The sequence below is a fragment of the Somniosus microcephalus genome, chromosome 6 (genome assembly GCF_052327205.1).
Source record: "Somniosus microcephalus isolate GS21.2 chromosome 6, FLI_Smic_1.0, whole genome shotgun sequence".
In the NCBI taxonomy this organism is placed as follows: domain Eukaryota; kingdom Metazoa; phylum Chordata; class Chondrichthyes; order Squaliformes; family Somniosidae; genus Somniosus; species Somniosus microcephalus.
In genome coordinates, this window is record NC_140992.1 from 66,369,294 (window position 1) to 66,441,382 (window position 72,089).

At 44.9% G+C, this 72,089-nt stretch overlaps 1 protein-coding gene across 1 annotated transcript; it reads left to right on the forward strand.

The window, feature by feature from the left end:
* The first annotated feature begins 13,913 nt into the window (after positions 1-13,913).
* On the forward strand, positions 13,914-49,235 carry vmn2r1 (vomeronasal 2, receptor 1). The gene is made up of 6 exons (XM_085990332.1): positions 13,914-15,192; positions 24,378-24,669; positions 33,424-34,320; positions 37,243-37,470; positions 44,857-44,980; positions 46,571-49,235. Exons 1-6 carry the CDS (start codon positions 14,978-14,980, stop codon positions 47,566-47,568), a joined length of 2,754 nt encoding a protein of 917 aa, XP_085846458.1. The 5' UTR covers positions 13,914-14,977; the 3' UTR covers positions 47,569-49,235.
* The last annotated feature ends 22,854 nt before the right edge of the window (positions 49,236-72,089 follow it).

Genomic DNA, 72,089 nt, shown 5'->3' on the forward strand with positions numbered 1-72,089 from the left:
GAGAGTTAGGGTTGATCCTGTGTCCAATTCCGTCTTTACTGGGGACCCTGCTATCATGAGGGTGACCCAAATGGTTCGGTGATCTTCCTTTGCGATCACGTTGTGTAACTTTAGGCAACTTAGTCTCCTGCTCCCGGAGTCCTTATCACTCTCCTGATCTTCCGAACTACTGTCTGTCAGTTTCTTTACTTTCCTGTACTGTTCCTTAGTAGTTCTTGTCATGTGGGTTTTCTTTCCTGACCTGCAGACTCTTGCTATATGTCCCATTTTTCCGCATTGCCTGCATACTTTGTCCTTAAACCAGCAGTCCTTCTGCTCATGGGTTGTTCTGCCGCAGCGATAGCACTTTTCTGCTCCATACGCCATTTTGTTAGTGCTGTATTCTTGTGGTTTCTGTTGTATTTCTGCAGCTCCCCATGCTGCTGCTTCGTAGGATACTGCCACGCTGAAAGCCTGTTCTAGCGTCAGGTCCTTTTTTGAAAGTAGTCGTTTCTGGGTTCCTTCACTCTGGAGCCCGCAAACAAACTTATCCCGTAAGGTGTCTGCCAGTCCTGCTCCGAACTGGCAGTGCTTCGATAACTTGCGTAGTTCCGTAAGATAGTCAGCATTGCTCTCATCTTTGTGCTGGTTTCTTTTATGGAACTTGAATCTTTCTGCTATCAGCAGCGGTGTAGGGTTTTGGTGTTCCTGTAAGATATTAGCAATCTCCTCAAAACTTTTCTCCATTGGTTTAGCTGGGGTAATTAAATTCCGCAATAGGCCGTACGTACTCGCGCCCATCAAATTCAATAATACCGACGCCCTCTTTCCATCGGCCACCTCATTTGCCTTGCAGTACACTTCAATTCTTTCCACATACGTGGTCCAGTCTTCTACCTCATTGTCGAAAGCAGTGATACTGCCACTTTTCGGCATCTTGGGTGATTTAAAATGGCGCCTCCCGCGCTTTTTCTTCTTCCCCAATGGAATAAAATGGCCCCTCCCGCGCTTTTCCTTCTTCCCCAACGGGATAAAATGGCGCCTCCCGCGCTTTTCCTTCTTCCCCTTGCTGTCGCGTTGCTCCTAGCATTCTATGGGGTAATAGCGGCGACCCGTGGCTTCGGCGCGTCTCGCTTTCCTTCCCCCCCGTTTATTTTCTCTCCGCTGCCCGGTTCTTGAGCACCGACCGCGCCCTGTGCGCTCCACCCTCTCTCTCTCTTGTTTTCTTTTCCTGGCAACGCTGCGCGGCCCGTTTTGTAGAGCCGCTCGATCGAGCTTGAGCCCGCCGCAGTACGGAAGGGTCAGCGCACTACCTGCTACCAGCACGATTTGCTGGAACACCTTAACTGGGGAGCCAAGCACAGCTCTCCACAGTCTCTCCCGCAATTCTCCGAACACCGATGAATTCTTTGGGCGGTTGCCCGCGGTCGACACCCGTTGCTCAGACTACGACCTCCAAGAAACCTCCTCTCAGGGCGAGATCCCCGTGAGATGATGCCACACTGCAGGTGAGTTCGAACTTACTCATCGCCACTGTAAAGTCCGCGCCTCAATAATACACGGATTTCGGGAGAACAGTTTAACAGGTACTTTACTGAACAGGAGGGCAACGTCAGTCTGAAATACAGAAGCCTGCTAGGGCCTTTTATACAGGGGTGGTCACTGCCGGTACTGCAGTCTAAAACCAGTTCTTCCCTTAAAGGTACATACACCAATAACCTTCTCACCGATACTCAGTTTGGGTTCTACCAGGACCACTCGGCTCCAGACCTCATTACAGCCTTGGTCCAAACATGGACTAAAGAGCTGAATTCCAGAGGTAAGGTGAGAGTGATTGCCCTTGACATCAAGGCAGCATTTGACCGAGTGTGGCATCAAGGAGCCCTAGTAAAGTTGAAGTCAATGGGAATCAGGGGGAAAATGCTCCACTGGCTGGAGTCATACTTAGCACAAAGGAAGGTGGTTGTGGTTGTTCGAGGTCAATCATCTCAGCCCCAGGACATTGCTGCAGGTGTTCCTCAGGGCAGTGTCCTAGGCCCAACCATCTTCAGCTACTTCATCAATGACCTTCCCTCCATCATAAGGTCAGAAGTGGGGATATGCGTTGATGACTGCACAGTGTTCAGCGCCATTCACAACTCCTCAGATAATGAAGCAGTCCATGCCCCAATGCAGCAAGACCTGGATGACATTCAGGCTTAGGCTGATAAATGACAAGTAACATTCGCACCACACATGTGCCAGGCAATGACTTTCTCCAACAAGCAAGAGTCTAACCACCACCCCTTGACATTCAACAGCATTACCATCGCCGAATCCCCCACCTTAAACATTCTGGGGGTCACCATTGACCAGAAACTTAACTGAACCAGCCACATAAATACTGTGGCAACAAGAGCAGGTCAGAGACTGGGTATTCTGTGATGAGTGTCTCACCTCCTGATTCCCCAAAGCCTTTCCACCATCTACAAGGCACAAGTCAGGAGTGTGATGGAATACTCTCTGTGATAAAAATGATAACTTCCGGGAAGTTATGTCATCACTTCCTGTGAACTAAGAACTATGAACTGTGTACATACCTCACTTCCTGTCATATGTCACTTCCTGTTGGACTGGTATAAATACTGGTCTGTTCAGTATTGTAAGAGTCTTCTACCAGAGGCATGGTAAAGACCTCTCTTGTATATAGTGTGTTTATAAGTTACTTAAAGCTTACTTTAAAGTTACTTGATGGTAAGTCTCCTTTTTCTTACATCAATTTAAGTAACTTAGTATTTACACTGACAAATACTAGACCTTCAGACAAACTCGGAAGTTAAGGATCCAGGGAACCACCCATCATGGAGAAAATCCTTAGACCTATTCGTCTGGACTTGGACCCGAATACACCAGCAGCTGGCAGGGTATGGAAGCATTGGTATCGTACTTTTGAGAATTTTCTGGATGAATGTAAAGCGGATGCTCCTGCTAAATTGAAGATACTTGTCAATTATGTGACCCCAAAAGTGTTCGAATATGTTGATGAATGGGATAATTACGAAGAGGTGATTCGGGCACTTAAGAAACTGTATGCGAAGACCCCAAATGAGGTCTATGCTAGACATCTACTGGCCACAGCCCGACAAGGGCCAGGGGAATCAATTGACGAATTCCTGCAAGAACTTCGCAGGCTCAGCGTAGATTGTAACTTTCAGGCAGCCTCAGCTGAGCTGTACCGCCAAGAAATGATTCGTGATGCTTTCATCTGCGGGATTGCCTCTCCATTTATACGCCAGCGTCTACTAGAAAGTAAAACACTTGAGCTACAAAAAGCTTTTGACCTAGCTTGTTCACTGGATTTGGCAAAGAGAAATGCAGACCTCTATCAGCTGCCCAGATCTCGATCTGCTGCTGTAGCTGCAACCAGACAATTCAAGCGGTCTCAGGTGAACCCTATCATGGGGGAATCTAATTCTGATAATTCTGATGAAGAAGAGGAGGACGACCCCACTTTAGCAGCCTCTTGGCAATCTAGGAAGGAATGCTTCTTTTGTGGAGATGCTTTTCACCCTAGGAAAACCTGCCCTGCTCGCAATGCAATCTGCAGTTATTGCGGGAAAAAAGGACACTTTGCTAAAGTTTGCCTATCAAGGGCCTCTACGAGGGCCAATCCAGCTAAGGCCTACCGAACTGCCCCAATTAGGGCCTATCAAGATGCTCCAGCTAGGACCTATCAAGCTTCCTCTCGAGCTCTCTCCCGAAGAAGCACACCGAGAGTTTTAGCCACTCTCTGTGCAACGACACCAATTACAGCTGCTTGCCCACAGAACCTGTCTCATGCAGCCACAAAAATTTCAATTAAAGGGCATACCTTAGATGCCTTAATTGACTCAGGAAGTACTGATAGTTTCATTAAGGAACAGATTGTTGCGAAATTGAAACTACATGTCTTCCCATCGGACCAGGCAATTGCGATGGCCCAGTCATCACTTAATACCAGAATCTCCGGCTTTTGTGTTGTTGATATGACACTTCATGGTCGTATGTATCCCTCCACCCGACTTTCGGTGCTCAAGGACTTATGTAGTGATCTCCTCTTAGGGCTGGACTTCCAAAAACAGCATAAGAAACTCACCATTGAGTTTGGTGGATCCAAACCCGGACTTACTATTTCTAATATACCGTCTAAATTACCATTTTGTGCATTATCAGCAGCTTCACTTGATGAACCCTCATTATTTGCCAGTATTCCGCCTCAATGCGAACCGATAATAACGAAATCGCGGCGCTTTAATCAGGAAGACCAATCTTTTATTGTGGCTGAAATCTCTCGACTTCTAGCAGAGGATATCATTGAACCATGTTCGTCGCCCTGGCGGGCTCAAGTCGTCATTGTCAAGAACCCTCTAAAACCTCACAAACAGCGACTATGCATCGATTATTCGCAAACCATCAATCAATATACCGACTTGGACGCCTACCCATTGCCACGCATTGATGATATGGTTAATAAACTGGCCGAATACAAAGTGTTCTCAACTTACGATTTAAAAAGTGCCTATCATCAGTTACCCTTGAAGGTCTCAGATAAGCAGTACACAGCCTTTGAGGCTAATGGACGGCTGTACCAATTTTGTCGCCTCCCATTCGGGGTTACTAATGGAGTGGCTGTCTTTCAACGGGCAATGGATGGCCTGGTTAAGCAGGAAAACCTAAGGGACACTTTTCCCTATCTTGATAACATTACCATTGCAGGTCACGATCAACAGGAACACGACTCCAACCTCCAAAAATTTCGGGATGCCCTCCATCGCCGTAATTTGACCCTGAATGAATCCAAATCTGTTGAGTCGCAACCGACCATCAACATCCTTGGCTACTGCGTAGGCAATGGTATCATTAAGCCAGACCCAGAAAGACTTCGCCCGCTCCAAGAGCTCCCGTCACCTAAGAATCCGGCTTCTTTACGTCGGGCTCTCGGTCTGTTTGCATACTACGCTAAATGGATTCCTCATTTTTCGGACAAAATCCAACCCTTGCTGCATGCTAGATCATTTCCACTGGGAACAGCGGCTGTTGCAGCCTTTAACCTTCTCAAAAAACAGTTGGAGAAAGCGGCTCTTCACTCCATTGATGAGAATCTCCCTTTCGTGGTTGAATGTGTATCCTCGGAGGTGGCGATCTCGGCTACTCTGAATCAGGAAGGTCGTCCTGTAGCATTTATGTCCAGGACCTTACAAGGTGCCGAGCTACATTATCCTCCGGTTGAGAAAGAAGCCACAGCCATCATAGAGGCAGTACGGAAGTGGAACCATTTTCTAGCTCGCCAGCACTTTACATTGATCACGGACCAACGATCAGTCGCCTTCATGCTCGATAATCGAAAACGAACCAAAATTAAGAATAATAAAATACAACTTTGGAGGATGGAACTGGCCTCTTTTGGTTATACCATTCTCTATCGGCCTGGCAAGGAGAATGTGGCCCCGGACACCCTCACACGGGCATTCTGCTCCACTATGTCATCCTCCACTCTCATGGATGTCCACAATGGTTTGTGTCATCCTGGCGCTACGCGCATGCTACATTTCGTACGATCACGGAATCTCCCTTTTTCCACTGGAGATGTAAAGAAAATATGCTCAGAATGCCGGCTTTGTGCGGAATTAAAACCTCAGTTCTTCCGCCCCTCAGATGGTATACTCATACATGCAACCCAACCGATGCAACGACTTAGCATCGATTTTAAGGGCCCAGTGCCCTCTTCAACTCGGAACACATATTTGCTCACCATGATCGACGAATATTCACGTTTTCCGTTTGCCTTCCCCTGCTCCAATATGCTGGCGTCCACAGTAATCTGCTGCCTTGAGCAGGTATTTTCTCTCTGTGGCATGCCGGCTTATATTCACTCAGATCGGGGTCCATCCTTTATGTCAAGGGAACTCAAGGACTACCTCTCAGAACGGGGAATTGCTACAAGCAAAACAACACCATACCATCCCATCGGAAATGGGCAGGTAGAGAGGTATAACGGTATCATCTGGAATTCCGTACGTCTCGCTTTAAGATCTCGGGGCCTACCAGACCAGCAATGGGAAACAGTGCTTCCGGATGCATTGCACTCTATACGGTCCCTGCTTTCTACAGCCACAAATACTACACCTCATGAGCGGTTCTTTGGATTCCAGCGTCGCTCATCTCATGGGACATCACTCCCGTCATGGCTAACTACTCCTGGACCTGTATTACTCCGAAGATACGTTCGGACGTCTAAAAATGACCCTCTTGTAGACGAGGTCGAACTAACCGATGCCAACCCCACCTATGCAAACATACGATATTCCGACGGCCGAGAATCTACCGTATCATTACGGGATCTGGCTCCCTGCCCACCAGGACCTAGTGGGACATCGGGTGATGGCATTTCACCAGGAAACTCTTGGGACCTATCGGGTACCCCTCTCCAGGATCCTGATCGGACACCAACTAGCTTGGTGCCGGTAGAACCCCGTGCTCAAGGTTGCGACCCTCCCAGTACCGCGCATGAAAGTACTGATCCACCACAGACCAGCTCTGCACCTCCCTCTGAACAGAGGCAGTCCGACTTTGAACCTATTGGGGCTCGTACTCGAAGCCATGATCTCCCCGACCCTTCACAGGGCAATCCAGGCCACACAGACTCTGACCAATGGCCAACCGCATGTAAGCGGACCAGCGACCCTCTACGACGGGAATCCAAATGGGTGCGACTCTTCCTTGTTCGGCGGCTGCGGACCAAAAGGTAGACCACAGCCTCCTAATCCTGCAGGAGGGAAGAATGTGATAAAAATGATAACTTCCGGGAAGTTATGTCATCACTTCCTGTGAACTATGAACTATGAACTGTGTACATACCTCACTTCCTGTCACATGTCACTTCCTGTTGGACTGGTATAAATACTGGTCTGTTCAGTATTGTAAGAGGCTTCTACCAGAGGCATGGTAAAGACCTCTCTTGTATATAGTGTGTTTATAAGTTACTTAAAGCTTACTTTAAAGTTACTTGATGGTAAGTCTCCTTTTTCTTACATCACTCTCCACTTGCCTGGATGAGTGCAGCTCCAACAACACTTAAGAGGCTTGACACCATCCAGGAGAAAGCAGCCTACTTGATTGGCACCTCATCCACCACCTTAAACATTCACTCCCTTCACCACCGGCGTACCGTGGCTGCAGTGTGTACCAGCTACAAGATGCACTGCAGCAACTCGTCAAGGTTTCTTTGGCAGCACCTTCCAAACCCGCAACTTCTACCACCTAGAAGGACAAGGGCAGCAGGCGCATGGGAACACCATCACCTCCATGTTCCCCTCCAAGTTACACACCATTCTGACATGGAAGCATATCGCCGTTCCTTCTTCATCGCTGGGTCAAAATCCTGGAACTCCCTCCCGAACAGCACTGTGGGAGTACCTACACCACACGGACTGCAGTGGTTCAAGAAGGCGGCTCATCACCACCTCCTCAAGGGCAATTAATGCTTGTCTTGCTAGCGATGCCCACATCCCGTGAATTAATAAAAACAAAAAATTTTTTGGTGGGCTCCTGGCAGGGTTGTCACTTTTGCCTGGAGCCCAATTCAGAGGGATGGTAGGAGAAGGAAAATGACTGTTACAGGCCTCAGGTGCCTGTAGAATTGCAACAGGGCCAGAACCCTGTAGGGCAACTGAACAGGTGGGCCAATTTTTGTAAAAAAACCTTTTAATTGATTGCTCTGTTGTAATAGGAACCTTTAAAATTTAAACCCTCTCCTGCCTGCCACAGTAATACAAGATGCTAGGAATATCCCAGCATTCCTTGTGTTCAGCATTGCAATGCTGGTAATGATGAAAAGTATGACACCTGCTGTCACATTATCATTACCATGCGCTTACCCATATCGGGCAGATGTATTTAGTAACCACTATCGCTTCTGGCAGAAAATCTCAGAGTGACAGTCATTGGCGGGGAGATGACATAATAGTCCCCAAGTCGATGTCCCACCTCCACCAACCCCAGATCCATCTGAAATCTAGTGGAACCCCCACAGAAAATCAGGGCTCATATATTCACTATTTCTAGCAAAATTGGAAATGCATTTTAAACAAAGGTATTTATGGTTTCACTAGCAATAGTAATCAAAGCAAATCTTCAGGCTATGTATAGACAGAAAGGAAAAAAGACTTTCATTTATATAGCACTTTGCATGACCTCAGGACATCTCAAAGCGCTTTACAGCCAATGAAGTGCTTTTGAAGTGTAATCACTGTTGTAATGTAGCAAACATGGCAGCTCCCCAAACAGCAATGTGATAATGACCAGATAATCTGTTTTAGTGATGCAGGTTGAGGGATAAATATTGGTTAAAAAAAAACACCTCTGACAGTGCAACAACTCCTCAGTACTGCACAGGAGTGCCAGCCTAGCTTATATGCTCAAGTCTCTGAAGTGGGACTTGAACCACAAATCCTTCAGACTCAGAGGCAAGAGTGCTACCACTGAGCCACAGCAGACAGTTAATATTTCACTTAATATTTGTGCAGATATATTTGAGCTAATCAGCAGCTGTAGTGATAATGTAAATCAATGGAGATCCAAAGGCTGGGAATAGTGAAGTTGTAAGGGGAAGTGTTTTTTCAGGGTTGGACACAGAAAGGAATGAGGTTTGAAGTGGGTATGGATTGTGGGTGGTTAAAGATACAAGGAAGTGGTCGGAGATGGCCTTGTGAATGATTGAGACCACAGGAGTGGAAAGGCCACGGGACATTATATGGAGGGAGAGGTTTAGGGAGGATAGGTAGGTGGTGAATTCAGAGGAGAGAGGGCAAGGGGAGCTGAGAAAGAGATTGAAATCACTGACGATTCTCTTTGTCTCCTTATTAGTTCTATCTCACTCCCTTCTTGTTTGTTCTCTCTCCTTTCAGGGATTGTTTACTTCCTGTCTCTCCTTTTCTGGCATGCTTGGGCTGTCCTCTCTTCTGTTTCTCTTGTCTATCTTTCCCCCTTCTCTTTGCCCTTCCACATTTCTTACCTGTCTCTCCTGTTTTTCTCTTTGTGTCAGCCGCGGCTCAGTTGGTAGCACCCTGGCCTTTGAGTCAGAAGGTTGTTGGTTTAAGTCCCACTGCAGAGACTTGAGCACAAAAATCTAGGCTGACACTCCAGTGCAGTACTGAGGGAGTGCTGCACTGTCAGAGGTGCTGTTGCTTGGTTGAGACGTTAAACCGAAGCCCTGTATGCACTTTCAGGTGGACATAAAAGATCCCATGGATCAATTTTGAAGAAGAGCAGGAGAGTTGTCCTGTCCAATGTTTATCCCTCAAGCAACACCTAAAACTAAACAGATTATCTGGTCATTATCACATTGCTGTTTGTGAGAGCTAGCTGTGTGCAAATTGGCTGCCACGTTTCTTACATTACAATCGTGACTACACTTCAAAAAGTACTTCATTGGCTGTAAAGCGCTTTGGGATGTCCGGTGGTCATGAAAGGTGCTTTATAAATGCAAGTCTTTCTTTGTTGTAGGAATGGTGGGAGAGAGGAATTTGAATCATAGAAATTTACGGCACAGAAGGAAGCCATTCGACCCATCGTGCCTGTGCCGGCCAACAAAGAGCTATCCAGCCTAATCCCACTTTCCAGCTCTTGGTCCGTAGCCCTGTAGGTTACGGCACTTCAAGTGCATATCCAAGTACTTTTTAAATGTGCTGAGCGTTTCTGCCTCTACCACCCTTTCAGGCAGTGAGTTCCAGACTCCCACCACCCGCTGGGTGAAAAAAGTTCTCCTCAACACCCCTATAACCCTTCTACCAATTACTTTAAATCTATGCCCCCTGGTTATTGACCTCTCTGCTAGGAGAAATAGATTCTTCCTATCCACTCTATCTAGGCCCCTCATAATTTTATACACCTCAATCAAGTCTCCCCTCTGCCTTTTCTGCTCCAAAGAAAACAACCCCAGTCTATCCAACCTTTCCTCATAGCTAAAATTCTCCAGTCCTCGCAATATCCTCGTAAATCTCCTCTGTACCCTCTCCGGTGCAATCACATCTTTCCTGTAATGTGATGACCAGAGCTGTACACAGTTGTGGCTTAACTAGTGTTTTATACAGTTCTAGCATAACCTCCCTGCTCTTATATTCTATGCCTCGGCTAATAAAGGAAAGTATCCCGTATGCCTTCTTAACCACCTTATCTACCTGTCCTGCTACCTTCAGGGATCTGTAGACATACACTCTAAGGTCCCTCTGTTCCTATACACTTCTCAGTGTCCTACCATCTATAGTGTATTCACTTGCCTTGTAGCCCTCCCCAAATGCATTACCTCACATTTCTCCAGATTGAATTCCATTTGGCACTTTTCTGCCCACCTGATCAGTCCATTGATATCTTCCTGCAGTCTACAGCTTTCTTCCTCACTATCAACCACACGGCCAATTTTTGTACCCTCTGCAAACTTTTTAATCATGCCCCCTACACTGAAGTCTAAATCATTGATGTTTACTACAAAAAGCAAGGGACCTAGTACTGAGCCCTGCGGAACCCCATTGGAAACAGCTTTCCAGTCACAAAAACATCCGTTGGCAAGAAAGAGATCTGCTAGTCCCACACCCATGGCTGTGGAGCGAATGAGCTAAGTCCGGACTGTTATAACTGGAATGAATAGGCTGGGTCCAGGCCATTATGAACTGCAGGAGGAAGTAGACTGAGCCGGGCTATTATGAAAGTCAGGATGCCCCTGTGGAATTTCTAGGGCCTATTGTTTCCCCCCATGATTCAGCCTCTGTTCCTCCATCTGTTTCAATCCTGTTTAATAATAATAGCCTAGAAATTTCACAGGGGCTTCCCGGTCTCCTTCTATAACTTCGGTGGAACACTGGCAAAACTCAGAGTAACGATGTAAATGGACATTTTCCGCCATTTCTCTGGGGATTTCACTGATCTCCCACTGAAGTTATGGAAGGAGATTGGGAGAACCGTACGGAATTTCAGAACCTAATAGTGGTGATTAAAAGCTTAGTCAAAAAGATGGATTTTGAGTAGGCTTTTAAAGATGGAAGACAAGGAGTTTCACAGATCTGAGGTTCTGGGAAAGCATGAGAGACACAGGAGACTATGTAATGAATCTTAATTGCAACACACTGAGGATATAGGGAAGAGGACTTCTGTGTAGGATAGTGTATTTGGAGCTTAGATTGAACAAGAGGGGAAAGTTTATAGGAGCATTGACTGCAGTATCAATAAAATAAAGAAAAAGAGTGATTGGAGGCGTAGAGGAGGGAGAGGAGTGCCTTATCAGCAACAAGCATTTTCTTCTGTCCTGTTCAGAGTGTAAGAGAGGTGCTAAATGAACCTTCCAGATGTGGGAGCAGTATTAAAGTCTTTTATGGAATTGCTTAAAAGTCATCAAAGGAAAACATATTTGGCATGGAAACGCAAACTGAGTTTCCTGGAGGCAGCTTTAGCAATGGAGGAGATGTAAGATGTCATTTGAGCTCAAAGGACTTAGTGATGGCAAGAATGCCATTAAATGATGAAAGACCAAGGTTCCCTCTATGGTCAAAAAGCTTGCCAACACTCACTGTACAGGCTCACACCTGACCAATGACCACTTTGGTGAGGTAACATCAGAAAGCACTTGAAGCAAACCTCAGCAAGTCACTGTCTTCTCGAAAAAATATAATCTGTAAGATGGATCCAAAATAGTGCTAAAATCCTTCAGTGCAGGTGTGCAGACATACACTGCACACACGTTGTCACTGAATATTACACTGCAGAATTTAAATTTCATCACGGAATGGAGAGGCAATTGATGTACCACAAATAATCTGCAATTCTGCCACAAAAGGGATGACTTTCTGAAAAAGGCAGGTTTCCTACAAACCTGGTTCAATTAATAATTATTTTGTTTAATTAGACATGGAAATAAGTGAAAACACACAACGCGCAATGATGCACTCGTCATACCACAGGAGTTGTTTAATCAGCCTGTTAGTTCCTTTGCTGTGCCTGATGAAACGCTGTCATGTTAGTTTTGGAAAATTATATCTGCACTATTGATTCTGTTTCCATCTTTCGTGGTAAAAGTCCTAAAGAAGCCAGTTGTCCGATGATATAATTCTATCAATTTATACGCACCATTTTGCCAATTTATATAATCTGCCGTAAGAGTCACAATTGGATTTGTGTCAAGAGCTGTGTGCGTTTGCGTTGGACGCAAGAGTTGGCAGTGACCGTGATCGCTAGTTGCGTTTTCATGTACATTTGTATAGGAAAGAATATTTAGTTCGGGTGGTGGGTGAACAGTGGTTTCCCATTGGGAAACACTTTCAGTGATGCAGACGTGCACTTTAAGCATCTAATGGTGCGTCTTTGTCAACTGAAGTAGGAAACAAGCTTAATTAACAACAAAGTTATACAGTATGTGCAGTAGTGTTATTTCTCTATAATCCACTGTGATCTTACAGTCATTATGTTACAGATGTACTAGTTCAGTAATGAGTTCACCACCTTTCAGTTCCCGGGATGCTCTATTGATGTATTCGTGATTCCTACTGCAAAAAGATCAAATCTTGGGACAGCAGCTTATGAGACCAGGTCAGATTTAATTTCTGTTAAAAATAACAGTTGTATGCCTATGAAAATAATGACAAGACAGAAATGATTACAGAGAAAGTAAACTATTTTTGCACTTCAAGTGTCACTGGTTTTGATATTGCATTGGTTGCATGCAATCTTACCTGGGACCTCAAAGAACCTTAAGCTTTCAGTTAGCAAACTGCTTGACCCTCATTCTCATGTTTCATGGTTATATGACAGGAACAGGAGTAGGCCATTCAGGCTCTCGAGCCTGTTCCTCCATTCACTGAGATCATGGCTGGTCTGTATCCTATCTTCATCCACCTGCCTTGGCTCCATAACCCTTAATACACTTGGCTAGCAAAACATCTATCCATCTCAGGTTTAAAATTATTAATTGAGTTAGCATCTACTGCTTTTTGTGGGCGAGAGTTCCACAGTTCCACCACCTTTTGTGTGAAGAAGTGTTTCCTAACTTCTCTCCTGAATGGCCTGGCTCTGATTTTAAGGTTCTGTCCCCTTGTCCTAGACTGTCCCACCAGTGGGACAAGTTTCTCTCTTTACCTGCGTTGAAATCCATCTGCCACAGTTGTGCCCACTCACGATCCTTGCTTCGAATACAGCCACTTAATACCCAAACACCCATTCAGTATTTTCTATGTAACACTCAAGAGATATAAGATTGAAGATGTCCATTGCAAAATTAAAACAATCATTATAAACTTTAATAATTTTGTAAAATCTTCCCTCCTCTAGTCACATGGCATTAGAAATGTAGAAACGAATGAGGTGTGTGGTGTTTCTATGATGTTCCTGAAGGTACTTTCCACAAAATAAAGCAAAATACAAAGAACGCTTGGAGATATTGTTGAGAACTGTCGCTGGGAATAATCCAGAAAAGCATGAGTCATGTGAACCAAATGTTGAGATTATTATTACTTTATGGCCATGGCAACTGTTAATTCTCGGAACAGTTGCTTGGAAGTAAACAGTTCAGTACAGTTAATTGTTTAATCCATGCTCAAAGGTATTTAATTATAATTTTCTAGCAGAGGGAATAGGACAATAATCATCATTCATTTGGAACAGATTTGTTATTGTTTCATATAAATTGAATTTGTTTACGGATTGAGAATTGGAACCGTTTTCGAACCCAGTGTGTTGCCTTTGAAAACAAAATAGTCGTCCTCACTTTTCCTGAACCTATTGCATTGGATGAGGTGGATGTCTGTCATTGGATTGGCAATTCTGGCATTTTCTTCCTCATTGGTGAAGGGAAAATTCATGGTGAAGGGAAAATTCAAATAAGCGGGGAAACGTAACATTAGTTCTACGTTTGCTTTGTCCAATGAATTATGCCATAAATTGAGAAGCTCTAATGTGGAAGACTCGGGCGCGTGCAGTTGAACTAGTGACTGTCCTTTCAAGGATGGCGTGACGAACAGATCCAAGGATGGCCAGCACCCCAAAGGATTGAGTCTAACGATTATGGAAGATTGCTTATTGTGTCACAACCCCATGGGGTGGTGTGCCAAACAGATCAGGACTTATCCTGAGACCCACAGAGGCTTAAGAACAGAAGGCTACATCAGCTGGTACTGAGGTCCATGGTGGCTTCAAACATGTTTGTCAGAAACATAGACCAACCATAGCGGCTGATTGCGATCCATCCCAATGGTTTAGATGAAAATTAATCAGCTGCTCGTCAATTATGTTGTTACTGTAATTAACTAGCAGGGGACTATTCGCAAAGCCAATGCTTGCGAAAAGAGATTTCCAACAGTCATTGGGCCGGATACATTTAAATACCAATGCAACCTATCTTCCATGCTTTTGCCGTTAAGAAATTAATGGTACTAATTTTCTGTTAAGATTTTGGACCTCCTATTTAAATGACGCACGTCTCCTTTGTAATTTTATTTGATAGTCGTTTCTGAGCGTGTAGCCACCGTGTGAGCGTGTGTCAGTATTCATCAGTGCAACCTTGCTTCATAAACATTTTCACAAACAGAATTAAACAGCTAAGAAATCCAAGCTCAGTAGAACATTATTGCGGATTGAATTACATATTATGATCTTTTCTAATGTCAATTTGCAACTTTTTGGAAACAAGGCCTATTTGGAAATGATCATTTTAACGAACCTTTTTATTTGTAACATTAGCCAAGAACAATTGTCCGCGACAAAAACGACAGCAAGCCCAATGAAACACCTGAATTCTATATGGTAATTTTTTTGTTGGGTGAAGTGCTAAGCTCTGCTTGGTAACTACATCCGTGGTCCCTCTGGGGCGGTATCAGCGCCTTTCTTTTGCTCATTTCACTGTTTTAACCAATGGGGTTAAAGTTGGTGTCCCAGAAACCCATAAAAGCTGGGGACTGACTGACATTCGAGTTTTTTCTTATGTCCTGCAAATCCTGAAATGGATCCGCGAATTTATTTACGTTTTTTGGTGTGTTTAACCATTTCCGTGGCCGTCTCTGGGAAATCAACATGCAAACTGAAAGGAAAATTTAATTTAAATAGTTTTAAAATGCCAGGAGATGTGATAATTGGAGGGATGTTTCCTATTCATTACAGGGTCGTGTCCTCAAATGCATCGTCCAGCACATCGCCGCAATCTTCGGGCTGTGAGGGGTAAGAATTATATTCTCAATTCTAAGGACAGAATTGTCGGGTTATTGTTGAAACTCTGGTTAACTCCACAGTGAGCGCTTGTAAAATAATCATATTTTATAAGAAAATAAAAAATGGGGGCAGCTAAGAAAACAAAGAAGTTCGTTTCCTCTTAAGCTAGAATTTACTAGTCGTTTACAACTCTTACTTCAGACAATGGCAACAAAAAACTGTCCAATTAGGTTGTTTGCTTCATGAGATCTGGTGCATCTTTGCTGAATTGTTTGTTTCTGGGGCGCGATGTATGATTTCTGCTACAGGTATATAAAGCACAAGTCCAGTAGAATATGGAAAGCACCTGAATCCTTGCGACCTGAGACGGTTCCTGGTCCAGTTGTGATCTCAGGTGGACGGTATGGTACTGAGGGTTTTAATGGTGCCGCTGTTTTCAGTGTCATTATGTGAACGTTTACATTTGAGATAAATGTACTATTTATCACCAGCTGAAATAAGTAACCGATGTGGCAATGCTATGACACGCCATTCAAATCAAAAATCAAGTAAATGCATTTTAACACTAACTCATTTAAAGTTTCAACGAAAGCATACTTAAAATCAGAACAACACTTATACGGAACTTATGGATTTTATAATTGGCTGCAGTGGTACATGTCACTGTTGCAGAGCTCTGTCTAATCGAGGATTTAACAATGCTCTATTAAATATTTCCAGTCATGACCAGAAGGTAAAAACGTTCTTCATTTCTGCACACTCTCGCATCTTCCCCTCGTTTTCACTTGAGAGTTACAACTCAGCCAATCAGTGGCTGGAGCGATTGTGTCTCGAATCAGAAGCGTCCAAGTTCATCATGCGTCATCTGTGTAATAGCCAATCAGCGAGCTCTGCGTGTTACTGGTCTTCAGCTAATAGCTGGGAGGTGAAATTGGATTCCTCCCAAATGTTGAAGAGAAATTGCAGGTGTTCCAAGGTTGAGGAGAAAACACACAGAAAGCTCTGGCCCAGAAATTGGGCTACTTACTGCCACGAGTTACCGCCGCGACCCTGGCGAAAAATGGCGTCCACCGCTCTAACGCCCTTCTCTGGCGCTGGACTCGGCGACTGCCATTTTGGTGAGGGCCTTAGCGGTGGCGATAGCAGCACTGTCCCTAGAGATGCAAATATGGAGAGCGTGATGTCATGCCGACTTAACGTCATGCTCTGCGAACTTGGGCCTTAGCACTGAATTCAGTGCTGGGTCCTAAGCTCGCTCTGGAAAGCAAGCATGCAGCAGACTGACAGATGCTGTCAGCACTTCTTAAAGGAACACACATCTTTCAGGCAAGTTTGCATTTAAGATTTTGGACTGGATTTTTTATATTTTGTTGAAGCAGTGGCTTGGTATAATAAATACTAAATAAAAGTTTTTTAAGTGTGCAGGCAGTGCTGCTGGATGCTTGCAAGGCCACAGTTGGTAAAGGAAAGCCTCTGAGAAGACAGAAAATGCTGGAAATACTCAGCAGGTCAGGCAGCATCCGTGGAGAGAGAAACAGAGTTCATGTCTCCGGTCGAGCTGCTACCTGACCTGCTGAGTATTTCCAGCATAATCTGCTTTTATTTCAGATTTACAGCATTCACTTGCAGAAGGAAGAAGAAGATGCAGAAGAGGAGGAAGCAGAAGGAAGGATGCAACCCAGACAGCCCCTTTCTGGCCGGGATATCTGGGATGGAATCATCTGTCTGCGGTACCAGTGACCACAACCCCAATTTCCCGTTCAACATTAGTCCCACACCTTACCTTCCCTCTGTTACTGACCATCACAGCGTCCTCTTGGCCCCAATGCTGAAATAAACCACAAAGCAAACTATTCAATTCAACACTATACATCTATCCATCCAATATGACATCAAGAAATCAACTAATCATCCTTGTGCATTCACTTAGTGAATGTCTTGTGTGTGCCTTTGCCTATCCTACTGCTACCCCAGTGGCTGCAGCATGGCTGGTGGAAGGCTGCTGACTTTCAGTGGGGGACAATGCAGATGATTTTGCAGGATGCCTGAGGTGCTGGTAGCTGGGAGTGTCAAATTGAGTGAGGGTGTTCCTGCTTCTTCAATATCCTCTTCCTCTTCTTGGTCAGCCACTGGCTGGGCAGGCTGCATTTCTTGGGTGTGTGAAATGAGGAAGGCACAAGGGTGGAGTTGTGGTGAGGGGAGGGCGGGAAAGGAAGAGGTGCATGCGAGAAGGAGGATAACATTTGAGGATACCAGCACCTTGTATCTTTTCAGCCCTGCCACTGACCAAGGGCTCAGCCATGCCCCTGCCAAGAATGGCTAGCATCGTCTCCTCCAAGGGGTGAGGTTAGGTGAGGCTAGGAATGGTAGCTGTGACTTGTGTTTGGTACAGATTGTTGGTAGGTGAGTGATTGGTGGGGGTGGGGGTGGAGTTGTGCATTGAGAATTGTGTGAGGCTAGTGGTGTAGTTGTTAGGAGATGGGGTTTGAAGATACATTCACTGACCTTGATCACTGGTCTGAAGTCATGAAGCTTCTTTGGGCACTGGAGCCAGATTGTGGGGACGGCCTTGGTGATGTGGTCCCACATCGTTCTTTCTGGAGGGCCTCCTGGCCCCTGTGGGTAGAGGACCTCTCTTGGAGTGTTGACCCCCTGCACAAAGCTAGAGTGCTGCATACGAGACCCTGGGTGCCCCTTCCCTGGTTTGTTGAGCCATTTGTGTTAGTGCTGAAGCACTTTTCCTATTTTTTTTAAGGTGCAGAAGGCAATTCAGCTTTAAGAGCTGAAGACTGCCATTTGGGAATTCTTTATAATTTTTTTTCAGAAGGCAGTTGAGCTGTAAAGGCTAAAAACTGCTTATTTTTAAATGATTTTAAATTTTTCCTTTTAGAAGGCAGTTCCCCTTTAAGGGACCAGACTGCTTGCTAAAATGACAACCTTGCTTTAAGAGAATGCTGTTCTTGCTGCACTGACACAACAGTCATGCTACATTGGGCCTCCTGCCGGGACTAACAACACTAAAATGGCCTTACACAGTAGGTTTAGCACTGGATTAATGTTAATTAGCAACCAGCACCAATTTACCAGTCCTGCCAGCACCATCAATTTCAGCAGCCGTTAACTCCAACCGGCAGTCAGGCTTTTAGCGATTTCGAATTTCTAGGCCTCTGTCCTTTACAGTATACCATGCCTGTGCCTTTTTCATGTCGTTTCAGAAAATCGTGTTTTCTGCACTGTAGGGAGACTCAGGAAACTGACGTGGTTCTTCATTAGAGAAAAGAGGAGGCATAATCGATCCATAAAATAATGTGAGGAATATAAGCCCATCATTTAATTTCGATTGTAAAGAGTATTAACTCATAGTAGCTTTATACCCTATGGGGGAAAAATTCGGTTGCTTTGCGCCTCCCGTTAGCACCTTAAGAGGGCGCTAACGGGGCACAAATCAACTAGCGCCTGGGCGCGGCACCGCCAACGCCTCCCGTGAAATTCAGCGGGAGGTTAGCAGTGGCGGTAACCGTTAGCGCCACGCGGCATTGCGCCGCTGGCGATGACGTCATCGCCATGCGCAGCGCCCCACTTGCGTCCCAGCCGCGATCTTTGGGAGCGCCCCCTGACTTACCGGCGGATGCTATGTCCAACGGGGTTGGGGGGCCTACCTGCGGCCGGGGCGGTGCCGGGCGGTCACTTTTGTTGCTGGCCGCCTGCCAGCACTTGCCTCCGCTGCCGGCCCCAGCCTCCTGACCAGCGCCCCCGCGGAGTGCCAGCTGCGCTCCATGAGCCTGGCACTTCTCTTGAGTGCCGGGCTCTTTTGCTGGCACTCCGATCCCCAGTGACCTGGCTGGGCCCTGGGTCGCACTGCACAAGGCCCCTCCCCTTTAAGAAGGGGAGGAAGGCCTGCAATACCATAGTGCTGTGGCACATAACGCCGTGATATTCCCTCGCAGTGCCCCAAGAGGGAGGCGGGGTGCTTCTAGTAGCACCCCGCTTCCCTCTTGGGGCGCTACCACTCAATTTCAGCCGCGGGGGCGCTAATTCTTCCGGGTTAGCGCCCCGGCGAAGTTAGCGCCCCAAAGGGGCCGGGACTCAATTTTTCCCCCTAAGATTTATAGGATAATGCAGTGCACTGTCCCACAGAATGATTACATAGAATTTACAGCTTTGAAAGAGGCCATGCGACCCAACTGGTCCGTGCTGGTGTTAATGCTCCATGCAAGCTTCCTCCTATCCCACATCATCTAACCCTACCAGCATAACCTTTTGTTCCATCTCCCTCATGTGTTTATCTCGCTTCTCCTTAAATGCATCTATGCTATTCGCCTCAACTACTCCTTGTGGTAGCGAGTTCCACATTCTAACCACTGAGTAAATAAAAAAGTTTCTTCTGAATTCCCTATTTGATTTATTAGTGACTATGTTATATTTATGGTCCTCAGTTTTGGTATCCCCCACAAGTGGAAATATCTTCTCTACATCTACCCTATCAAACCCTTTCATAAAAGACCTCTATCAGGTTGCCCCTCAGCCTTCTCTTTTCTAGAAAAATGAGACCCAGCCTGTTCAATGGGATACAGATCCATACCTGCATCACTCAATGCAAATAGGTGTTCCATTTTCCCCAAGATAATGAACATTGGAAGAAAATATATTCCTGTACACCTCCTGGTAGTTAGCTCAAGAGCATGCCTAGGAGTAGATCATTTGTATGCTATCTTATCTAGAGAATGTGTGTGGCACATGGAGCCTTTTTTATATTCTTCCGTAGAATCATAAAATGACAGCACAGAAGAAGGCCATTCAAGCCTGTGTCAGTGCTAGCTCCTCAACTGGAACGATCTACACCAATCCCATTTCCATATTTCATGTCATATTCTTCTTTTAGTGGTAGATGATAGGCAGATTTTCTGATCCTGGTGATGAGGCAATTCAACTGAAGTGCTGCAACCTTTTCACTCATATAAATCAGGAATGACCAACCCTGTTGAGTCCTCCAAGATCAATCCTAATATAGTATTTGAAACAAGCTCAGTGCCTGGATTGGGGCTGGTGCTGGAGGCATTGCCAAAAGAGACTGGTGGAGGGAAATCTGGCAAGCCATTAGCTTTTAATGATTTAAAGCTAGATTTAAAGGAATGTGGCCATTTAGAGTTGAGTGACAGCATATGGGGATTACATAGAAACATAGAAGATAGGAGCAGGAGTAGGCCATTCGGCCCCTCGAGCCTGCTCTGCCATTCAATGCAATCATGGCTGATCATCCAAATTCAGTACCCTGTCCCTGCTTTCTCCCCATATCCCTTGATCCCCTTAGCCTTAAGAAATATATCTAACTCCTTCTTGAATATATTTAATGAATTGGCCTCAACTGTCTTCTGTGGTAGAGAATTCCACAGGTTCACCACTCTCTGGGTGAAGAAATTCCTCCTCATCTCAGTCCTAAATGGCTTTCCCCTTATCCTTAGACTGTGACCCCTGGTTCTGGACTTCCCCGCCATCGGGAACAGCCTTCCTGCATCTAGTCTGTCTAGTCCTGTTAGAATTGACTAGAATTGACAGTTACTAGCTTTTCCAAATGCTGTATAGGACAAAAGAAATGGCTGGCAAAAATTAGTGGATGGCAAAACAAATCTGGATGCAGGAACTGAACAAGACTGAGCAATTAATGGAGCAGCCCAGCATCCAGAACCCCTGCTTGATAATTGGTGAAACAGAGGGGCTGCTGCACGAGGTGCATGTGAGCAGGGTTGCCCATTTGCCATTCTAGAACACCCTGCCCAGAAGTCAGCAATGCAGCATGCCTGGCAAAAGGAAGCAGCCAGGGTCAGTGCTGAGTACAGGACCCACAGGACCTGGGAACAGATGCAGAAGGAAATGATACACCTTATAGAATCTGCCAAGGTAAGATTATTCAGTACAAAAGCAAAATACTGCGGATGCTGGAAATCGGAAATAAAAACAGAAAATGCTGGAAATACTCAGCAGGTCAGGCAGCATCTGTGGAGAGAGAAAGAGAGTTAACATTTCAGGTTGATGACCCTTCATCAGATAAGATTATTTAGTATACCACTTAACAGGTCTGAGTGTTGCAAATCAACCTGTTGCACATTTACTACTGGCCCATTCCTTACAGCTCTTTCATTATTGACCATGCTTTATCATACTTCAGCAAGGTACACATAAGCTGCAACTTACAATGGAAAGTATTGTGGCACATTGACATCTTCAAAGGGCCTCATACATAAAATAATTGTAAACTTAAATGCATGACCACTTACTGACACCCATGATGGGCTGCAAATTGGACATAAGTTTGCCCTTTAACCTTCTCTGCTCGAAGGAGAACAATCTCAGCTCCTCTAGTCTCTCCACATATCTGAAGTCCCTCATCCCTGGTATAATTCTGGTATGTTTGAAGGTGTATCTTGGAGCCAGCATTCTAGCATATGTTCTTTTTCTGTGATTGTAGGCCTGGAGGAGCATCCTGCCAGGATTGTCAGTGGCCTGGAATGACAGCACCTTGCATTTTTCTCACCAACGTTTGCAAGCACAGTTACACACACTCCAGAGGATAGTTAGTTAGCTTGAGGTGGTTGCATCAGATGATTCACCATTCACAGGTGAGGAGGACCAAGTGGTTGTGGCAGATGTGGAGCAGAAACCTATTGCCTGGATGGCCACATGACTGCCAACAGCCATTCCTCTACTTTGGGAAATGCAGCAGTTCAGTGACCTTGGGTAGGTGTGCCATGATGCTGTTGCTATTCAGTGGGAAAGGAGTTGAACATGTTGGCAACATTGGCTAATGCACCAATCATACATTTGATACATGTGTGGGCATCGCATTAGCTAATGCTCCAGATTCTTATGCTAGCCTGGAAGGAGGCAGAGACAGAAGAGTTGAGGGTGGTAATAACTTTGGCCGTCACTGGCAGTGATGTCTCTGTAGTGCGGGTTCGTTACAGGTAATGACACAGATGGATCTGTGCTGATCTGAAGCTTGTAGAGTTAGTTCTCCTTAGTCATTGTCTGGTAAGTGTCTGTAATTATGGTTTATGACAGCCTGGCTTTGGTGTCATCTGATCTTCTAGCTATGCCTCCTATGTCTAGCTATGTCTTGTAACATTTCAACCATGAAATATTGGTGACCGTCAGAATACTCTGTAGCTTGCACTCCCTGAGCATCAATGAAAACCTTTCAGCTCTCTGAAGTCTTGTAAATGCTTTAAGTCCTACTCTCTGGAACTCCCTCCCTAAACCTCTCCACCTCTCGTCTTTCTCCGCCTTTTAAAAACCTTCTCAAAACTCACCTTTTTCACCATGATTTTGGTCACTCCAGCTAAAATCTCCCTCCATGGGTAAGCATCCATTTCATTATCTATTAATTTTTTCTTCCCTCCTCAGTGAACACTGCGCACACTGGACCTTCCCGATGTCGGGTCTGCCAACTTCTGAGCAGACCTGACCAGCAGCGGTGGGGGAGGCAATTAAAATCATAGTGGCTTGTTTGCAGCCACATAACAATGCTTTTTCCCCCAGGTTGCCCACCAGTTTCCCACTGTACCTAGACCTCGTCTATGAAGCTGAGGTGGGAGGTCAGTGGCCATTGAATCAGCTGATGAGTTGACAACTTCAAATGTCAAGTCAAAGCTCCCAGCTGATTGAGAAATGTTCCCTTAACCATGAGCTTCCCTAAATTGCATTTCCACTACAGATTCAGAATGCTGCAAGTCTTTACACAAGTCTCCATCCAGTCTGACCTCATTACCTCTCCCACCATTGGCAGATCGCTTCGGTCCTCTCTACTTCACCTGTCATCTATTCCATCAGCATGGGTGCCCTTGACACTCTCTCACCTTGGTCCTCAGAATCCCACCATGATCAGCCCCAACACCAGCATCAACAGGCAACACCAACCTTTTCCGCAATAACCTGATGATGCACAGGACAGAGGGCATCAGCACCCAACCACATTTCTGCCCAGAAGGCCAGGGATGGCCTCACCATGGCCAGATTTACTTCACTTGATGCTGTACACCCTGGCTGCCACATGATGCGCCAGGTTGGCACTACCTCACACCAACAACATAAAGCATCCCTACAATGCCCAATCCATTCCTTTCACACTTTCACCATTCACTGCAACTCACTAAGTCACTTTCAAAGGTGCACACAAATCTGTCCAAGAATGCAAAGTGTTGAAAATAAAAATTTCAATGTTTGACAGCACATTAACAGAAACTTTACATAAACATTGCATAAAACATCCAAGTGGCATCACCAGACCAGCTTTCTCTAATTGGCCGGGAAACGCGCTGGGTGGGAAATTCATTTCAGAGGCCAGGATGGAGCCAGCAGCGGGGTCGGGATGTGCCATGGACCCACCAAGGTTTGTAAAATCGTGGCCATTGTTTTAGTGATGGGCAATAAATGCAGTCTTGCTGCATTAATAAATGATGCCTGAGCTCATCTGCTGCTGAAACCCCCAATCATGCCTTGGTTACCTCTTGATTATTCTAACATACTCCTGGCCAGCCTCCCATCTTTCACCCTCCGTAAACTTGAAGTCATCCAATACTCTGCTGCCCGTGTCCTAGCTCACATCAAGTCTCGTTCGCCCATCACCCCCATGCTCGCTGACCTACATTAGCTCCCAGTTAAGCAATGTCTCGATTTTAAAATTTTCATTGTGATTTTCAAATCCCTCCATGGCCTCGCCCCTCCCCATCTCTGCAACCTCCTCCAGCCCTACAACTCTCCATCATATCTGCGTTCCTCCAATTCTGGCCTCTTGCTCATCCCAGATTTTAATTGCTCCACCATTGACGGCTGTGCCTTCAGCTGCCAAGACCCTAAGCTCTGGAATTTCTTCCCAAAACCTCTCCGCCTCTCTACCTCTCTTTCCTTCTTTAAGACGCTCCATAAAACCTACCTCTGACCATCTGCCCATAAATCTCCTTATGTGGCTTGGTGTCAAATGTTGTTTTATAAGGCTCCTGTGAAGTGCCTTGGGATATTTTACTATTTAAAGGTGCTATATAAATACAAGATGTTGTTGTTGTATTTTTTATATTCTTCTAATCACCACTGGCAGAGTTCATATATAGCTTTGATGACTTTAATTTCTCTGCTTATTATATGTTTTTTTAAATGTGAGATGGACTTTTCTCATAACCTCTCATTGATTTGCTGAACAGATTCAATTTCAGAGCTTTCCGCTGGGCCAGAACAATGATCCATGCAATTAACGAAATCAACCAGGATGATTCAATTCTACCGAATATACACCTGGGATACACAATCTATGACTCTTGTTTTACCATTTCCAAAGCTGTTGAAGGAACATTGACTTACCTGACTGGACAGGATGAAGCTGTACCCAACTACCGGTGTGGTTCTGGAGCTCCTTTGGCAGCACTGATTGGAGCTGGTGGATCAGCTCTCTCTATTGCAACGGCCAGAATTCTGGGGCTGTACTACTTTCCTCAGGTAACAAAATGTGAAATGCCATAGTGATAACACCTAGGCCTAGAAATTGAGTTTTGGCTTAGCCAGGGCTTTAGCGCCGGAAGTTAGTGCCGGCGCTAAGTCCCCCTGCGCGCGCCAAAAATTCAGTAGCACCGCGCCCAAACGGCTGCCGGCGCTACTGAAGGGTCTTTGCGGCGGTAAATCGGCGCTAACTGCCGTTTCGCGCCGCAATTCCGGCGCTGCGGCACCCGATGCGGTGCGGCAGGCTCGGGAAGTGCAGGCCTCCTCCTTCCCTTAAGGAGGAGCTGCCTGCACCCGATCGCGGCCCGCGAAAATCTTTTAAAAAATGAGCCCGGCACCTCGGACAAGTGCCGGGCTTGCTTCTGTTCCGGGGGGGGGGGGGGGGGGAAGTCCGGGGAGGGAGCTGCGGCCAGGCGGCCGGCGGGAAAGCGGCCGGCCGCCGCGGGGCCTTTAATGCGCCGGCGCAAAGACTCGTAAGACTCTGTTGCCAGAGTCTTAGTTGCGGCTGTCACGGGCGAGGCGGCCGCAACTGAATTTCGGCGCTGGGGCCCGTCGGCATGGCAACCGGGACGCTGCGCACACCGATGACGTCATCGGTGCCGGCGCAGCGCTACCGGTCTACCGCGGCGTAAGGGCCCCAGGCAATTTCGGCGCCGGCGCCAAATGCAGCGCTAGGCCCTCTAGCGCCGCAAAATCGGCGCTAAGGGCACTCAATTTCTAGGCCCTAATCTTTCATTAGCACTTCATTAACAATGTGAACACTAATTTGGGGGATGTTGAATTAATGTGACAAATGATCCATCCAAGGGTATTTATGTTTGTAAAGTCTTTCATATTTTAAAGTTTTAACATACTAAATAGTGAAATTGAGTGAAACAATTTACTTAATAATATTTTTGAAATGTTACACATCTAATTTGAGGTCACCTTATGTACAAACTTGAGTGAACAGTATTCCGAGCTCTCAAATTCGGTCAGTTCAAGCAGATTGATCTATAATTGTGCTTTTCAGGTTCAGATAATTTTCATTGAAATATCCAAAGTTGTGCATCTTTGGCTAGAAATTCACTATTCTTTCTGAAGAAACTGTTGAAAACATTCTAAACTCTTAATACACATGGTATAATAAGTTATACAAAAGGTCAGTTGAAACCATTATAATCCCATATGATTTAGCAGCTCTCATCTTTGGAGCTGAGGTAGAGGTGGTTGATGGGGTACACTCATGTCTGTGGGGAGTCCAACATGTTTGCTGAGGTGCGCATCCTGCTTGATTCACTCACTTATCATGTATGGCGGGATGCTCATCTCAGCTGGTGGGTTGTTCATCATTTTCCCTGGGACCTGACCAAGACGTGCACGATCAGCCATTCTTTACTGCCCATGTATAGCTTTTTGCTGAGACTAGAATTTTAAATTGTGCCTCTTAGCTAGCAATAGCGCTAGAACTGTTGCTGCTGATGCACAACTTTCACTATTTTCTTCATATTTAAAATAAGAATTGTCTCTAGTTGGAGGATAAAATAACAACCTGTGGAGAATGAGAAAGAAAATGAGATGTTACCACGCAAACTTTTGGATTCTGGAAAGGCACAGTTAATATTACTTTTTTTTTACAAAATTCAAACCAAGCAAGTGAAATGTAAAATACAGGATACACAGCTTCCAGTGGTGGGTTACATTATTTCAGTGATTCCAACAGAATGACCAATAAATGCCAGTAAGATTCATGAGTGTGTGCTGTTTCTAGCTCACACCCTTTTATTCAAGTTTCAATGTGTTCACCAGTTAAATGTTTATAACTCTGTATTTACAACTTTGTTATAAATTTGTTAGTGATGCAAGATTATATGAGTGTTAGTTTTTTTGTACAATTTATTGTATTGTTCAGCTAATCCAGCTAATTATAAATTAAACCCTGATTAATTAAATGATATGCAGGTAAGAAGCCAAAAGGCCTTACCTCCCGAATGAATAAGTCAGGTTTCTGCCCAATCTGGCCAACTCATTTCTGATTCTGTTATATTTTTATTTTCTGCTAGCTTGTTATGTCTGAAAGAATGATTACCATCAGTATCATGTTATTGGAGGAATGTCTGGTCCAGCTGTACAGTATGAGCTGGCAAGATTTTAAAAACTCGAAAGAAAGAAATGGTCTCTTCGTCCTCTCCCTGCACCCTAAGTTTCTCAAAATGTCATTTGAAAGCTCAGGGACCATTTAAAAAAAAAAAAATCACTGGAGGAATTAAATTGTCATGTTAAGAAAAACTTCAATTGCTTCACATTGGAAATTAGAGGCAAGTGCCACTTACAAGCTTCTCTCTGGCATAAAGTAATGGGAGTGTTCTGCTCCTTTATGCCAATATTGGAAAATAGCAAGACCACACAAAAATGAGGTAATAAAATTAGCCCCTCAAAAATATTCTGTAAGGAAGTCAGACTGTGTTTGGGATTGAAACACCTGTCAATACTTGGACCGTGAAAATTCGACATGGCAAAGATTCTTAGTTGTGCTTGAAACCCTGTTCATATAACAACTGTAGATTATTTAAAATGTATTGTATTTGTGTTGCAAAACCAAATAACATTTAAAATAGGTGCAGAAAACTAAAGCACTCTTCCTTTAGAATGGGCAGTTGCAAAGAGTATTGTACAATAGAGGTCACTGTTGCTTTAGGAATATTCTGAGAAATTATATTGAATTATTACTGTATGTATTGGAGACTTCAGTACACTATGAGGATTACAGAGAGTGCTAACGGCAGTGACTAGTCTTAAATTTACTGTGTCCAAAGGTTTCCCCTCCTCTTACATAGCTATTGTACTCTGTTGCCACTTGTTCAATCACCCTGCTCTATGTATAATTTCTTGGTTAATCGACAGGCCTATGACAATGATATGCACAATGGGCTGAGGTAACTCAGTTCTGAGCACCTACCCATGACACTCTGACTAAGATCTGGAGCTCATATCACATGAAATGGAGGATGTAAGATCATGTTTAATGTTCTGTAGCACACGATGATGGTCCCTCTGGATATTTGCTGCATTTTTTTTTTTAAAAGGCTGTCTGAACCTGAAATATGCAGAATTTCCAAATTAATGCAAAATGTCCAATTCAGTTGGGTTTGGAACTTAATTTGTACTTGTTCTTTAATAAAAGTAAGCGTTTCCAACCCAAAATTCGAAGGTGGGGTACATACACCTTATTCATAAACATATATTTTAAAAATAAAATCATACTGATCAATTCCTGTTTTTACCTCACCCCTTTTTGTAATAAATGAACAGCATTGTGCCTGGCATTGACTACCTTATTGAATAGGAATATGATAATAAATAATGGCAGTATGATGTCCAGGACAGAAAATGCCAGAAACTATGTTCTGATGGCAGAATGTAAAAAATACAACTGGAGTGGTACAGTACATTGTTTTGCTAACATGTTGTGCGGTGGAGTGAGAACATGGATTTCTGCCACTGATTCTCCACGCACGCAGTCACCTATTGGCTATGTTATTAAGGAAGCACTGAACCGGGTGAAATCAGTGGGTGAGTCAATGGGTTGCTCCAGAAGTCTAGATCAAGAGCCATGTAGGCAGAGGCTTGGGAACATTAGCATAGTGCACAACACATCCATGTCTTCAGTTGGGGTATAATCCATGGAAGGTTAGAATCACAGAATCGTAGAATGGTTACAGCACAGAAGGAAGCCATTCAGCCCGTTGAGCCCGTACTGGTTCTCTGCAAGAGTACTGATGTGCCTCAATAATTCCGAGACTCGAAGGTAGCAGAACAAAACAAGGCTTTTATTAACTTAGAACGAAACACGTAAGCGAGAGAGATGTCGTCCTTCTGGAGATTGGGGCTAGACTGAAGCTAGCTTACAAACGGGGCCAGGTATGGGCGGAGCCCTACACACAGCACATTCCAGTATACAATACAGCACATTCCAGTACACAATACAATGAGGTCTGGGGGAAGGGAAATGACACTGAAACCGATCTCAGTCACAGGCAGTGATGAATGGAAATATTTCATCACAAGTACATCAGCTAGTCCCACTCCCCTGCCCTTTCCCTGTAGCCCTGCAAATCTTTTTCCTTCAGGTACTTATCCAATTCCCTTTTGAAAGCCACAATTGAATCTACCTCCGCCACTCTTTCAGGCAGTGAATTCCAGACCCTAATCACTCACTGCATAAAAGAGTTTTTCCTCATGTCGCCATTTGTTCTTCTGCCAATCACCTTAAATCTGTGTCCTGTGGTTCTCGACCCTTCCGCCAATGGGAACAGTTTCTCTCTATCTACTCTCGCTAGATCCCTCGTGATTTTGAACACCTATTAAATCTCCTCTCAACCTTTTCTCCTCTAAGGAGAACAACCCTAGCTTCTCCAATCTATCCATGTAACTGAAGTCACTCATCCCTGGATCCATTCTCGTAAATCTTTTCTGCACCCTCTCTAAGCCCTTCCTAAAGTGCGGTGCCCAGAATTGGACACAATACTCCAGTTGAGGCCGAACCAGTGTTTTATAAAGGTTCATCAGAACATCCTTGCTTTTGTACTTGATGCCTCTATTTATGAAGCCCAGGATCCCGTAAGCTTTTTTAACCACTTTCTCAACTTGCCCTGCTACTTTCAACGATTTGTGCATATATAGCCCCAGGTCTCTCTGTTCATGCACCCGCTTTAGGATTGTACCCTTTAGTTTATATTTCCTCTCCTTGTTCTTCCTACCAAAATGTATCACTTTGCACTTTAAATTTCATCTGCCACGTGTCCACCCATTTCACCAGCCTGTCTATGTCTTCTTGCAGTCTATCACTATCCTCCTCACTGTTCACTATACTTCCAAGTTTTGTGTCATCTGCAAATTTTGAAATTGCCCTGTACTCCCCAGTCCAAGTCATTAATATATATCAAGAAAAGCAGTGGTCCTAGTACCGACCCCTGGGGAACACCACTGTATTCCTTCCTCCAATCCGAAAAACAACCGTCCACCACTACACTGTTTCCTGTCACTTGGCCAATTTCGTATCCACACTGCCACTGTCCCTTTTATTCCATGGGCTTATTATGTGGCACTTTATCATTTCTAAAGGCTTCCCCACTACCGAAGTTAAACTGACTGGCCTATAGTTGCTGGGTTTATCCTTGCACCCTTTTTTGAACAAGGATGTAACATTTGCAATTCTCCAGTCCTCTGGCACCAGCCCCGTATCCAAGGAGGATTGGAAGATTATGGCCAGTACCTCCACAATTTCCACCTTTGCTTCCCTCAGCATCCTAGGATGCATCCCATCCGGTCCTGGTGACTTATCTGCTTTAAGTACAACCAGCCTTTTTAGTACCTCCTCTATCAATTTTTATCCCATCCAGTATCTCAACTTCCTCCTCTTTTACTATGACTTTGGCAGCATCTTCTTCCTTGGTAAAGACAGGTGCAAAGTACTCATTTAGTATCTCAGCCATACCCTCTTCCTCCATGCGTAGGTCTCCATTTTGGCCCCTAATGGCCCCAGTCCTCTTCTTACTATTTATATGCCTATAGAAGACTTTTGGATTCCCTTTTATGTTAGCTGCCAATCTATTCTCCTACTCTCTCTTTGCCCCTCTTATTTCCTTTTTCACTTCCCCTCTGAATTTTCTATATTCAGCCTGGTTCTCACTTGTATTCTCAACCTGACATCTGTCATGCACCCCCTTTTTCTGCTTCATCTTACTCTCTATCTCTTTTGTCATCCAAGGAGCTCTGGCTTTGGTTGCCCTACCTTTCCCCCTTGTGGGAATATACCTCGACTGTACCCAAACCACCTCCTCTTTAAAGGCAGCCCATTATTGAATTACAGTTTTGCCTGCCAATCTTTGATTCCAACTTACCTGGGCCAGATCCATTCTCAACCCACTGAAATTGGCTTTCCTCCAGTTAAGTATTTTTACTCTAGATTGCTCCCTGTCCTTTTCCATAGGTAGTCTAATCCTTAGGACACTGTGATCACTGTTCCCCTACTGACACTTGCTCTACTTGATCCACCTCATTCCCCAGAACCAGATCCAGCAGTGCCTCCTTCCTCATTGGGCCAGAAACATACTGATCAAGAATGTTCTCCTGAACACACTTCAGAAATTCTTCCCCCTTTTTGCCCTTTACACTATTACTATCCCAGTCTATATTAGGATAGTTGAAGTCCCCCATTATTGCTACTCTATATAGTTCTTGCACCTCTAATTTCCCTGCAAATTTGCTCCTCCATATCTTTCCCACTAGTTGGCGGCCTATAGAATACACCTAGTAGTGTAATGGCACCTCTATTGTTTCTCAACTCTAGCCATATAGATTCTGTCCTTGGCCCCTCCAGGACATCCTCTCTCTCCAAAACTGTAATATTCTCCTTAATCAATACTCCCACCCCACCTCCTTTCTTTCCTTCCCTATCTTTCCTGAACATCTGATATCCAGAAATATTTAGTACCCAATCCTGTCCTTTTTTGAGCCAGATCTCAGTTATCGCCACAACACCATATTCCCATGTGTCTGTTTGCGCCTGCAGGTCACCAACCTTATATACCACGCTTCGTGCATTCACATACATACACTGTAAACCTATCTTAGACCTTCTTGTATTCTCTCAGTCTGACCCCACCTAATACCGTACTATTTCTTATTCTAGTGCTATCTATCTCTCCCAATCCTTTGTGAACCTTGTTTCTCCTTTCTAATGCTACATCCTGGTGTCCATCCCCGTGTCAAATTAGTTTAAATCCTCCCCAGCGAGGACATTGGTCCCAGCTCTGTTAAGGTGCAACCATCCGGCCTGTGCAGATCCTACCTCCCCAGAACTGGCCCCATTGCCCCAGGAATCTTGAGCCCTCCCTCCTGCACCATCTCTCCAGCCACGCATTCATCTGCTCTATCCTCCTATTTCTATACTCACTAGATCGTGGCACCGGGAGTAATCCGGAGATTACTACTTTTGAGGTCCTGCTTTTTAATCTCTTTGCTAGCACCCTAAAATCTGCCTGCAGGTCCTCATCCCTCTTGCTGTCTCTGTCATTGATACTGATATGGACCACGACCTCTGGCTATTCACCCTTCCCCCTCGGAATGTTCTGCAGCCGCTCAGTGACATCCTTTACCTTGGCACCAGGGAGGCAACATACAAACCTCGAATCACATCTGCGGCCACTGAAATGCCCGTCTGTTCCCCTAACTATCGAATCGCCCATCACTATTACTTTGCTGATCTTCCTCCCCCCTCTTCCAAAAAACAGCTGAGCCACCCGTGGTGCCATGGACTTGGCTCTGGCTGTACTCCCCAGAGGAACCATCACCCTCACCAGTATTCATACTGGTTGGAGAGCGAGATGCACTCAGGTGACTCCTGCACTACCTGCCTGGTCCTCCTTATATGTCTGCCAGTCACCCATTCCCTCTCTGCCTGCACACTCTTATGCTGCAGGGTGACCACGTCCTATCCACGTAGCTCTCAGCCTCATGGATGCACCGCAGTGACGCCAGCTGCTGCTCAAGCTCCGAAATCTGGAGCTTGAGCGCCTCCAGCTGACGACACTTCCTACACATGTGGTTGTCCAGGACACAGGAAGTGTCCTGGAGTTCCCACATGGCACAAGATGTGCATTCCACAGGACCGAGGTGCCCTGCCATGTCTCTATTTAATAGACTATTAAGTAACTTAACAGAAATAAACTTAAGACAAAAAAAAAATCACCAACTACTCACCAATCAGCTCCTTCCCTTGCGCTGACATCACTTACGGCACTCCCTGACACTCACGCTCCCTCCAGGCTCTTGGGCCTACCTTTATCTGCGGCCGCTCCTCTCGCTCTCCCGCAGGTCTGCTCTCGTGTCTTAACTTAGAGACCTTGGGTTCTGTGGTTCCACTCCTCCTTTTCAGTCAGACGTCTCCACCACCTTCCTCCTCTCCACTGAATTCCTGCACTCACAAAATTCCTCCACTCTGCTTGCAATTCACTCCATTTACACTCTCCAAGCTCTGTGCTTTTGCAAACTAGCATCTAATATTTACCTTTTTGAGAGTCAAACAATCTACAACTGCTTAGTCAGCTTCTAGCTCACAGCTTTTTTCATCAACTCAAGCAACCACTTACAGCTGATAGCTGTTAACTGCTAACTGCCACTGACCATGCAGTTTCATAGAATCATAGAATGTTTACAGCACGGAAGAAAGCCATTCGGCCCTTCGAGCCCGTGCCAACTCTCGGCTTGTCCCACTCCCTAGCTAGTCCCACTCCCCTGCCCTTTCCCCGTAGCCCTGCAATTTTCTTTCCTTCAGATACTTATCCAATTCCCTTTTGAAAGATAAGATTGAGTCTGCCTCCATCACCCTTTCAGGCAATGCATTCCAGATCTTAACCACTCGCTGTGTAAACAAAGTTTCTTTTATGTTACAAGACAAAGCCAAATTCCAATCTGCTGATTACTTACCTAACTTACCTAATACATACCAGTGAATTTATCCTCTCCACCGATTACTGCGCTCACAAAATCCCTCCACTCTGCTTGTGATTCACTCCCTTTGCAATCTCCCAGCTCTGTGCTCAAGGTTAGAAAATAAAATAATGGGAGGTGAAAAAATAATTGCCCACAAGCACAACAGAAGTTTTCAAAAACTTTGGGGGGAAAAGCAATAACTTGTACATGTTGTTATCGAGATATTGTATAGTTTGTGGTAGAATTTAAAAAATAATTTCTTTGACTACTGTTTTTCAGGTGGATTACTCTGCCTCCTGCTCAGTTCTCAGTGATAAATTTCAGTTTCCATCCTTTATCCGAACCATACCAAGTGATACTTTTCAGTCCAGAGCAATGGCAAAACTTGTGATGCACTTTGGATGGACATGGGTGGGCACAATTGCATCAGATGATGACTATGGGAAATATGGAATTAAAAGTTTTAAAGAAGAGGTAGAAAAGGCTGGTGTATGCATCTCTTTCTCTGAGACTATCCCCAAAGTTTATGCAAGAGAGAAAATAGTTCGGATCGTAGACACAATTGAACAATCAACTGCCAAAATCATTGCAATCTTCTCTGCTGATATCGACTTGAGCTCTTTAATAGAAGAAGTCATGCAACGTAATATTTCTGGCAGAACATGGATAGCAAGTGAGGCTTGGATTAACTCCGCACTGATTTCCAAACCAGAATATTCCTCACTTTTGGGTGGAACTATTGGATTTGCAATTCAACGAGCTGATATCCGTGGTCTACGTAATCACCTTATTCAATTAGATCCAAGAAATTCTGGAGAAAAACTGATAACTGAATTCTGGGAGAGAGCCTTTGATTGCATGTGGCCTGAGCATGGGGTGGCTGTCAGTAGAAAGCTTGATTATAAAATGGCTGAGCATAACAGAACAGATACAGACACTAAGAATAGAATCCACAATATTTCCCCTCTTTCCCAGAGGTTCTGTACAGGAACGGAGAGATTGAATGAAATTGACAATACATATGCTGACGTATCTCAGCTGAGGCTGACATACAGTGTGTACAAATCTGTATACACTGTGGCACACGCACTTCACAACATGTACACCTGTAAGACAGGAGAGGGTCCATTCGCAAATGGATCATGCACAAACCTCAAAGACTTTCAGCCATGGCAGGTATGTTTTCAATGGTACAAGGAGCTAATGGAATTATTTTAATTAGTTTTTAGTCATTAACAATGTGCTGCTTTGCAGTGAAGCAACAATACACACACCAGTGAAATGTCTGTCAACGCTGAGGAAAAATTAGAGAGTGGGGACATCAGTCTTCCTAAAAGTTATGTCCATCACTCTTCCAGCCTGTATACTGTCCCTGTTCAATCATAGAATCATAGAATGATACAGCACAGAAGGAGGCCATTCAACCCATCGTGCCTGTGCTTGCTCTTTGAAAGAGCTATCCAATAAGTCCCACTCCCCTGCTCTTTCCCCATAGCCCTGCAAATTTTTCCCCTTCAAGCATTTCCCTTTCGAAAGTTACTATTGAATCTGCTCCCAACATCCTTTCAGGCAGGGCATTCCAGATGATAACTTGCTGCATAAATTTTATTTTCCTCATGTCGCCTCTGGTTCTTTTGGCAGTTATCCTAAATCTGAGTAGAATCTATTTGAGGTTCTAATTTCTAAAGAAGTTATTAAAAAATAATGTGACACATATGTATGTTTCTGCAAAATGTAAACAAACACTTAAAGGGCAAGTGAAATGGAAGTGAATTTCAAAGTTGGCCTTGATTTTAGCAGCCTTGGAATGTTTTTTTAGGTATTATTGAATAAGACTGTTTTTAAAGGTGCATTATTGTCTTTCTAAAAAGTCACAGAAATCAACCTCGGTTTGTAAACATGGTGTGCTCGATGACATTGTGTATACAGGGTCACGAGTAAATCATTGACCACATTTATTAGTTAAATGCTTTAAATATAGTTATAGATAAGCATGTTTTTGGAAGGAATTCTTTAGAAATCATTGTTCATGCAATGAGTCTGACAGTCTGGGAGTCCAACTGAAAGTACAATGAAGAGTCTGACAACCGAGAATTGGGAGTTTGATTGTGAGCTTGATGGAGTTCTGCAGAGGTTTGGCACAGAATCGGTAGATCTAGCAGAGAGTTGAGAATCTGCCGCAGTGTTACCTCTTCTCCAGGCAGAAGGTGGTGTGCTTTTGTGGATCTGCAGCTTCTCACAAATCTCCAAAGAATATGGCAATGGCTCTTTGAAATAAAGAGCTTAATTTCATGGTTGACAGACTGTGTGAAGCCCAATCAAATATTTATGGCTTGAGTCAGAAATTCTGGAAACTAAATTTTAAGATTAAATATTGAACAAGAAATGAAATGTCTTTGTGGTTATTACCACATTACTGATGGTTACTAATAGTGAAATATGTTACTGAAAATGACCACTGTGGCTTTGACAGAAGTTTTAAAGATGTTTTTGTTTCTATTTGGAATTTTAGCACCATTTTATTTTAGCAATTTGCTCTTTATACAGTAATCCAAATTCAATTCCCTTGCAAATGCTGCATCTACTGTGATATCCCAATATGTGTGTGAGATTATCTTGCTGGCTGTCACTTTTTCCACCTGTTTGTAAAATAGCAGTGCGAGCAAGCATTTAATTTTCCTCTGTTTACAAGTGGTGACTTGGAATATGGGACTAAATTTCTGCCCATTCATATTCAATGGTAGAAATTCTAACCCATTGGTATACCAGCTTATAAGTAGGAAATCTGTCATTATGTCAATGCAACACACTGTTTCCCCAACTTCTGTCAGTGCTGCTTCCGCTGGAAATTAGGTAAATAGAAGCTGGTGTTACTCATATCACGTTCAGCAAAATTAGCTCTTGGGCACATGGAAGAAGCCTATCCTTGATGGGGTGAGATGTCACCTGTAGAGATAAAAACATGAGCAGACAAGAAATCTGTAAGAATTCACAGATAAACACTTCATGGAAAATTGCTTGACTGCTGTATTGTTGCAAAATGGCTGCTACCATGAATAAAGACGGCTCATTGAACATTTGAATGTTTCCATTTGAGCTTTACAAATCAAAAGTGACAATCTTAGAGAGTAGAAGGCTTGCTGTTAGTACTGATAGAAGCAAAAGCACTTCCACATCTTTAGCGAACTTAATCATCAGCAAAAACTGAAGGTCGCTGACAACCAATCAAATTTCAGTATTCAAATAAGATGTGATTGAATTAGAAAAATGCTGGAGTGGTGTAAACTGACGTTACCTGCACCCCGGCCTTCTGCTCAGAAAATTTTTGCATCGTAATGTGCTGGAAGTGCGAGCTGATATCGGCGTAGTGAGGGCAACATGACATCTGGGACCTGAGCGAATGGTGGGACCAACAATCTACTGCATCTCCTTAACCAATGAAATTTAGGGATTGAGAAAGAAACAGAGGAACGACCGAGAAGGAGGGTGAATTAGAGTCAAAGCAGGCACAAAAAGAGAAATAAAGAGAGGGAAAGAAAGATTGGAATAAGAGAGAGAGAAAAAAGAGACAGAAAGGGAAAATAAGAAAAAATAGTAAACAAAATTAAATTTACTACATGCAGGAATGAGACTGAATCATTTAAATTGTTCCCTTTCTGGGCCATAGAGGTTGATTGGCATTGCATTAACAATTTTCACATCGTTAAAAGGGTACTCTGAATTACCAGCCCTAACTTTCTGCAGTGAGCTTAATGGGCAATTAATGTGAAAATCTAGCAAGTTCTTTAAAATAATGGGGCGGCTAAGGGCGAGATGCCATTTGAGCAAAGCAAGCGGGGGAGCGGCGTAAATCGACCAGCAAGTTTGGAGATTCGCAACTCATGGGTATCTCTTAATCCCCTGAATTTGCTGGCCAATTTGTGCATTAATAATGGCGTGCATCGTTAACATGCCGTTATTTTCCCAGCAAGATTTGGCCCACGTAAATTAAAAGTAGATGTTTGATTTCATCTATTGAACTAACAAAGTTATTTCTCTATGTTGTTTTATACTAACAAACAATACTTGTCTCGTTAATTTTCCTTTTATTCCTTTTAGCTTATGTATTACCTGAAAAATGTTCGGTTTAAGAGCCTTCTAGGGGAAGAAATATTTTTTGATGTAAATGGAGATATCGATGCAATGTATGATATTTTAAACTGGCAGAGAACCTCCGATGGGTATATCTCTTATAAGGTAATAGGCAATTACAATGGAACCGCTGCCCCAGGACAAGAGATGACCGTCCAAAATGACACTATAATTTGGAACGATGACCAAATTACGGTATGTAAGTAATGAAGCATCTGTTTTACTTATAACAGCAGATGATTTAATAGAATATGATTCTTATTTGTGCTTAGTAGCCAAGGAGGTTAAGTCAAACATGGATTAACATAACTGTTAATTATCTTAGAACCCTGAATAGCAGTTCATGAAATGAAAGCAATAGCATCTTAAGTTTAAGTGAATTGGCAAATATTTTACTCGATTGAAATATTCAGATGTGTTAAATTGTCAAAAGTGACAGAATAGGGCAAATTTTAAATGGGAGTTGGTTTCAGGTGGGCTGGGGGGACGGTCATAAATTAACATTTGATTGGCAGACATCCGACCCGATTGCCCACTTACTGGGTGTAATTTCCAGCAAGCCTCCAGAGCACTATACAAAGCGGAGTGGGGGGGGGGGGGTGGAGTTGGAGGGAGGTTGCCTTTACTTTGCTGACAATGCGTCTTTCAATGATGCAAACTGGAAAATGAGTCGGTAGGAAGCCCCAAGGTTCTCTGTTGCCTCCCTGGTGGAGGTTCTATTGCAAGAGATGAGGGCAACGAGGGACATTCTCTTTCCCTCAAGTAGGTGGAGGCTTGTCAAGACTGAAATTAATCACCATTATCACATTTGGCATTTTGGTCTGCAGTATCTTTTCATAGCAGCTTCTGAATCTGCATTGTCAATACATCATCATTGATATAAAAGTTGGATGAATGGTTTCAGTGTTCTTTAAAGCACGATTAAGGGGGTGGTGAAGGAGGTAACAGGGACCGTTAATGTAGAGCGTCTTTGTCTATCTTTTCAGGGGGGGGGGTAATGAGCAGATCACCAGAAGTACTGTGCTATCAAATGATCATCGGCATCTCTGGCTTAAGGCATTGTGCTAGTCCTCCTTCTTCTGCTTCTATCTCACCTTCACACAATTCTTCCTCATCAAATGATGATTGATACTGGTGCTCTGGCTCCTCGAAATTCAATCCTCTCTGTATTGCCATGTTGGAATATGCAGCACACTGCAATGATGCAGGAGACTGTGTGTGGGGAATATTGTAAGGATCCCCCAGACCAATCCAGGCACCTGAAGCTTTGCTTCAAGAGCTCTATATTGTACTCTGTTATGTTCCTGCTGGTCCCATGGCTCTGGTTGTACCTGGGCTGTTCAGGCATGGTGGGGTTGTGGATGGGTATCATCAGCCATGTGTGGAGGGGTTAGCCCTTGGCCCCAAACAGCCATCCTCTTACATTCCTGGAAGAGTGGAATAGTGGGGAGATGGTTGATTGTAGCAGGATGAAGGCGGCGTGACAGCTGCCTGTGAAACTGGCACTGACTTGCACGATCCTTTTGTGGTAATCACAGACCTGTCCACGAAAGCTGCTGCTGGTCTTCTGGTGCCTTCATGGCTACGTGAATGCAATCTATAACCCCCGGACATGAGTGCAGCTAGCCACAGCTGCAAATCCTAGAGCTCTCTCATTTTGACTGTTGGCGTCATTGGGATGAGTGATGTTTTAGTTGGCCCTGGAAAATAGTGCATTGGTGACCAGGTAGATGCAGTTGTGTACTGCAGACTGGGAGATGTGAGAGATGTCCCCTGTAACATCTTGGAAAGAGCCTGAGGCAAAAAAGTTAAAGGTGGTGGTGACTTTGACAGCCACTGGCAAAGCATGGCCACCTGGCCCAGCAGGCAGCAGATTGTTTCAGGGGGCTTCATAGATCAGCAACAGCCTGACTGATGAAGCACAGCCTCCCCATGTGCTGCTCCTCAGAGCTATCCAGGAAAATAGCTCTTGGTCTATAGACCCTGTGGGTTGGGTAAGACCTACAAGCAGCCTTCCTCACCTGCTGTCTTTTAACAGGCTCACCAGCTGCTCCTCCCGGTCTTTGAGGCTGCTACTGTGGTTGCTGCTGCTCCTGTTCCTCCATCTCTTCCTCCATCCAAAACACTGAAGCTGGAATGTCACCCACCATAAGCTGTGAGTGCTTATTCAAGGCAAAAAAGATCAGAAACAAACCATCTCCAAGCTCAAAAAATCCATTGGAAATCCAAAAAGCACAATAGCACCCAGATCATTATGATCTGAGTGCCTGCACCTCTTTAATCACTGCTTCCAGTCAGCCTCTCAATCCAATCCTGTGATGTCTTACTCAGTGGATGCTGGGCAGGACTTCCTATTTTTCCTGTTAAAAATGCATCAGGGTCTTAAGTACATCATAGGATCCCAATTTGCATGTATTCATCAGGTGCCCACCTGCTTCCAGCAGGCACCTCAACCACCTAAAAAAAACTCCATGATTAAAATCAGTGCCGATCGGGACTCGAGTGCAAACGGTGTGGTAAGTGTACTGAAGCAATTTTAACAACATGACTTTCCTGTTTTTGCCGGGAGGGTTAGATTAAAATTGCCCCCAACATTCTGGTCACAACTCAATTAAATGGCCTCGCCCTTCATTCAGTTTAAGCAATGTGTTAGTGTGATGCTCGTATCATCGTTTGTGCCTCGGTGAATTTTTGACTTCAATGGAATTGTGCCACACTTTGCCTTGTATTATGCAAATTGTAACAACTAAATCACTTAGCTTCCCTTCTGTCTCTACATCACTTCTGTAATGCTCATCGTAAGTATTGAGGAAAATGGCTGTCTACAGTTTCCACAAGCACAGGGCCAACTATAATGTACATTATGATAAACAGATAGCACTTTGCAAATATTTAGCTACATATTTGCTATTTCGCAAACTATCCTGAAAATTCTCGCATAATTCCATTTTGTCATTTATAATTGTGCACAAACTATGCAGGAATGAAAAATATTGCTACCTTTCCCCAATTTATAATTGTTATGGTCTTATATTTGCAAAACTATATCAGTCCTGCAATAGGTTTTCACAGCTTGTGTACTAATACATTCATCATAAGAAATAGGAGCAGGAGTAGGCGATTTGGCCCTTCGAGCCTGCTCCGCCATTCAATAAGATCATGGCTGATCTTCTACCTCATCTCCACTTTCCTGCACTATCCCCATATTCCTTGATTCCCTTAATATCCAAAAATCTATCGATCTCTGTTTTGAATATACTCAACGACTGAGCCTCCACAGCCCTCTGGGGTAGAGAATTCCAAAGATTCACCACCCTCTGAGTGAAGAAATTTCCCCTCATGTCAGATCCCTTATTCTGAGACTGTGACCCCTGGTTCTAGACTCCCCAGCTAGGGGAAACATCCTCCCTGCATCTACCCTGTCAAGCCCTGTAAGAATTTTGTATGTTTCAATGTGATCACCTCTCATTCTTCTAAACTCCACAGAATATAGGCCTAGTCTTCTCTATCTCTCCTCATATGACAATCCCCCCATCCCAGGAACCAATCTGGTGAACCTTCATTCCCTCTATGGCAAGTATACCCTTCCTTAGGTAAGAATCTCAAAACTGTACACAATACTCCAGGTGAGGTCTCACCAGGGCCCTATATAATTGCAGTAAGACGTCTTTACTCTTATACTCAAATCCTCTTGTAATAAAGGCCAACATACCATTTGCTTTCTTAATTGCTTTCTGTACCTGCATGTTAACTTTCAGTGATTCGTGTACAAGGACACCCAGGTCCCTCTGAACACCAACATTTCCCAATTTCTCACCATTTAAAAAATACTCTGCTTTTCTATTTTTCCTACCAAAGTGGATAACTTCAAATTTGTCCACATTATATTTCATTTGCCATGTTCTTGCCCACTCAATTCACAATTCACAATTCAAATCGCTTTATTGGCATGATAAGTTACATCTTATGTTGCCAAAGCATCAAAATACATTTATGGTTTAGCACATAAACGCAGTTCTATTCATACAGTGTATAAACAGGTATATCCCTGAGTGTATAAATATACATTCGCATTGTTTATATATATTCTTTTCTTAGTTTACTGGTTGTCCCTCTGTTCGTGGCAAGCTGTAACATAGTGTGCCGCCAGTGTTATACAGCTTCTCTCCTCTCCCAGTAGGAATGGGAGTTTTTGGTTGTCATTCAGATTTCTGAAATCAGGGCATATTTGTGAGAATTTTTGGTAGAAATTCTCCCTGATGCCCTGATATTTTCCACAAGCTGTGAGGAAGTGCATCTCTGTCTCCACCACTCCCTGACTGCAGTGAGAGCATATCCTGTCCTCTCTTGGCAGCCTGGTCTGCCTGTGTCTGCCTTTTTCGATCGCTAGGCTATGTTCGCTAAGTCTGTACCTTGTCAAGGTTCTTCTCAGTTTGTTATCCTTTACCATGGTCAGGTAATCAGCTATGTTGTATTGTCTGTTTAGGGCCAAGTAGCAATTGAGTTTGCTTTGGGTTTTTGTTGTTTCTGCCCAATATGTCAGATATTTTTCCTTTTGCTTAGCGACGATTGTGTTGGGTCGAATTCTTTGTGTTACCCTGTCACTGTCCTGGGGCTGGTTATTGTTAGTATTGTTAGTAGTTACTTCACTGAGTCCCAGGACTAGTTGACTGAGGGTATTCTTCTTTATGGTCAGCTCTTGGCATTTCAGGGCGTCGTAGTGATAGCATTGGGGATTGCTCATTTGTACGTGATTCCAAAATTTGGTGGCTCTTTTTTGGATAGTGATTATTAATGGATATTGGCCTAGTTCCGCCCTGCATGCATTGTTTACTGTTTTCCTTTGAGTCCGGAGGATACTTTTACAGAATTCTGCATGTAGGATCTCAATTGGGTGTTTGTCCCATTTTGCAAATTCTTGTTGAGTTAGCGGTCCCCATACCTCACTGCCATAGAGTGCAATTGGTTCAATTACTGATTTGAAAATTTTGAGCCAAATGCTAATTGGGATTTCTATTTGGATTGATTTTTTGATGGCATAGAAAGCCCTTCTTGCTTTCTCTTTCAGTTCATTCACAGCCAGTTTGAAGTTTCCCGTAGAACTGATTTTTAAGCCCAAGTATGTGTAGTTAGTGGTTTGTTCAATTTTGGTTGTTCCTACTGTGAAATTTATTTTGGGTCCCTGATGTTTGGATCCCACTCACTTAGTCTATCTATATCCCCTTGAAGCCTCTTTGCATCCTGCTCACAACGTACATTCCCACCCAGCTTTGTATCATCAGTAAACTTGGATATATTACATTTGGTCCCCTCATCCAAATCATTGATATAGATTGTGAATAGCTGAGGCCCAAGCACTGATCCTTGCGGTACCCCACTCGTTACAGCCTGCCAACCCGAAAAATGACCCGTTTATTCCTACTCTCTGTTTTCTGTCCATTAACCAATCCTCAATCCATGCTAGTATATTACCCCCAATCCCATGAACCCTAATTTTGTTTAATAACCTCTTGTGTGGCACCTTATCGAATGCCTTCTGAAAATTCACATCTACTGGTTCCCCCTTATCTATACTGCTAGTTACAACCTCAAAAAACTCTTAACAGATTCGTCAAACATGATTTCCCTTTCATAAATCTGTGTTGACTCTGCCCAATCCTATTATTATTTTCTAAGTGCCCTATTACCACATCCTTAATAGATTCTAGCATTTTCCCTACTACTGATGTCAGGCTAACTGGTCTGTAGTTCTGCGTTTTCTCTCTTCCCTCCTTTCTTAAGTAGTGGGGTTACATTTGCTACCTTCCAATCTGTGGGAACCATTCTCGAACCTATGGAATTTTGGAAGATGACAACCAATGCATCCACTATCGCTAATTTCTTTCAGTTCCTCATTCTTGCTAGACCCTTGGTTCTCCACTATTTCCGGCTGTTTTTTTGTGCCTTCTTCCATGAAGACAGACACAAAGAGCAGGGTTTTCTGAATGGGAAACTTTTGGAGTTGGGACTCCCACTTGTCGGGTTTCAGTCCCTTCTCCATCAGCTTCTGGCTAGCCAGTGGGATTTTCCCCTGATTGACCTTGTTAAGCCCGCCCGGTGGGCTCAGCAGGCCAATTAGGGGGAAGTCAGTGACAGAGCACGTCAACGTATGACGTGTTATCTGTCAAGAGCTTTTGAAAGAAGAAATGTCATCGTTTGACAACTCTGTGAAGCTGTCAAACATTGACATTCTGTGTAGTTTGATGAGTCCTTATGTTCAGGACTCATCAAACCTTTCTACTTTGCAGAAATCAGCTGGCTGTTGGATCGGAGGATGCAACAGCCAGTCTGTGATCTGTACAATGGAGATGTCGGGGACTTCGGCTCCACAGCGGCTGAAGGCTGTAGGCCGAAACAAAGGTAAGTTACCATTTTCTAACACTTTGCACTCACCTCACATACTTACCACTCCACACTTGCACCCATCACTCACCTCTACATTGCACTTTCAGACCCCTCCAACCCCCGCAGACCTCCTATTTGCCTCCTACACCCCGGTGGGGTTCCCCCAGGTCAGGAAGCCCGCAATTCAGGACGAAAAATGGGAATAATCCTATTTTCTGCCTGTTCACTACCTGTTAACAGGCAGTTAATAGGCTTTCCCTTCCCACCTCCAAGGAGACGGGACCCAGGACAGGACGGCTTCCCCCATCCTGGCAAGAGGGCATGGAGACGGGTTGGGGGCGGGTTTGCCCCCCCCACCCCCAAATTCTGCAACTTTCCCGGCAGTCCCACCTCCATACCCTCCTTGGGGCTGAGAAAATCCAGCCCAAAGAATGTGTTTAATTTCTCTGCCATTTCTTTATTTCCCATTATAATTTCTCCTGTTTCAGCCTGTAAGGGACCCACATCTACTTTCACTAAACTTTTCCTTTTTACATACCTATAGAAGCTTTTACAGTCTGTTTTTATGTCTCTCACTAGTTTACTCTCATATTCTATTTTCCCTTTTTTTAAATCAATTTCTTGGTCCACCTTTGCTGAATTTTAAAATCCTCCCAATCCTCAGGCTTACTGCTCTTTTTGGCAACCTTATAAGCCTCTTCCTTTGATCTAGTACTACCTTTAACTTCTCTTGTTAGCCACAGTTGGACCACTTTTCCTGTGGGGTTTTTGTGCCTTAAAGGAATATATATTTGTTGTAAATTATGTATTAATTCTTTAAAGGCTAGCCATTGCTTGTCTACCATCATACCTTTTAATGTAGTTTCCCAATCTACCTTAGCCAACTTGCCCCTCATACCTACGTAGTTTGCTTTGTTTAGATTTAAGATCATAGTTTCGGATTTAACTAAATCACTTTCAAACTTAATATAAAATTCTATCATATTATGGCCACTCTTCCCTACGGGCCTCTTTACTACAAGGTTATTAATTTCCCTTAAAGTGCTTTTATTATGCTATGTTTTTGAGATGACAGCTTCACTCGCTTGTTATTTTCTCTTAGGCCAGAAAAACGTCAGCTTTATTTTTGTAGTCTTATTTGTGCAAATTGTTTTCTGAAAAATCATACTTAATTTGTATCAATGTTCCATTTGGCAGCCTCCATTTTCTGTGTGTAGTGAGAGCTGTCAGCCAGGCACCAGGAAGGGAATTCGACAAGGCGAACCTGTTTGTTGCTTTGACTGCATTCCATGCGCTGATGGCGAGATAACTAATGAGACAGGTTAGTTAAAACATTTTCATATGAAATAATACTTCCATTTTTATAAATGTATCTAAAATATTCACTCAATAGTTTTATATACATGTTGCGCAATAAATTATAAAATCTAAAATGGAATTCACGTGCAATAAAAATGTCAAGACACAAATATATTAATTTCTATTAGTGCATAACTAGTCTGTAATCAGCCATGGTGTGGAGATGCCGGTGTTGGACTGGGGTGGACAAATGTAAGAAGTCACACAACACCAGGTTATAGTCCAACAGTTTTATTTGAAATCACAAGCTTTCAGAGTGCTGCTCCGAAAGCTTGTGATTTCAAATAAAACTGTTGGACTATAACCTGGTGTTGTGTGACTTCTTACATTTGTAATCAGCCAGTACAAGATGCATGGAAGTTGTGCAGGTTAATTCATGCTCCAGTTTTCTTTCCCTCCCATGAGGAAGATACCTAGTCTCCACTTGACACCCCCTGATAGCCTGGCCTGAGTTCAGGAAATCAGAGGAGAGGGAATTGCTGGCATGGACCTATACAACTACACATGGTACAGAGATAACCAACATACTGCTTCACCAGCTTGTAGTTTTCTCATCATAGTCCTTATCGCACTCTTTCATCCTGTTGGCATAACTTATCAGTGGTAAATAAAGAATGAAGATTAATGGCAGTAGGAGAAGATTAGAGCTTGAATGGTAAAACTTGAAGTTAATAGCTTAAGACAGGGAACAAATAGTAAGGAATGACAGTTGTATACGAAAATGCAACCCCCGTGGCAAAACGTGGTGAATTTGAACACTAGAACTGGAATACTGAATGATAAAACACAAAAACAACCTGAACAACGATATACCTTATTTGGGAATGTCTGTCAGAGCTCAGAGTCTGTAGGCTGTTAATCTGATGCTCAAAGCCAGAGCAGCCAAAGCAAAATCCCCTGACGACACAGAAAAAAAAAGTTTAGGCCCTTTTCATTATTGCATTGATCTTTGTCTTATGCCATGCTTGTCTTTGTACAGCTTAGTTACTAATTTTCCCTCCTTACCCTAACAAGAATGATATGTCAGGGGTAAAATGAATTTGTAAACTTGACTTTGGTTCCTACATCCAGACAATAGTTATTCAATGGAATGGCTGGTTAAGTGACTGAAATATGTGGTTGTGTAGACCCCAATGCTTCATTGTAACACAGAATTCATCATTGGATTGTATGAGATCAATTTACCCACTTTCCCCAAAAATAACAGACATTTTGAGTGAGAAATGAGACTTCTTGCAAGCAAAATAAAAGTATCTGCTATTTATTTTACTTTATATAAAAAATGACCTGAGCTGGGAGGGAATAGTTTTCTTAAGTAAATAAATGTTGCTAGTTCAGTTGGATTAAAAGTTGAGAGAAAAGCAGCACTGCACATCAACTAAATTGTTAATGCTACAACAGTGATTGACTGTATGCAGTATACTTAGCAAAGGCAATATCCATTTGAGCTGTTTAAGTGGAATTAGCAGTACATTGCAAAACTAAACTTGAAAATAAATAATGGATATGTATATGTCAACTACATAACAAGATTTTGATGTTCATTTAACAGATTCAAGGGAATGCATTCAGTGCCCTGAAGATTACTGGTCCAATGCGAACAGAGATGAATGTGTACATAAAGTGGTTGAATTCCTTGGTTACAACGATGCCTTGGGAATGACATTAATAGCACTATCGATATTTGGGGCTTGCATTGCTGCAGCCATTGCTGTAGTTTACATGGTTCGCAGGGATACTGCCCTTGTAAAAGCTAATGATCGTGGACTGAGCTTTGTGCTGCTATTTTCACTAGTTATATGCTTTCTCAGCTCAATTATCTTTGTTGGCCAGCCAGTAGCATGGTCATGCATGACACGACAAGTTCTTCTTGCTATTAGCTTTGCTACCTGCCTTTCATGTGTGTTGTCAAAGGCTGTTAATTTGATGTTCAAAGCCAGAGCAGCCAAAGCAAAATCCCCTGACGGCACAGAAAAAAAAAGTTTAGGCCCTTTTCAGCAAAGAATTATTGCATTGATCTTTGTTTTATGCCATGCTTGTCTTTGTACAGCTTGGTTGCTAATTTTCCCTCCTTACCCTATCAAGAATACACTGTCTCAAAATATCAAAATCATTATGGAATGCAATGAAGGTTCTGTCATATTTCTGTGTTGTGTGTTAGGATATGATGCATTACTGGCTGGTATTTGCTTTGTTTTTGCTTTCATCGCTCGGAAATTACCTGATAACTTTAATGAAGCTAAGTTTATGACCTTTGCCCTGCTTGTCTTTTTTATTGTTTGGATTTCTTTTGTCCCGGCCTACTTAAGCACTCGAGGGAAATACATGGTAGCTGTTGAAATGTTTGCTATTTTGGCATCCAGTTTTGGCTTGCTTGCTTGTCTTTTTGTTCCTAAATGTTATATTATCATATTGAAGCCAGAAAGGAATACAGAAGAATTAGTTAACGGCAAAGCTGATAACAATGACAAGAGTGCACCACCAACCTCACAGTCACTGACCTGTTCAGGAGTAAGCACTGCCTGTTCAACAGTTACACTCAATGAATAAACTTGCTTACAAACAGGATCTGCATGTGATGTTAGGACTATTTTCGCTGCTTGAATATGCATTATTATAGTCCTTAAGCATTCAAGGAAGCTATAGATTGTATATCATACATATAAAATGCCAATGGATTATATTTTAATGTCAGAATTTGTAGAATGTATTATTCTCTGTTCTTGTCTTTCCCCTGGCCAACACTCTGTATGAAAAATGATAAATGTGTAACAACCTGAGCTTGAAGAAGCAAATCAAGGTAATTTTGTACTCTTTTAACTGCAGGACCCATAACTAAATTTAATGTTTTAGAATATAATGAAGTAAAGCCATTTTGTTTAACAAGCATAATATTTTGAAAGTACGATTTCCAAAGATGTTTTAAAAATACAATTAGATTCTAAAATTGCATGGTTTGTGCACTGTTCATGATCTTCACCCCCAGTCACTGTCAAATACAAAATCAAACAAAATCAGAAGAGGGTTAACAACATCAATCAGACTGCATAATTGTGGACTACAAAGTCTGAACTAAAAAATGCAATTAAAAGTAACTGTGGGATGGGATTTTGCCATTGTTCATTTAGAAAATTGCATTACCAGTACAAAACCAATGCTGGGTATAAAGGCCCCTTTGGGTTACTTTTCATATACCTTGCAACCATGTCCTAAATGAATATTGAGGTGTATATGCTGCATACATACATAACTTTAAATATGATAGCACATGTTTCAAAGGATCTGATACAACACTGGATGTAATGGGTTTACCTTGGGTTGAATCAAATCAGACAGTGCTTGTTCTGTATCTTTGTGATTCTGAAATAGCTGTATTTGTGTTCTGCTTTTGGTTATTTAACACACATAAGCTTAAAAAATATTGTTGCCTCTTTTAATGGCTGAACATTTTACGTTTTTGTTTACTAGCAGACTTTCCTTTGCTATTAAAATAGATGAATAATGCTGTGTTAAAATAATGGACAAAGGAATGTAATATGAACACATTTACGTGTTTGCTATAATTGCCAACAGTCATTTTTGGGCTAAGGTTTTTATTTTAAAGAAAATTGTGTTACTGTATCTGAGGGCAATTTATTTACAGAATATCACACTGAAATCAAATATAAATGGACACAGCCTAACAACCTCACCAAAGGTTTATGTTCTATAGGATGCAGTTTATTGAAATTGAACTACACGCTTAGGCTGATGTAAAGGACTACAGTAATTAAATATCAGTACTTGATTTACTTGTTTTTATTTCCCCCTCCCATTTATTTAAATATAACCATAGACTTTCAATGAATTGAGAATAGTACTTAAAAAAAATATTGTCTCCTCTTCCCTAGTCTTGCCACATCCCTATCTGACTGAGGGAGCATGTGCATGACCTACTCTCCAGCCTCTATCAAAGTTGCTGTGAAACCATCTGTTGGAGATGCAAGAGTGCAACTTTGTGACTGCTCTCCCTCTGTTTCCCTCCCTGTATTCCCGGTGAAGGATGAGCTGACTTCCAATTAGCATCTCCTCACAATGGAGTGGGGGAGGAAATCAATGTCGCCACTCAATGGCACAACTTCTAACATACAACGTTTGAAATATTTCCTTCCTTTATGTTAGGCTAACTGGTAATACTAGGCAATCTGTCTAAACTAATTGTATCTTTTGATAAAGAAAACTTACAATAACACTAGGCAATCTGTCTAAACTAATTGTATCTTTTGATAAAGAAAACTTACAATAAAACTAAAGTGTGATTATGCAAAAACTAAAAAATCTTGGAAGAGATTTTAACTGTGAATCAAGGGTTTGGACATGTTTGTGTTGTGTCAAACCTTGGTTAGACCACACTTGGAGTACTGTGTACAATTCTGGTCGCCATATAAAAAAGATATAGAGGCACTGGAGAGGGTACAAAAAAGATTTACAAGGATGATACCATAAATGCGAGATTATACCTATCAGGAAAAGATGAACATGCTGGGTCTCTTTTCTTTTGAAAAGAGAAGGCTGAGGGGTGAACTAATAGAGGTCTTTAAAATTATGAAAGGTTTTGATAGAGTAGACACAGAGAGAATGTTTCCACTTGTGGGGAAGAGCAAAACTAATGGCCATCAATATAAGATAGTCACCAAGAAATCCAATAGGGAATTCAGAAGAAACTTCTTTGCCCAGAGAGTGGTGAGATGTGGAACTCGCTACCACAGGGAGTGGTTAAAGTGAATAGTACAGATGCATTTAAGGGGAGGCTGAACAAGCATATGAGGGAGAAGGGAATAGAGGGTTATGCTAATACAGTTAGATGAGGAAAGATGCGAGGAGGCTCGAGTGGAGCATAAACGCCGGCATAGACTGGTTGGACCGAATGGCCAGTTTCTGTGCCGTGTATCCTATATGTTATCAGAGGACTTGCCACTGGAGAAAGCATAGGTCCTGATTTATCCAAAGATCTCTTCACCTAACCCTGCCTGTATTTGTGGGTTTGGGCTATTAGCTGAGCCCCAATGCACCCTAAGTGCGGGCCTGATACTTGGCATAGCCTTGTACCTGGAAATGGGGACTGAAATCCAGCCTCTGCTGCAGGCCTGAGAGGCTGCTGGCTTCGGGGCCTTTTAGAGATAGTGGCTGTCGGCCTCGGATCCTTTCAGCTGCTGTCCAAAAAGAGCAGCCTTGGGGTGGGGAGATAACCAGGAAATCTCCTGTCTCTGCCCCTTTTCCACTGCTTTTTGCTTGGGGAGTAAACATTAGCTGCTGCAAAGCAAAATAAAATCAACACTATAAAATTTCAAAAGATTAATCATGAAACAATAATTACCTTTGTCATCAGAATGACTGAGGTTTGCTTATTTTGCAGTCTGACCTGCAATGCAGGAAGTACACACAACATATATCAAGCTGATCAAACAGAACAGAGATGTTTCATTGTCTTGAGAAAGTCAACTATTTTAACCCAGAATCTTAGGACAGATCGAGTATGTGTGGATGACAAACTAAACTGGATCTACATTTCCCATGAGGTGTATCTTCTAAACTTTTGAATACTTTGAGCATTTTAACCAATTGAATAAGCAGACTTTATAAATACCTACAAAATATCATCAGGTTTAGAATAGTTATGGAAAAGGACAAGTAGCAATCAAGCAAAGAAATACTTAACTGGAGGATGGCTAACTTCAGCGAGTTGAAAAGGAATCTGGCCCAGGTGGATTGGAATCAAAAATTGGTAGGCGAAACAGTAACTGAACAATGAGAGGCCTTCAAAGAGGAGATGGTTCAGGTACAGAGTCGACACATTCCCATGAGGGGGAAATGAGGGGCATTCAAAGCTAGCGCTCCCTGGATGACACAAGCTATAGACCGCGATTTTGCCAGCACTTGGAGGACGGGTTTGGAGGCGGGTCAGAGGTTAAATTCAATTTGATTGACGGCGGGTTCCGATCCTGCCGTCAACCCGCCTCCAAACAGCTTTCCCAAGTGTCGGGTCCCCGATTTGTGAATGGTCCCGACACTGAGCGGCGGGAAGCAGATTAAAGGCACTTACCTGCCTATTAACAGGTACGTATCAGTAGTTTTCAGCCTGTTTTTGGATTTTCCCGCTTCTGGGTCAGGTTTCCCGATGTCCGGACACCACGCCAGGTAAGTGTGGTGTGTTGTGAGTCTGCTGTAATGTTTGTGGAATGATGACAGCTGCAGAAGTGGTGTGAAGGATCCAATGTTGCACATGGTGCGATTCAGAGCAAAGAAAATGTTGGTTACTGCATTTTTAAACCTTTACAGATTTCTTTAGCTTACCAGTTTTTAAATCCAACTGTATGTCCAGTGCCACTTCATTGGGAGAACCTCTCTCACCAGTGACAGATCGCTTCTGTCACCTCACCTGCAGCTGCCATCTACTCCAGCCTATGGATGGAGTCATTGGAGAGCCTGGGTGCAAGAGTTCACCTTTGTGCAGTGATTATCAGTGTTTTCAGCACCTCAATGCTGTCAAACACTGAGAAATCAACTGTCAAAATTGTTAAATCCGTGTATCTTGCTGTTGTGTGTCCTTCAATAACTAGACAAAAGACTGCAGAGAACAATCAACAGGTGTTTACTAGATGAGGGTTACTCTAAAACTAACTGTACAGATCCCTACTCAGGATTATATACCAGTGTGGTCACTGCTGGTACTACAGTATACAGGAGCTGTAAAAAGTAGTTCTCCCCTTAAAGGTACATACACTACAATTCCTCCCCTTTTAGATTAACAGTACCATAATATTCATTTAACAATTAAATATCAACTAATTACAATTAACACTTTTAATATGCAACAATAACTGAAAATAGTCTATTTATAAATTCAGTCTTTGGGGAGGCTTCCTGATCCTTTCTGGATAGCGCCTTTCCTGAATGTCTTGCTCTTGGTGCGGAGGTGATTCTGGGCCCCTGTCGTCGGTTGGTTCATCAGCTTCCAATGCTACTGTTTCTGGGGTAGATGCTACCTGTATGTCGGGTTCATCACGAGGTATGCGAGACATGGGGTTGACTTGTTCCTGTGACTCTAGGATCTGGTCAACATGGCGTCTCACAATGTTCTCCCCAACATCCACTATGTACATTAGTGGCCCTTGCCATGTGCATATCGTTCCTGGTTGCCATTTCTCTGTTCGGTAGTTGCGGGCCAAGACTGGTTGTCCTACATTGAAGCTCCTTGTCGGCTTCTCATTGATGTGCTGGAATTGCTTACTCTCAACATCTCTTTGTACATTTGGTCTGAGCAAATCCAGACGAGATCTCAACCTTCGGTTAAAGAACATCATGGCCGGGGTCTGGTTGGTGACTGCATGTGTCGCATTTCTGTGGGCAAACAGGAAATTGTCCACCTTATGCTGCAGTGGAATGTCGTCATCGCACATGGCCCTTACTGCTTTTTTAAAGGTTTGTACAAACCTCTCAGCCAATCCATTTGTGGCTGGATGATACGGGGCGGATGTGTAATGCCTTACCCCATTCCTTTTCATAAATCTTCGAAACTCTTCGGACACAAACTGTGGTCCGTTATCAGAGCAAATCTGCTCTGGCAAGCCGTTCCTGGCAAATATGGTCCGTAGGACTGCAATAGTTTTCTCCGTGGTGGTGGAGGACATTTTGATCACCTCAGGCCATTTTGAGTGCGCATCCACGGCTATTAAAAACATTGAGTCCATGAATGGACCAGCAAAATCAATATGCACCCATTGCCATGGAGATGAGGGCCACTCCCATGGGTGTAGAGGGGCATGTGGAGCCAGGTACAATATCCGCTTCCACGGATTGAGGATATTTTCGCCTCGCTATCTGGGGGTAAACGTTTCACCAAATTTTATCTGGCCCAGGCGTATTTGCAAATGGAGGTAGGAGAAGCCTCGAAACAATACCTCACGATCAACACTCATAAAGGTCTCTGTCAATACAACCGACTGGTGTTCGGGGTAGCATCGGCTCCGCCTATTTGGCAAAGGGCAATGGATCAAGTCCTGCAAGGAATTCCAGGGACTCAGTGTTATTTGGACGACATCCTGGTCACAGGCGAAAATGACAGTGAGCACCTCGCCAACCTGGAGAAGGTGCTCGCTAGATTAAAAGAATATGGGCTACGAGCTAATCGCCACAAGTGCGAGTTTTTCCAGAAGCAGATCTCGTATTGTGGCCACGTTATTGATGAAGAGGGGTTACATAAGTCCCCTGAAAAGATTGAGGCAGTAGTCAAGGCTCCAGCACCGGAAAATGTGTCACAACTGAGGTCATTCCTCGGATTGGTGAACTACTACCATAAGTTCTTACCAAATTTGTCTACAGTAGTACACCCACTGAATACCCTACTGCAAACGGGGGTACTATGGAAGTGGAATGACGAATGTAAACGAGCTTTCCGGAAGTGCAAAGATTTGATCACATCAAAAGAGGTGTTGGCCCATTTCAACCCAGCACTACCAATCCGGTTGGCATGTGATGCATCACCCTATGGTATTGGAGCGGTGTTGTCGCACAAATTCCCGGACGGGTTGGAGAGGCCAGTAGCCTTTGCGTCTCGGTCACTAACCTCAGCCGAGCGCAACTATGCCCAGATTGACAGGGAGGCCCTCAGCCTAGTATGGGGAGTAAAAAAATTCAACCACTATCTGCATGGACAGAAGTTCACCTTGCTGACTGACCACCAACCACTTGTCTCCATCTTTAATCCAAAGAACGGCGTTCCGGTAATGACTGCACAACGGTTACAAAGATGGTCCCTTTTTCTAGGGGCGAACCAATATGAAATAGAATATAAAGGCACGAAACAGCACGGAAATGCTGATGGACTATCACGCTTGCCACTGCCTACTGTGGAGGAAGCACCAGCAGTGGACCCTATCGAGATATTTTATTCGTCAATAATTGAACGATTGCCAGTAACTAACGCGGATATAGAGAAGGAGACCCGCAATGATCCGACACTGTCTCGGGTATATGATTTGACGGTGAGGGGATGGCCAACACATGGTGACTCACTGTTGCCAGCATTTTCATCCAGAAGAGAACAGCTGTCAGTATGCCAGGGGACAGTGATGTGTGGATCCCGAGTGGTAATTCCACCCAAGTTAAGGGAGAGAGTGCTCAATGAGCTTCACGAAGGTCATCTGGGAGGGGTGAAAATGAAAAGCCTTGCAAGGGCTTATGTGTGGTGGCCGGGGATTGATCAACAAATCGAGGACCTAACTAAGAGCTGCTCAGGATGCCAGAAGGTCCAAAATGCACCACCACATGCCCCTCTACACCCTTGGGAGTGGCCCTCCTCTCCATGGCAACGGGTGCATATTGATTTTGCTGGTCCATTCATGGACTCAATGTTTTTAATAGCTGTGGATGCACACTCGAAATGGCCTGAGGTGATCCAAATGTCCTCCACCACCACGGAGAAAACTATTGCAGTCCTACGGACCATCTTTGCCAGGAACGGCTTGCCAGTGCAGATTTGCTCTGATAACGGACCACAGTTTGTGTCCGAAGAGTTTCGAAGATTTATGAAAAGAAATGGGGTAAGGCATTACACCTCCGCTCCGTATCATCCAGCCACAAATGGATTGGCTGAGAGGTTTGTACAAACCTTTAAAAAAGCAGTAAGGGCCATGTGCGATGACGACATTCCACTGCAGCATAAGGTGGACAATTTCCTGTTAGCCTACAGAAATGCGACACATATAATCACCAACCAGACCCCGGCCATGATGTTCTTTAACCGAAGTTTGAGATCTCGCCTGGATTTGCTCAGACCAAATGTGCGAAGAAATGTCGAGGATAAACAATTCCAGCACATCAATGAGAAGCCGACAAGGAGCTTCAATGTAGGACAACCAGTCTTGGCCCGTGATTACCGAACAGAGAAATGGCAACCCGGAACGATATGCACACGGCAGGGGCCATTAATGTACACAGTGGATGTCGGGGAGAACATTGTGAGATGCCACGTCGACCAGATCTTAGCGTCACAGGAACGAGTCAACCCCATGACTCGCGTACCTGGGAATGAACCTGACATACCGGCAGCATCTACCTCAGAAACAGTAGCAGTGGGAATCGATGGAAAGGGGCCAGAATCGCCTCCGCACCAAGAACAAGAACCTCAGAAAAGGCGCTATCCAGAAAGGATCAGGAAGCCGCCCCAAAGACTGAATTTATAAATGGACTATTTCTGTTTAATGTGCATGTTAAAGTGTTAATTGTTATTTGAATGTTATGGGTACTGTTAATCTAAAAGGGGAGGAATTGTTGTGTATGTACCTTTTAAGAGAGAACTGTTTTACAGCTCCTGTATACTGTAGTACCGGCAGTGACCACACCTGTATATAAAGCCGGAGCAGGCTTCTGTACTTCATTCTTGAGACTACTCTACTCCAGTAAACACCTGTTGATTGTTAAGTTACAGCCTCCGTGTAGTTCTTGGGGAAACATCCTATTTAAAGAATCACGGATCTAACAGTACTGTAGACAAATTTGGCAAGAACTTATGGTAGTAGTTCACCAGCCCGAAGAACGACCTCAGTTGTGACACATTTTCCGGTGCTGGAGCCTTGGCTACTGCCTCAATCTTTTCAGGGGACTTATGTAACCCCTCTTCATCAATAATGTAGCCACAATACGAGATCTGCTTCTGGAAAAATTTGCATTTGTGGCGATTAGCTCGGAGCCCATATTCCTTCAATCTAGTGAGCACCTGCTCCAGGTTGGCGAGGTGATCACTGTCATTTTAGCCCGTGACCAGGATGTCATCCAAATAACACTGGGTCCCTGGAATCCCTTGCAGGACTTGATCCATTGCCCTTTGCCAAATAGCCGGAGCTGATGCTACCCCGAACACCAGCCGGTTGTATTGGTAGAGACCTTTATGAGTGTTGATCGTGAGGTACTGTTTCGAGGCTTCTTCTACCTCCATTTGCAGGTACGCCTGGGCCAGATCAATCTTAGTGAAGCGTTTCCCTCCAGATAGCGAGGCGAAAATATCTTCAATCCGCAGAAGCGGATATTGTACAGTGTGAAGGACTGGGTTCACTGTCACCTTAAAGTCCCCACAGATGCGAACCTTCTTTGGTTCCCCAGGCGTATTACTCAACGACCTCTTCATTACAGGAATGATGGGTGTAGCCCACTCGCTCCAGTCCACTTTGGACAGTACGCCTGAACGTTCCAAACCTTCCAGCTCTACTTCGACGGCTGAGCGGATCGCATAAGGGACCAGTGTGGCCTTAAAAAAACTTTGGGCTTGCATTTTCCTCTATTCTGATTGTCGCTGTTATGCCTTTTAGTGTTCCAAGTCCCTCCTGGAGCACTTCTTGTGCGTCAGTTAGCATTTTTGACAGTCGTCCAGGTGTGACGTCGTCATCCTTTTTGGCATCTACAGTCAGTGCTTGTATGGAATGCCAATCTAGCTGTATCTGCCAGATCCATTCACGCCCTAGTAGTGGTGGTCCTCCATCTGGCAATACATATAGGTCCATTTTTGGTGTTTCCTTGCCGTTATATATAATGTTCACCCTTATTTTTCCTTTGGGGTAGACTTTTTGCCCCGTGTACGTCTTCAAGACAATCTCCGTATCTCTCAAGGTTATATGTGAGAATAGCCGCTTGTAGTCCCTTCGGTTTATGACTGTTAGGGCTGATCCTGTGTCCAATTCCATTTTCACTTGGACTCCGGCTATCTTGAGCGTGACCCAGATAGTTTGGTGATCCTCCGTTTTGATCACATTATGTAGTTTCAGACAACCCAGCTCCTTGCTTCCGGAGTCTGTATCACTCTTCAATTCGTCTGAACTACTCTCCGTCACCTTATGTACCTTCTTGTACTTCTCCTGTGGGGATTTCTTGCTGCTGGTTTTCTTTTCCGACCTGCAGACTCTTGCTATGTGTCCTACTTATCCACACTGCTTGCACACTTGGTCCTTGAACCAGCAATCATTATGGTCGTGTGTTGTTCTGCCGCAGCGATAGCACTTCACTGTTCCATATGACATTTCATTTGTGCCATATTCTTGCGGTCTCCGTTGTATCTCTGCCACGCCCCGTGCGGCTGCTTCGTGTGATTCTGCCATGCTGAAAGCCTTGTCCAGCGTAAGATCCTTTTCTGATAGAAGCCGTTTCTGGGTTCCTTCACTTTGAAGCCCACACACAAACTTGTCCCTTAAAGTATCTGCTAGTCCCGTTCCAAACTGGCAGTGTTTTGATAGCTTGCGCAGTTCCGTTAAAAACTCAGCATTACTTTCATCTTTATGCTGGTTCCTTTTGTGAAACTTAAATCTTTCCGCTATCAGCAGCGGTGTGGGGTCTAAGTGGTCCTGTAGTATTGACACTATATTTTCAAAATCCTTTTCCGCTGGCTTCTCTGGGGTTACTAGGTTTCGCAGTAAGCCATACGTTTTTGCACCCATTGAATTCAACAATACCAGCGCTTTCCTGTCATCTGGCACTTCATTCGCCTTGCAGCACACTTCTATGCGTTCGACATATGTCGTCCAATCTTCGACTTCATTGTCAAACGCTGTGACACTGCCACTCTTCGGCATCCCTGGGTGTGGTTAGACTGGCTCAAAATGGCATCTCCCTCGCTTTCCCTTCTTCTCCGCTGCGGCACAAACAAAATGGCATCTCCCGTGCTCTCCCTTCTTCTCCGCTGTGGCTCAAACAAAATGGCATCTCCCGCGCTCTCCCTTCTTCTCCGCTGCGGCTCAAACAAAATGGCATCTCTCGCGCTCTCCCTTCTTCTCCGCTGCAGCTCAAAATGGTGTCTCCCGCGCTTTCCTTTCTTCCCTGCTGACGCTGCTCGCCCCCTGAACACCGCCTCTCTCTCTCGTTGACGCCGCTCGGTCCTGAACAGCGGTTGCGCCCTGTGCGCTCTACCCTCTCTCTTTTCCCGTCGATGCCGCTCGGTCCTGAACACCGGCTGCGCCCCGTGCGCTCTACCCTCTCTCTTCCCCGCTGACGCTGCTCGGCCTTTTCCTGTGCCGTTGGTCGGCTCTCACCGCCGCTGTGCGGGAAGGGTCTGCGCTGTGCCTGTTGCCAGCCCGTTTCGCTGGAGTCTCCATTGGATGGTCGACGCCCGTGCTTCTGGAATCGGCCTTCTTCTGCAGAGTTGCAGGTAGGTTCGAATCTACTCGTCGCCAATGTTAAATCCGTGTATCTTGATGTTGTGTGTCCTTCAATAACTAGACAAAAGACTGCAGAGAACAATGAACAGGTGTTTACTGGATGAGGGTTACTCTAAAACTAACTGTACAGATCCCTACTCAGGGTTATATACCGGTGTGGTCACTGCCGGTACTACAGTATACAGGAGCTGTAAAAAGTAGTTCTCCCCTTAAAGGTACATACACTACAAAAATAAAATTGTGCATGGTCCCTTTAAGGAAACCGGCAGATGACGCGTCATCAAATGACGTTATCAGACCTGCTTCCTGTTAATTGGCTGACAAGCCCACAGGGCAGGCTTAACAAGGTCAATCAAGGTAAAATCATGTCTGGAAGCCGCAAACCATCTGTCCTGCACCCATCACGACACCGCTGACAAAATTGCGGCCATAGAGGCTAAAATGAGACAGAAAAAGGAGGCTTATGACAATTGTAAGATTCATAATACAATAGAGAATCAATTTGAATATAGAAAGTACAGAGAAAATCTAAAAAAAGGAATAAGAGGGGAAAAGAGAGAGATTAGTAGCTAACATAAAATGGAACCCAAAAGTCTTTTATAAACGCATAAATAATAAAAGGGTAGTCAAAGGAAGGGTGGGGCTGATTAGAGACCAAATTCTTGTAGAGGCAGAGGGTATGGCTGAGGTACTAAATGAGTACTTTGCATCTGTCTTCACCAGAGAAGAGGATGCTGCTAATGTAGTAGTAAAGGAGGATGTAGTCGCAATATTGGATAGGATAAAAATAGATAAAGAGGAGGTACTTAAAAGGTTGGCAGTCCTCAAAGTAGAAAAGTCACCCGGTCCGGATGGAATCCATTGAGGGAAGTAAGGGTGGAAATTGCGGAGGCCCTGACCACAATCTTCCAATCCTCCTTGGATATAGGAATGGTGCCAGAGGTCTGGAGGATTACAGATGTTACACCCTGTTTAAAAAAGGGGAGAGGGATAATCCTGACACCTACAGGCCAGTCAGCCAACTGGGCTCAAGTGATCTCATGTGGTAAATCTAGGCTATAGCTTTAAGAACTATTCTTAAGATTAGGGATTTTAGATGGTAAATGGAACATTTTCCAAGTCCAGCATAGCACTGTAGATGCAGAGTAAATTTACATTTAACCTATCTCAACCACGGGCCTCTGCAAACCTGTTGAACAGTGTCCTCCCAACTGCACTAGTGTGGCATATTTTCATTTTGCATATAAGTCATTCTGTGGGCTCTCTGAATAAGTTGGCAATTACCGCCAAATTAGAGATTTAAAAAAAAACAAATTGCAAAATCTGAAAATCTGAAATGAATACAGAAAGCACTGGAAACATCCAGCAGCTTTGTGAAGAGAAGACATACGTTAACACTTGAGGATGGATCACCTGAATTCGATGAGCAAACTCCTTTTAGAGCTCTGAAGAAAACTAAGGTGGGGGTGGGGGGATGACATCAATAAAACCCAAAAGGGCTGATCAGTGGCAAAGCAAGTTCAATAGGGATAAATGTAAGGTACTATATATTAGAAGTAAAATTAGCAAGATATGTACTCCATACATAGGTAGAACTTGCCAAGGGGGACATTAAGAGCTAAGCCTACTGTTGCAGTGGAGGTGTTGTGACCCCTGCTGGAATTGTTTTGTAGTGAGACCTCTGCCCATCTGATGACAGCACGGTGGTATAGTGGTTAGCACTGTTGCCTCACAGCGCCAGGGACCCGGGTTCAAATCTGGCCTCGGGTGACTGTCTGTGTGGAGTTTGCACATTCTCCCCGTGTTTGCGTGGGTTTCCTCCGGGTGCTCCGGTTTCCTCCCACAGTCCAAAGATGTGCGGGTTAGGTTGATTGGCCATGATAAAAATTGGCCCTTAGTGTTAGGGGGGGATTAAATATGTGGGGTTATGGGGATAGGGCTTGGGTGGGATGGCTGTCGGTGTAGGGACCGGGTGCTAGGGTTTGGATGATCAGCCATGATCTCATTGAATGGCGGAGCAGGCTCGAAGGGCCGAATGGCCTACTCCTGCTCCTATTTTCTATGTTTCTATGTCACAAGCAGTGACCCTGTCATAAAGACTTGCATTTATATAGCGCCTTTCACAACCACCGGACGTCCCAAAGCGCTTTACAGGAAATGAAGTACTTTTTGAAGGGTAGTCATTGTTCTAATGTAGGAAACATGGCAGCCAATTTGTGCACAGCAAGCCCCCATAAACAGCAATGTGATAATCATAGAATTATAGAAATTTACAGCACAGAAGGAGTCCATCCGGCCCATCTTGTCTGCGCCGGCTGACAAAGAGCTATCCACCCAGCTCCCCCAGCCTATCCAATCTTTCCTCATAGCTAAAATTCCCCAGCCCAGGCAACATCCTCGTAAATCTCCTCTGCACCCCCTCTAGTGCAATCACATTGGCCCCGATTTTCGGCTTGTGTGGGAAATGGTCGGATTTCCCCGAATGTGGGGTTTCTGGCACACATAAGAAAGTGTCAGCCAGCCCCACGCAATTTTCCCTCAATTGGCCAATTAATTCCCAGCATGTAGGAAGCCTTGCTAATTGTCTAAATCGAGTCAGAAATCCCCACAGTATGATGTCATCATTCGTGGTGCTTTCAAGGTCCATGGCAAGCAGTGCATCCTCTGGAGGCTTCCAAATGAACCATACAGGATGGCAGAGGAGCCTGCAGCAGCTGTGGCCAGTGCCAGACCCCGAGCTGCCTTCAAATTCGATGAGGCTTCACTGCAGGCATTATTGGATGGGGTTAGGGCCCACAGGGCGGTCCTCTTCCCTAGGTCAGGGAGGAAGAGGCCTCCCACTGAGATCAATGCTGCATGGATGCAGGTGTCAGCAGATGCCAACTCGCTGGGAGTCACCAGAGGAACCTTGGCATTACATCTGTAACTCCTTCCTTTACTCCCCCACAGTACCATCCAGAGTCCCCGTCCTCACTGTGGAGGAGGAAGAGGCTGTGCAGCCAGACTCCTCAGAGGAAGCTTCAACCTCTGAGGGTGCAGCGTCAGCAGAAGTAAGCGCACCCAGCACCAGCGCAGCCACTCACACCTCGGGGGGACCTTTGGGACATAGAGTAGTGTTGTCACCTGGTGTTTCACAGCTGACAAGTGAGCCTCAGCAGATTCTGGTGACAGGGACAGCAGTGGAAAGTCCTCGTTGGAGGGCGCAGGGCTCTGCCAGCTCAGCTCAGCTGCGCTGCATCTCGACCCTCTGCCTCTGGGTCCATCCACAAGAGAAGAGGTGATGGATCTCCATGCACAGATGCAGGAGTCTCTGGCAGGTTTTGTCTCCAGGGTCGCTGCAAGTGTGGAGCGAATGGAGGAGTCCATAGCGACCATGAGCAGAGCCTTTGTGGAGTCATTGGTGCATGAACGCAGCACCATGGAAAGGTTGGCAACCTCCATGGAGGAGATAACTCGCCAGCATACGGAAAACATGGTGAGTGCTCATAAGAGAATGACATCTCTTGAGGAGCGTTGGCCATCTGTTGAACAGAGAAACCAGATCTTCATGGAAGTCCTTCTGAGTAGGACTGCCAGTGCAGAAACGGGTCCCACTGGCTCCCTAAAGCGCAGCAAGGTGCTCTCAAGCCACTTCCAAGCGCTGGCCCCTTCTGGCTTGTGCAGCTTCAGGTGAGTGAGCAGCAGCCTGGTGCTCCTGGTAATCATCCTGCTGTTCCTGGTTCTGCTGCTGCCACCTCTGCTGTTGGAGATCCTCTAATGCCAGGAAGGGAAGGTGCCAAAGGCCTCCCATGCTTCTAGCAGATGCCTCGGTTGAGGAGGTCCTGAGTTAGGGTGGTGAGAGGGGCTTCCCAGGAGCTCACACTAAAGAAGTGTGTGAGGCTCCAACTTTCTGCAGCTGCTCCTAAGGCTTCAAATAGTTCCCCCAAGCCTTGATCAACAAGGTCCTGCAGCCTGCAAATGCTGCCTCTTTAAATATCTTCAGCCCTCAGCGACCTGCTGCTGCAAGCAAGCAAGCCAGCTGTTTTCACACCAGCTCTCATCGGCGGGGTTCCCCGCAGGCGGGTTTCAGGTGGGGAAAGCCCCAAAGTCGCAACGGCCCCGGAAAATCGTCCCTAACAAGGTGATCATTGGTGATTAGTGTGCCGATGAGCAGTCCCGCCAGCGGCGGGTGGGACTGAAGCGGGGCGCGTGGAAACGGCGGTCCGAAAGTTGGACGGGGCTGGGAATCAGGCGCGGGGGGGGGGGTCCCGACCCGCTTTTCCGGCAATTTTCGGACCATGGCCGCATGAAAAGCCGCCCGACAGCTGCCCGAAAATCGGGGCCAATTGTTTCTGTAATGTGGTGACCAGAACTGCACGCAGTATTCTAGCTGTGGCTTAACTAGTGTTTTATACAGTTCAAGCATAACCTCCCTGCTCTTATATTCTATGCCTCGGCTAATAAAGGCAAGTATCCCGTGTGCCTTCTTAACCACCTTACCTACCTGACCTACTTTCAGGGATTTGTGGACATGCACCCCAAAGTCCCTCTGATCTTCTGCACTTCTCAGTGTCCTACCTGTAGTGTATGTACCTTTAAGAGGAACTATGTTTTTGAAGCCCCTGTATACTGTAGTACCAGTAGTGGCCACTCGGGTATATAAGCCTGTGTAGCGTCTTGTGTTGTTAGTTCACCTCCAGACTTTGTTCAGTAAACACTTGTTAAATCAACTCCTGCATTCCGTGTCTCCATTAACACACGGATCTAACAGTGGCGAGTTAGAAACGAACTTACCTGCAATTCGGCAGCACCTCAAGGGGATCGATTCCTCAGACGAAGGTCGAAGCCAGAAGCAAGAAAAAGAAACTGTGGTTTCACCAGCTAAACGGGCTGGTGGCAGGTAGTGCACTGATCCTTCCTGGGCTGCGGCGGGCTAGGGATCGATCGGGTGGCTCTGCAACGGGGCCGGGCAGCGAGTCGGGAAGCAGAAGCAAAGAGAGAGGGAGGGTGGAGCACTCAGGGCGCGGCCGGTGCTGCAAAGCAGGTCGGCGTTCGGAACGAGCAGAGGGAGGGGAAAGTCCCAGAGGGTCCGCTCCACGACGGGAACGGTTCTCCAAGTAACGGAGAAACTATTGAAGCGATATATAAAAAAAAATAGAAATACCGCGAAAAACTGCAGGTCGCAACGGGAACCGCGGAGAACAGCGTTGCCAGCAGCGGCAGCGGCAGTGGCGGGAAAGCGCGGGAGGCACCATCTTAACTCGGCGGGGAAGAAAGAAAAGCGCGGGAGGCGCCATTTTGATCCATCGGGGACGGAGGAAAAGCACGGGAAGCGCCATTTTAGATTTTCAAGATGCCGAAGACTGGCAATATTACTGCTTTCGATAGTGATATAGAAGAATGGACCACATATGTGGAAAGAGTGGAGGTATATTGCAAGGCGAATGAAGTAGCGGATGATAAAAAGGCATCGGTACTTCTAAATCTGATGGGTGCAAGGACATACGGGCTGTTACGAAACTTGATCACTCCAGCCAAACCGATGGACAAGAATTTTAATGAGATTGTTGATACCTTACAGGAGCACTTAAACCCAACACCGCTGCTGATAGCGGAACGATTCAAATTCTTCAGGAGGAATCAGCACAAGAATGAAAGTAACGCTGATTACCTCACCGAATTACGAAAGCTGTCAAAGCACTGCCAATTCGGGGCAGGACTGGCAGATTCTCTACGAGACAAATTCATCTGCGGTCTCCTAAGCGAAGGAACACAGAAAAGATTACTTTCTGAGAAAGATTTAACACTGGACAAGGCTTTCAGTGTGGCTGTATCATACGAAGCAGCAGCAAGAGGAGCTGCAGAGATACAGCAAAAGCCACAGGACTTCAGCACCCATGAAATGACACGGGGTTTCGAGAGATGTTATTGCTGCGGCAGATCCACCCATGACCAGAAGGACTGCTGGTTCAAGGACAAAGCATGCAGGCAATGCGGAAAGATGGGACACATTGCACGTGTATGCAGATCTGGAAAGAAATCCGCTGACAGTGAAAAGGTCAATAAGGAAAAGTACAGAAAGGTACAAATGATGACGGACAGCAGCTCTGAAGACCAGAAGAGCGATAGCGACTCCGGAAACAAGAGACTAAGCTGTCTCAAATTACATAATGTAATTGCCAAAGAAGATTACCAGACCATTTGGGTTACCCTCACGATAGCGGGGTCCCCAGTCAAAATGGAGCTAGATACAGGATCAGCTCTGACCGCCATGAGTCGACGGGATTACGAGCGGCTATTTCCGCATATACCTTTGAAAGACACATCCATTGTCTTGAAGACATATACGGGGCAGAAAGTATACCCCAGAGGGAAAATAAGGGTGCCTGTTGTATACAACGGCAAGGAAATACAGAAGTTGTATTTATACGTTCTGCAAGATGGTGGGCCACCGTTGTTGGGACGTGAATGGATCAGAAAGATACGTTTAGACGGGCACTCCATTCAGGCACTGACGGTGACCAGTAAGAAAAAAAACGATGATGACGTCATACCTGGACGATTAAAAGAAATCTTGGCTAACGCCAAAGAAGTGTTTCAGCAGGAACTAGGAACCCTGAAAGGCGCCACCGCCTCAATAAAAGTGGAAGATGCGGCAATTCCCAAGTTTTTTAAGGCAAGGCCGGTGCCATACGCAATTCGTCCAGCCATCGAGGCAGAGCAGGAGAATTTAGAAAAAGCAGGCGTGTTATCCAAGGTAGATTGGAGCGAGTGGGCAACACCCATCGTCCCGGTCATGAAGAAAACGTTGAATAATGATAAATCTGAAGAACAGAGAAAAGTTCGCATCTGTGGGGACTTCAAGGTGACTGTAAACCCGATTCTTCACATGGTACAGTATCCTCTTCCGAGGACAGAAGATATTTTCGCCTCACTATCCGGAGGGAAACGTTTCACCAAAATTGACTTAGCACAGGCATATCTACAGATGGAGGTTGAGGAGGCCTCTAAAAAGTATCTCACGATAAACACACACAAAGGCCTGTACCAGTACAATCGACTGGTTTTCGGAGTGGCATCAGCTCCGGCTATCTGGCAAAGAGCTATGGAGCAAGTCCTGCAAGGGATTCCGGGGACTCAATGCTACCTAGACGACATCCTTGTAACAGGAGAAAATGACAACGAGCACCTTGCCAACTTGGAGCAGGTGCTCACGAGGCTGAGAGAACGGAGCCTATGAGCAAATCGCCCCAAGTGTGAATTTTTCCAGAAACAAATATCATATTGTGGCCATGTCATTAACGAAGAAGGGTTGCATAAGTCACCTGAAAAAATTGAAGCGGTTGTAAAGGCCCCAGCGCCTGAAAATGTCTCACAATTAAGGTCGTTCCTGGGATTAGTAAATTACTATCATAAATTTTTACCAAACTTGTCGACGGTTCTGCACCCGTTTAACGCACTGCTACAAACGGGAGTAGTTTGGAAATGGAGCGAAGACTGTAAACGTGCCTTCCATAAATGCAAAGGCTTGATCACGTCCAGGGAAGTGTTGGCTCATTACAACCCATCACTGCCAATCAGACTGGCGTGCGATGCATCCCCTTACGGTGTGGGAGCGGTATTATCGCATAGATTCCCTGATGGCTCGGAGTGGCCGATAGCTTTTGCGTCACGCTCATTGAACTCAGCTGAGCGTAACTATGCCCAGATCGACAGGGAGGCACTCAGCCTGGTGTGGGGGGTGAAGAAATTCAACCATTACCTACACGGATCAAAATTTACCTTGTTGACTGACCATCAACCCCTCGTCTCCATATTCAACCCTAAAAAGGGCGTTCCCATTATGACAGCGCAAAGGCTACAGAGGTGGTCCCTTTTCCTAGGGGCACACCAATATGACATAGAATACAAAGGAACAAAACAGCATGGGAATGCTGACGGGTTATCGCGCCTACCGTTGCCAACGGTGGAAGAGGCGCCTACAGTGGACCCAGTGGAGATGTTCCACTCGACCATAGTGGAATGTCTACCGGTGACAAATTCTACCATTGAAAAGGAAACGCGAAATGACCCGACTCTCTCACGAGTCTACGATTTAACGGTGAAGGGATGGCCAGCACATGGCGAACCACTGTTGCCAGCATTCTCGCAAAGAAGAGAACAGCTGTCAGTGTGCCGAGGAACCCTGATGTGTGGATCCAGAGTGGTGATTCCACCCAAACTCAAGGATAGAGTGCTAAAGGAACTTCACGAGGGGCATCTGGGTGGAGTGAAAATGAAGAACTTAGCCAGAGCATTTGTGTGGTGGCCAGGTATCGATGGAGACATCGAAGAAATGACCAAGAGCTTTCTAGGATGCCAGAAGGTCCAGAACGCCCCACCACAAGCCCCTCTACATCCATGGGAGTGGCCCTCATCTCCATGGCAAAGGGTACATATCGACTTTGCTGGTCCATTTATGGACTCAATGTTCTTAATCGCAGTGGATGCACACTCCAAGTGGCCGGAGGTAATAAAGATGTCCTCCACCACCACGGAAAAAACCATCACAGTGTTAAGGACCATATTCACCAGGAATGGGCTGCCTGAACAGATCTGTTCTGATAATGGACCACAATTTTTATCCGAAGAATTCAGGAAGTTCTTAAAAAAACAATGGGGTTAAGCACTACACGTCCGCCCCATACTGTAAAGTCTGTGGGTTATATGGTGAATTAATACACAGACTACAAGAGTAACTTTAACAGGATTTTACTATTCGAAGGTCAGGGCGAATCTGCCCAATAAATCCTTACACAGCACTTATATACCGGTGTGGTCACCACCGGTATTACAGTATACAGTAGCCAAGATAAAGTAGTGCCACCCTTAAAATAGTTCTCTTAAAGGTGGAACGTTACATACACTACAATCCTCCCTTTTTAGGTTAACAATATATACATATTCCCATTAATATAACATCTTAACATATATACAACTTTATGTGAAACAGTTCACAGATTCAGTCTCTCTGGAGGCTTCCGGACTCTGTCCGGATAACGCCTCGGTGGTGTAGTCGTTTTCGGTGGTGTAGTAGGTTCTTCTGGCAAGGTCGATTCGGCTTGAAGGACTGTTTCAGGTTCATCGGATTCCAGTATTCCCGGATCGGAGGTAGATGCTCTGGGTATCTCTGCTTCAACATTAGACGTATAGAGTTGTGGAGTAGGTTGGGCCTTTGTGGATGATTCTATGATCTGGTCAACATGGCGCCTTATTATGCTTTCACCAATGTCCACGGTATACATCAACGGTCCTAGCCTTTTTCCAATAGTTCCCGGCTGCCATTTCTCGGTACGGTAGTCCCGGGCCAAAACTTGTTGACCTATCTGAAAGGATCTAGTTGGCCTTTCATTCATGCCTTGAAATTGCCGGTTCTCTACGTCCCTTCTGACGTTTGGCTTAATCAAATCCAGCCGGCATCTTATTCTTCTATTGAAAAACATCATGGCGGGAGTTTGGTTTGTGACCGCATGTGTTGCATTCCTGTATGCCAACAAGAAGTTATCTACCTTATGTTGTAGATTTATGTCTTCATTACCCATGGCCTTTATGGCCTTCTTGAAGGTCTGGACAAACCTTTCAGCTAATCCATTGTGGTGGGATGGTATGGGGCGGACGTATAGTGCTTGACCCCATTGCTTTTTAAGAACTTCCTGAATTCTTCGGACACAAATTGCGGTCCATTATCAGAACAGATCTGTTCCGGCAGCCCATTCCTGGCAAATATGGTCCTTAATACAGTGATGGTTTTTTCCGTGGTGGTGGAGGACATTTTTATTACCTCCGGCCACTTGGAGTGTGCATCCACCGCGATTAAAAACATTGAGTCCATAAATGGACCAGCAAAGTCGATATGTACCCTTTGCCATGGAGATGAGGGCCACTCCCATGGATGCAGAGGAGCTTGTGGTGGCGCGTTTTGGACCTTCTGGCATCCTAGACAGCTCTTGGTTATTTCTTCGATGTCTCCATCAATACCTGGCCACCACACAAACGCTCTGGCTAGGTTCTTCATTTTCACTCCACCCAGATGCCCCTCGTGAAGCTCCTTTAGTACTTTCTGCTGGAGTTTGGGTGGAATCACGACTCTAGATCCACACATCAAGGTTCCTCGGCACACTGACAGCTGTTCTCTTCTGTGCGAAAATGCTGGCAGCATTGGTTCGCCATGTACTGGCCATCCCTCCACCGTTAAATCGTAGACTCGTGAGAGAGTCGGGTCATTTCTTGTTTCCTTTTCGATCATGGAATTTGTTACTGTTAGACATTCCATTATGGTTGAGTGGAACATCTCCACTGGGTCCACTGTAGTCGCCTCTTCTTCCACTGGCAACGGTAGGCGCGATAACCCATCAGCATTTCCATGCTGTTTGGACCTTTTGTATTCGATGTCATATTGGTGTGCCCCTAGTAGAACGGACCATCTCTGTAGCCTTTGTGCTGTCATAGTGGAAACGGCCTTGTTAGGGTTGAATATGGACACCAACGGCTGGTGGTCTGTCAGCAATGTAAACTTCTTGCCCTGCAGGTAATGATTGAATTTCTTTACTCCCCACACAAGGCTGAGAGCCTCCCTATCTATCTGAGCATAATTTCGCTCAGTGGAGGTCAATGATCGGGACGCAAATGCGACTGGCCTTTCCGAGCCATTTGGTAACTTGTGTGAGAGTACAGCTCCAATACCATAAGGGGAAGCATCACAAGCTAGACGAAGAGGTAGCGTTGTGTTGAAGTGAGCCAACACTTCCTCAGAGGTAATCAACGCCTTGCTTCTGTGAAAGGCCTTCTTACAGTCCTCGCTCCACTTCCATGGTACTTCTTTCCGCAACAGAGCATTCAGCGGATGCAGCACCGTGGATAGATTCGGCAGAAACTTATGGTAATAATTAATCAACCCCAGAAACGACCTCAACTGTGATACATTTTCCGGAGCGGGGGCCTTCACGACCGCTTCGATCTTGTCAGGTGACTTGTGCAGCCCCTCTTGGTCAATGACATGACCGCAGTACGAGATCCGTTTCTGGAAGAACTCACATTTCTGGCGATTAACTCGAAGGCCATATTCCTTCAACCTGGTGAGCACCAGTTTCAAATTTGTGAGGTGTTCCTCCTCGTCTTCTCCCGTAATCAGGATATCGTCCAAGTAACACTGAGTGCTTGGAATACCCTGTAAGACCTGCTCCATGGCCCTCTGCCAAATTGCTGGAGCCGAAGCTACCCCAAAAACCTGTCTATTATATCGATACAAGCCTCTGTGCGTGTTGATTGTGAGATACTGGCGTGACTCTTCCTCGACCTCCATCTGTAAATATGCTTGTGCCAGGTCTATCTTGGTGAAGTGTTTCCCGCCAGACAATGAAGCAAAGATATCCTCAATCCGCGGAAGCGGGTATTGTACCGTGTGAAGCACCGGATTAACTGTGATCTTGAAGTCTCCGCAGATGCGGACCTTCCCCGGTCCCCCTGGCTTGTTACTTGATGAAGACTTCATGACGGGAACAATGGGCGTGGCCCACTCACTCCAGTCCACCTTCGACAGTACCCCTGCACGTTCAAGCTCTTCCAGTTCTGCCTCCACAGCAGGTCGTATCGCGTAAGGTACCGATCTGGCTTTGAAAAATTTTGGGCTTGCATGTTCTGCAATCTTGATTTTTGCCTTAATTCCTCTCAGTGTTCCCAGTCCCTGCTGGAATACCTCTTTAGCCTCGTCCAATATTCTGGACAACCATTCAGGTTTGACATCTTTCTTTCCGAAATCTACCGTCATTGTGTTTAGTGAGTGCCAGTCTATCTTTATTTTCCTGACCCACTCCCATCCCAGAAGTGGTGGACCTCCCTCGGGTAGTACATATAAGTCCATTCCTTGGTGATCTTTGCCTTTGTGTCTCACCTTGACTTTTATCTTTCCGATGGGGTATACTTTATGCCCCGTGTATGTCTGCAATACTATCTCCGTATCCCGTAGGGGAATATGTTTGAATAACTTTTTGTAATCTTGTTTATTCATGACCGTCAACGCCGATCCGGTGTCCACTTCCATCTTCACTTGGACTTTTGCAATCTGCAGTGCGACCCAGATAGTTTGTCGGTCAGCTTCTTTACTCACATTGTGAATCCTCAGACTACCCAGTTCCTTGCTGTTGGGGTCTGAATCCGAATTCAGTTCATCTGGACTCTTCACAGTCACCTTATGTACCTTTCTGTACTTCTTCTGTGGTGACTTATTGTTGCTGGTCTTCTTTCCTGACCGGCATACTTTAGCTATGTGACCAAGTTTGCCACATTTTCTACATTCCTGGTTTTTAAACCAGCATTGGTTCTGGTCGTGTGTTGTCTTCCCACAACGGTAACATTTCGTTGTACCCGAAGTCATTTGATCCACACTGAGTACTGCTGTCTTCAGCTGCATTTCCACCGTGCCTCTCGCTGCGGCTTCGTGCGATGCTGCAATAAGGACAGCCTTATCAAGTGTAAGATCGTTCTCTTCGAGCAGTCGCTTTTGTGTTCCTTCCTTCGACATCCCGCACACGAACTTGTCTCTCAGTGCCTCTGTCAGATTTACCCCAAACTGACAGTATTTTGCTAGCCTACGCAGTTCAACCAGGTACTCCGCGTTGCTTTCCTCCTTTAGTTGCATTCTCCCATAAAATTGAGCTCGTTCCGCTAACATCAGCGGTGTGGGGTTCACATGATCCTTCAGGACAGCAACAATATTAGCGAAAGACCGATCCGCCGGTTTAGCTGGTGATAGAAGATGCTTCAATAACCCGTGTGTCTTCGCACCCATTGAGTTTAGTAAGGTTACAGCTTTATCATAATTTGCTATCTTATTGACCTTACAATATATCTCGATGCGTTCTACATACGTGGTCCAATCTTCCACATCAGAATCGAATTTGTTGATGTTGCCACGCTTAGGCATCTTCACAATCTTCCTGAGAAACAACAACAAAATTTTTCTTTAACTTTTTTTTTTCCAAAAATGGCAGTTTCCCGCGCTTGTCTTAATCCCCGCCCACTTTCAAAATGGCGGTTTCCCGCTCCTGTCTTCTTCTCCGCCTACTGGCGGGAGGGGTAAGCTTTTCCCTCGGGCGACGACCGCTGGCTTTCGGGGTTCGCAGCCTGCGCGCCGGCTTCAGTGCGTTCTTTGTTCCCTTTTCTCAGCAGGGCAACCGGCGCTGGGGACAACCCGTTGACGGCAAACAGTTTCAGCCGCTGGTTGAATCTCCTCGGTCTCCCTCGCTCGGCTCTGTCTCTCCCGCTCGCTCGGGCTCTGTCTCTCCCTCAGCGGCTTCCAATCGTGCCTCCCAGCCCTCTCGCAGTCCGGTCCTTTCCTCCCCCGGCTGCGGCTGAGTTCTCCGTGGTTTCTTATTTTTATTTCTTCCCGCGCCTTACGATCCCGGTCGCAGCGCCTCGCGGCCTCGGTAGCTGCCCGGCCTTTCGCCGGTCGCGGTCGAGCTGTCTCACGACGCTGTTACGTCTCCCAGCCCGCTTGTAGCCCGGTCTCTCACACCGGCTGCGTTCCCGCTGGTAGCCCGGTCTCTCACACCGGCTGCGTTCCCGCTTGCACCGCGGCTTCTGTGCCCCATGCTGCCCCAGTCTCAGCGCCTCTGGGCCCGACTTCTGTCCGGCTCCTTTCCCCCCCGACCGTGGTCGAGTTCACCGCCCTTCCTCCGTTTTTTTATTTATTTTCCCCCTACTCACAGTCAACGTGGCCGACTTGCTTCTCGTGGCTGATCGGCTCACTCACCACCGTGGCAGAAGGGACGATCACTGCCTGTTGCTGATGGAAGGCTTCGTGTCTGAATTCTTCCTTCTTCCTTGCTCTGCAGACTCGAGTCTTCTCTCAGCAGAATGACAAGGGCGGGTGCC

Coding starts and splice junctions, on each gene's coding strand:
- vmn2r1 (XM_085990332.1), top strand. CDS start 14,978: ATGGATCCGCGAATTTATTTACGTTTTTTGGTGTGTTTAACCATTTCC. Junction 15,193..24,377: donor CAATCTTCGGGCTGTGAGGG/GTAAGAATTATA, acceptor TTTGCTGAACAG/ATTCAATTTCAGAGCTTTCC. Junction 44,981..46,570: donor CGAGATAACTAATGAGACAG/GTTAGTTAAAAC, acceptor TTCATTTAACAG/ATTCAAGGGAATGCATTCAG.